At 40.5% G+C, this 72,089-nt stretch overlaps 3 protein-coding genes across 9 annotated transcripts; 1 reads left to right on the top strand and 2 right to left on the bottom strand.

Moving 5' to 3' along the window:
• Positions 1-43,182: 43,182 nt before the first annotated feature.
• On the bottom strand, positions 43,183-54,816 carry cenpx (centromere protein X). Of its 6 annotated transcripts, XR_013124699.1 has the most exons (7): positions 54,676-54,816; positions 54,476-54,527; positions 54,308-54,361; positions 54,078-54,166; positions 46,293-46,406; positions 43,758-43,856; positions 43,183-43,579 (listed from the first exon to the last, which is right to left on the bottom strand). XR_013124699.1 is itself a non-coding variant. In XM_076988609.1 (6 exons), exons 1-6 carry the CDS (start codon positions 54,709-54,711, stop codon positions 43,827-43,829), a joined length of 375 nt encoding a protein of 124 aa, XP_076844724.1. In that variant the 5' UTR covers positions 54,712-54,816; the 3' UTR covers positions 43,621-43,826. The 6 variants fall into 6 exon arrangements, 4 of the variants coding, with proteins under 4 accessions (XP_076844724.1, XP_076844725.1, XP_076844727.1 ...); XR_013124700.1 differs by lacking the exon at positions 46,293-46,406 and having other exon boundaries at positions 43,185-43,579; XM_076988609.1 differs by lacking the exon at positions 43,183-43,579 and having other exon boundaries at positions 43,621-43,856.
• Positions 54,817-54,963: 147 nt separating this feature from the next.
• Positions 54,964-62,517, bottom strand: LOC143489519 (transmembrane channel-like protein 6). 2 transcript variants are annotated; one of them, XM_076988605.1, is made up of 19 exons: positions 62,403-62,517; positions 61,884-61,993; positions 61,662-61,766; positions 61,206-61,298; positions 60,900-61,008; positions 60,744-60,816; positions 60,229-60,486; positions 59,956-60,131; positions 59,721-59,865; positions 59,121-59,282; positions 57,832-57,983; positions 57,162-57,240; positions 56,892-57,010; positions 56,624-56,719; positions 56,414-56,489; positions 56,155-56,288; positions 55,699-55,866; positions 55,510-55,588; positions 54,964-55,422 (listed from the first exon to the last, which is right to left on the bottom strand). In XM_076988605.1, exons 1-19 carry the CDS (start codon positions 62,456-62,458, stop codon positions 55,354-55,356), a joined length of 2,259 nt encoding a protein of 752 aa, XP_076844720.1. In that variant the 5' UTR covers positions 62,459-62,517; the 3' UTR covers positions 54,964-55,353. The 2 variants fall into 2 exon arrangements, with proteins under 2 accessions (XP_076844720.1, XP_076844721.1); XM_076988606.1 differs by having other exon boundaries at positions 56,892-56,989.
• A 1,992-nt stretch (positions 62,518-64,509) lies between these two features.
• syngr2a (synaptogyrin 2a) lies at positions 64,510-67,773 on the top strand. Its single transcript, XM_076988608.1, has 4 exons — positions 64,510-64,788; positions 65,556-65,793; positions 65,961-66,097; positions 66,191-67,773. Exons 1-4 carry the CDS (start codon positions 64,690-64,692, stop codon positions 66,386-66,388), a joined length of 672 nt encoding a protein of 223 aa, XP_076844723.1. The 5' UTR covers positions 64,510-64,689; the 3' UTR covers positions 66,389-67,773.
• Positions 67,774-72,089: the final 4,316 nt, after the last annotated feature.

Below are 72,089 nucleotides of genomic sequence, written 5' to 3'. Positions count from 1 at the left end.
ATGATACATTACCATCTATGCACATGCACATTAATTACACAAAAATACTCAGCAAATACACTGTCATGAAAAGAATAATACACAACACAATAGACATTTATTTTGAAGGTACGTTGTGTTGTGTATTATTTGTTGGCTAATACATTGGGGTTTTGTTAAAAGCAAACACACTGAAGGACAGGGATCATTGCTGTCCATAATAAATTAGTAAATATCCATATAATACATATCTATCTGGGTAGTAATCCATGTCTGTACTATTCGGGCATAACCAGACGTGTGGACTCGAGTCACATGACTTGGACTCGAGTCCGACTCGAGTCACTAAACTGATGACTTGTGACTTGACTCACAACATCACTGAAGACGTGCGACTTGACTTAGACTTTACCTTTACTGACTTGGACTTGGAATCGGACTTGAGCTTTAAGACTTGAAAAGACTTGAAATCTTTATTTTAACATAATAAATAAGTAATATAGAATCACATAACTGGATCATCTTGTATTAAATGGTGCCGTAAAATGTGAACTGCTTAGCTCAGTTTATCCAGGGGACGGACGGACGAAAGTCACTGAGGCGGGGAGGTGGGGGGGGCACGATATCTCACTCAAGCGAACCAAAACACTCAAACGCCTAACATTAGTTAGTCTGACTAACTTTATATAATACTAATCAACTGCATCAATTGTGTTAAATGTTGAAATTACATCTAGTGACTTGACTCGAGACTCGCTTGTATTGTCTTGGGACTTGACTCGAGACTCGATTGTATTGACTTGAGACTTACTTGTTACTTGCAACTTAGTGACTTGTTCACATGTCTAATAATACCTATACTATCTGGGCAGTAATACATGTCTGTACTATCTGGGTAGGAATACCTGTCTGTACTATCTGGGCAGGAATACCTATCTATATACATTCAAGAAAGTAATTAAGGAATTTAACATCCTGTAATGGGACAATTATACTTTGGACCAACATTATCATGAAAAGCATGATTATATAAGATAAATTGTAATCACATGCCATTTGCCAGATTTGTAAAGTTTATCTTAAGAAAGCCACACTCTCCTGAAACCCCAACAAGTGTCTGAAGAATTTACATGCAAGGCTATTCTCTATAACCAATCAGGCGTTGGACCACATGAACATATGAATTCTTTACATATTTCTTCACATTAGTTTTTGCACATTTTCCAGTAGGACAGAATGCATGCGAGTCAGGTAGAAGAAGAGCTAAACTGTAAGCAGTCATGAAAGAATGGCCTGCTCTTTGGCTCAACTCTGAAACCAGATGAGGCACTCCGCATGGCCCTGAAGTCATTACCTCTTCAAAGGTAATTAACACATGGCTTTTGTTTGACTTCGATCAGCCCCAGATTGTGAGGATACAGATGGTTTGAGAACCAAATGACAGAGACTAAGAGCAAGGTGTGTTCCGATGTGCTTTCATGTCAGCAGGAAGCGCTTGGCCCTTGACCCCTCCCTGACCCCAAATCCAGGCTGTCAACGCCACTTCCATGAGTGGCCCATAAAGGTTAACATCTGGGGTGAGGGGTAAAATCATCTGGGGTGAGGGGTAAATTCATTTGGGGTGAGGGGTAAATTCATCTGGGGAGAGGGGTAAATTTGCATGACGAATGAGAAAAGGCAAAAGTGATAAAAATCTACCCATCCACACCAAAATATTTACTATATGGTTTTTAATGTTAGCATTATCTTCTGTTTTATGTTATATGTGCATCAGACTAAACATGTCATGAGTCAAATATACAATGTTCAGAATCTTCTGGAATCATGAATAAAGCAACAGTATAGTGCAGATGAGCTGGTGCAGATGTGTTCAGTTTCGGGACACTCTTTTATTGTGTCCGTGAGGTGAAAGGATGGTGTAGCAGGTGTGAAAACATGCCACCTGGTGCATGTCTTGAAGAACTAGCAAAGAACACGCCACTACTTCACAGGTGTAAAAATCACAATTGACAAAATATGCACATTTCATTTCATTTCAAGTGGAAGAGTGGACACATCCTTCATGGCTCCATGCAGGATGTTTCTTGAAGTCAGTCACCCCTTTAACTCTACTAGACCAAACAGATTCTCTACTAAGAATTTAAAGTAATATGCAAATGTACAGTAAACAAACAGTGTAAATCCCAAAAGCAGTAGCGAACCGTGACCATTAAACCTGGGCCCGCTACACCCCCCCCCCCCCCCCCCCCCCCCCCCCCCCCCCGATTTTTTTCCTCTCCTAATAAACTGCACTAAAGAATAAAGAAAAAACCGACAGTATAGCTTTAGAAACGCATGTAGTGCGTTCAAATAACATTTGTACTAGATAACTTGTTAAGCAAAATAAGTTTCCAAACAAAATAAGGTTTCACAGCTCCGTGGTTCTCGCAAGCGGAATATGTAAATGAGGACGTCAAAGGGCCGAATCGAAACTAGCTAGCGGCGGTAGGGTAACGACAGCTAGCGTCGCCACAGCGGGCGGAAATTATCATACAGTTAAGCACGCCCACTAAGAGGGAAGATATGATTGGTCAATTTTACTGTCATTTGAAACTGGTATTGCGTTGAATTATAACTGCCAGGCCCTCTGTAAACGAACAGCGGGCATCACAGTCCTGATAGGGGGAGACACAGGCTCACAGGCTTCCACTTAACCCCTCACCTTCCAACACAGATTGAATAGACACGGTTGAATATTTTATTTGCTTATATTTTTGTAATTGTTTAGATGTCGATTGTAAAACTGTAAGTAGATAAAATAAAATGGGATAATTATATATATAATGTTTTAAGAATATTTTAGGCCCTCTGAGAGGGCGTAGAGGGCCCTGACGGTTCCCCACTGCCCAAAAGCAATGTGTTTGGTCTGACAATAAATCTCTCCCGAATCTAAATAATAACACAGCTCAGATCCTACAGGGAAAACCTCAAATTACTATTACAAAAACGAAAATTATCTCCACAGTAATGATTGACACGTGTACTAATTATAAATCTACAGACCTGTAAAAAAGATTGGTTCATTGTGAAAGAAAAGTTTGGCGATGCAGATTAGAAGAACTATGAATTGTCGAAGGAAAACTGAAACACTATGTCTTGTTTAAGGACCTGGATATCTACAACATAATTTGTTTAATGAGATTTCATTGTCATATTTTTAGCAAACTGGTTATCTGATCTACTGCAGACTAAAAACTCTAGTGGATGCTAGTAATTGACAGTGACCTACCGTAACTTTTCAGAACCCGTTCTGTGTGGTCATGATGTGTCATTTATGTTCTCTGACTTTTCCTCCCTGAGCTCCCCTCAGTTTTATACGAATCATCTCAAGAAGGCTCTCATGTCTCTGGGTCAGTACCCTGTCTTGGGATTGTTTGATGATGCCGTTTTATTGTTTCTGAAGGTCAAGTTCCTCAAAGCTCTCCTATGGCTCTCTGCATGATACCAGGACTGCAGCTGTCAGCACGCAATCAACTTTTTGTTTTCATATGCGAAAGGATTTGCGCCAAACCTGCTTTCAAACTGATGTTTTTACTTGGGGTACGCTCGTAATGTTGTTTTCTACTTTTCCTTTCTGTTTATAGAAGAGTCCAATTGTTCCTCAATTGAATGAATTCCAGTACCCTGGGTGCCACATTTTCACATTCAGCACCTCTTAAACCTTTTAAAAGCAAAAACAACTGTATTCATTATGGGTTATTAGTTTGCCATTTGATGTCAAGAGGATGGGTTCACTTTCAGAGCCATGGTTCCTCTCAAGGTTCCCTCATGCTCTTAGGGAGCCTATCCTTACAGCAGTCACCTTGGCTCGATCATTACAGACCTGGACATGGAACTTCTGTGTACATGACTAATGTAAGCTGTTTTGTGACAATGCATGTTATACTAATCCATTTGAATTTGAACATTCTGAGTGACTAGCTGAATGTGCGAGTGTGTCTCTTTGTAGCACTGAACAGTTATGCCTGATTTTACAAAAGGAGAGCTCAATTTATTTTGTGGTTATTAATGATTAAAAGTGTGTGATGTCTTGCCCAAAGTCTAGTAGTGACTTATGTGATGTCCCACAGGGACGACCCATGGTCTACACTGGTTCAGCTGAAATAAACAATACTGATTGTCTGGATACTGTATGTCTCTGTATAATCATATAATTATAATGCAGAATAATATCTAATTAATAATAATAAGATCACATAATCTATGATAACTTATGTGTCTTCAAAATTGTAGCCCTGTATAAATACTCTTATTCTTTAAACACATGAATCCTGGGTCACTAAAGCAAATACATAAATAAACAATTGGATGTAGTGCATGCTAATGAAAGACATGTACCTATAGATGTACCTATGTACCTATAGATAGCAATTCAGTCAGTTAGTAACTTTCTCAATCACAAAACTTTAGTTATCTGGATACAGAATATGAACTTGTAAGGACATACGTGGGCATCAGGCTAAAGAGGGAGTCTCATTAGATCACACATGAAATACACTTTTGACTGATGTGAGAAATCCCATTACAGTTGGAAGCTCAGAACGTTTGCTGACAACTCTGCCATAATTGTCACAAAAACATATTTTAGACAGAAAAGGAACTGCCTGGACCTTCCCGTATTGAAGCACCCTCAAACTTCTCCTCCTCCAACTCCACCTCCACCGGTGCCCCACATACTCCTGAGGCTGACGGTGGAGCTGTATTCCCTCGCCAGCATCTACCTCCATTCCAGCTGTTGTAAGAGTCAAATGAGTCAAGGTGGACCCTCAGGTGAGTCAAATGAGTCAAGGTGGACCCTCAGGTGAGTCAAATGAGTCAAGGTGGACCCTCAGGTGAGTCAAATGAGGCAGACTGTGACTCTCAGGTGAGTTGGATGGCATTAAGGAAATGACAAACGCAGAAATGTTTCATCGCCACACACCGACTGACCACCCCTGTAGTGCTGCATTACCGGCACCGCCCGCACAACCCGCTTTCAGTCAAACACAACATGAATGCCAACATTTTCTTCAGTGCCAACAAGCTAAAGAGGGCCCTTTTAGTACAGCAGCTAAAGGACTTATAGTGTCAAGTTGCAAAAGCACACAAGTTTGAGGTTTTTGCCTTTGATAGTTGGAATGTCCTTTTGGTCTTTGGTGCAACATGTCTTCATCCAAATTCTTCAAAGCTCACAAATTTATTTTCCAGTTGCATTTGCATATGTAATAAGAGAAACATCTTACGTATTTATTTAACTCACAGAAAAATAACTCTTTGTTTTCAGTCATTTTAATTTTACTAAACTAATTTCCACAAATTTATTTCATGACAGACTTGCCTGTTGATGTCGACAAGAATTGTTCTAGTCTTCAGTCAATTGGTTAATATCTTACCGAGATCTAGTTAAAGAAAATAAGTCAGGGTTGTCATGACCCATTGAGTGTCATTTCTAATCATCACTCTACAACTGTACACAAGCAAAGGCATGCAGTATCTTAAATAACCATGAAGAAATGTATTTGGTAGAGACTAAAAGGGTGTTCTGTAAGTTGCTCTGGACAAGGACGTTTGCCAAATGCTGTACATATAAATGTAAATGTGCACTCAGTGAAAGCAAAGACCCCTGTGAGACCTGCATCTCTGTGGCTCCATTGACTGATATTCTTTTGAGGGCCAAACAGGCACCACTGGTAGATCTTAAGGGCAGGAGGAGTCACGGTAGCATTTAGGGGGGGCTTGACATAAAATAACTGCAGTCAGTGTGATCAGTTCCAACTGCTCTTTGATCTCTGCTTTTCTTGATGATGCTTAATTATTGTGAAGTGATGGAGAGATGGTTTGGTTTGGTACCGATTCTCCCTTTTTGTCTATGGTCCCCAGAAGAAGATCACTGGCATGCCATGCGGCCCCCCTTTTCTTTCTACTTGTAAAACAAATAAAGACATCAAACATCAAAGCTGGTCTTGGTTAATAAAAGAGGACCTCAAATATTTTCCATTATGTTTGACATGGTTTTGGGTTTCTCCATGCGGAAGAATGACAACAGAGTGAAATAAGTTGATGCTCTAATTCTATACTGTACACATTCAGCAGACCAACGTCTGCCTAGTCTTTAATGAGAGAAGCACTAAATCCCTCCTCCTTTATGTGCATGTACTCACTCACATAAACACCTTTAACATCCTAGCTATTCCCTGTACTACTGCACCCACAGAAGAACAGCACCTGCTTGCTTCCATTACGGTCAGAAGCTCAGCTCTGTACGTTCTGGGACCTCTAATGTCTGACTTCAGCCATGGCACTGCTTTGGCTGACACACACACACACACACACACACACACACACACACACACACACACACACACACACACACACACACACACAGGTAAAACTGTTGCATCAAAGTCTTTCCATCCTATAACTCTCCAAGCTTTCATTTAGAGTGGGGTCACTGCTACTTTACTATCTAAAGCTTCTCAGAGGGCTTTAGTAAACCTGCACATTCATTTTTTATTTTTTTCCCTTTCTTCTTTAAGCAGTGTGAATGGGTTTGGTCCCACTCCAACATGACTTACTGCACACCATTTACAGATCACAGTTACTCTGTCCAAGTGTAATAATAGCTGTTCCAGGAGAAATTAAGATAGAAATGGCATAACAGAGACAGCAATACCAGCTCTCTTGGGATTGCTACTTTTCTGGCTAGAGCTACTTGTTTAGCTCAATTAGAAACAGTTCAGATGAATCTAGAGCAGTCATGGTGGCAACATCCACAAGTAAAGCAAACTGGTTTTTGAATTGGAAATAATGTTCTTTACCTTAGATGCAATCTGCAGGGTGTTTCTATCTTTTCAGGATTCTGAGACACAGCTCAGTAAAACTCTGACTCATGTGCACACAGAAAGTGACAGAAAGACAGGCAACCAGAGACAGAGTATGAAGATGCATAAAGGTTTGTCTGTTATACAGATAGTGTTTTGAATAAGAAGTATTGGACAAATGCATCCACAGTGAGCACACACACCACTCAGGCAAGGTACTGCTGGTATTTTGGGGTCATTACTGAGATTACGGTTGCCACATCCTATTAAATGAAAGCTAAATGAACCCCACTGTTCAGAGAGGGACAAACGAAGATGAGCAGATTAAAGATCTTCACTGGCACTCCCCCTCTGTGTTCAACTGTAATTATGGTCATTCCTTCCCCAGTATTTTCCAGAGTACAGTGTTTTCTAAGGGACAGATAAGGGGAAAAACAAATCACAAAAACGTGAACTTGTTGACAAGAGTTTCACTTTTAAGACAAGAAATAGTAAATATCCAGGCTTATAATCTGAAAATGTTGTTTTTGTCATTTCTACCTCAAATGTTGTCACAGTAGCCCATGGAAATCTTGCAACCAAAACAGGCCACTAAATGTTTTGATGTATTTGTTGGGTCCCCTTCCCCCTATAATTGCACTATAGGAGACCCAAGAGGTTGTAGGGACTAATTAACATGCTTGACACTTAACCACAAAACCAATTCATTACCAGTGCACAGTTCCACCAGATATGGTGAAAGCATATTCAATTATAAATCAAAAATCCATTGTTTATGACAGGAGATTTTTTGCCATTGTTAAAATGTGTAGCAAAATTATTTAGTCTTTGAATTGGAATTTGGAAAAGTTGAACATATCTGAGCAGCACAATTGTCATAACTTCATTCTCATTATTCCATTTGCCCAACTGATGCAAAAACAGGAACTCTATTCTCATCTACTGCTGCACCTACCTCCATTACTAATATAACACTGTATTTACCACAACAATCCTCAGGGGGGAGCTCTATTAGTGCAAGCACTAAACCACAAACAGCAGCAAAGGAAGACCTTACTATCCTAGGAGTGCTGCTGTCCTAGGATGAGATTGTTTTCTTTTTTGGCTTTCTTCCGTGGTCTCAATATCATCTATTTTACTTTTTGCTTTTGTAATTAACTGTGCAGGTCTTACACAACTGATGCATCAGGTTCTACCTGTGTAACCCCTCTCAGGTTCTACCTGTGTAACCCCTCTCAGGTTCTACCTGTGTAATCCCTCTCAGGTTCTACCTGTGTAATCCCGCTCAGGTTCTACCTGTGTAATCCCTCTCAGGTTCTACCTGTGTAATCCCGCTCAGGTTCTACCTGTGTAACCCCTCTCAGGTTCTACCTGTGTAACCCCTCTCAGGTTCTACCTGTGTAACCCCACTCAGGTTCTACCTGTGTAATCCCTCTCAGGTTCTACCTGTGTAATCCCTCTCAGGTTCTACCTGTGGAGACACTGGTGTCTCACTCATGCATCATTCAGACCTTAGACCAGACCTCAAGGATCTTCCAGCAGACGTCTTTGAGATTTCTGATCTTGACGTGAGTTTAGAGCTTGGCATCTTAGGACGAGCATAAAGAATGACAGCTGAGAGGAGTTACAGATGTCTGCAGGGTTTGTAAAGGTTTAACTTGACATGCCATTTCGGTCAACAAAAAAACACTATTCAGAAGACACACATGCACTCGTGCAAAACAATTAATAATGTACTTATTACTCCAGCTGGATTACCACAATAAAATATCCATCCATCCATCCATTATCTACCGCTTATCCGGAGCCGGGTCGCGGAGGTAGCAGTCTGAGCAGGGAAACCCAAACCTCCCTCTCCCCAGACACCTCAGCCAGCTCCTCGGGTGGAACACCGAGACGTTCCCAGGCCAGTCGAGAGACATAGTCTCGCCAACGTGTCCTGGGTCTTCCTCGGGCACCACAATAAAATATGACAAACAATTATGTCACATAAATAAACCCACTAACCACTTTATTATAAAAGTATTTTATACCCTACATGCTCGCTGTGTGCACACTTACTTACACTATATAGGTGTGGAAACCATAGCCTGGCACAGTCAATCAGCCAGTGCTAGTTGAATGTTGGGCATATCAAATGTTGAATTTGGTAGTAAATGCTACACTGGTTCATGTATTCAGGCAGAGGCTGTGCGTTCAGGCAGGTTTTACAGCAATGTCTGCTGAAAAGAAATTGATTTTCCACACCAAAATGTGCAGCTAATCGTGTTACTATGGTCTGACACTAATATATGATGATAGGACAGAAGATAATTAACACAAACTGTGCACTATTATAGAGTTGGTACAATTACACTGAATTTAATTACATACCTAGAAGCTGTTGCCTGGTAAGCAGGTATTTTGAAGTGGCTTGTGAGTGTAGTGTTTGTGACTTAAATGGTTTATAGATGTAAGAATGAAATGGGAAAACAACTTATCCAGTGAACCCTGGAGTCCTTTATGCTAAAAATCCTTTCATGTCACGCAAAACTTATGAATCTCTGTTGTTTTTTTATTGCTGGTTGATTTTTTAAAGTATTCACAGTGTTCTTTGAAGTGAAGGGTGGGTCTGCTTCTTCTCCATACAAGTGTCATCACATCACTGTTGGCCTCCCCCCCACTTTCTGTCTGGGGAGGCAGACAACTGTGTAAAGCTCAGTAAAGCCACATTTCTCCCCAACATTCGCACTTGATGTGAAAATCATTTTGCATTCTTAACCCACACTGTTGGATCAAAAGAAACAACAACAAAAAACTGTATGGCAGTTTAAATTATAGCACAGAATTATAGCAGTTGCTATGAAACAACTTCTGCACCTGGAAATACCAAAAACATTTTTAATTTTAGAAAAACTGGCATGCCATAGAGCTCATTTCTAAAAAGGTGGTTTGAAAGGTATACCAAATAATAGATAGCATTTTTTTGTACACCTGAAGTAATTATTTACTGAGAAGCCATTTAAAAATACAAACCAAGTTTTGAACCTGGTAATAAAATACAAAGTTACACAAGGGGGATAACAATCACTGCCCATAAGTTGGTGAATGTGACTTAGGACTGAGATACTACAAAATACTATATAATACTATAAAATAATATAAAATACTTCCACAAATATGGGCCATTGATTGCTAACAAGATTTATTCGTTCATAAACACAAATATGAAGTCTTAAACACCCCAATGAATGTTTTAGGAGCAAAACTAATGCTTACACTACAAAATTCTAATTAACAAGTATTCAACCACAAATTCTTTATTAAACTGGCATCCAGCAGACAGTTGACAATAAAAGGAGATTACTTAACAGAGAAAGCTGCTTCCCGTTTCATGCTGTCAGCAATGGCAGCACATGTAAGAGAAATGTCACAAAACCTGAAAAACAAAAATAATTTCTTTACACAAGAAAGGTGAGGGCACAAGATCGGCAAAGCTTTAATTATCAGCCACAATACTGTAGCGAAAGTGGTACAAAAACAAAAATGGACCTGCAACCATCTCACACAGACCTCCAGGATGTCTGACAGTTACCACCTAAACTGTCAGATACCACCATCTTCTGACAGGAAGAGTTGAACAAAAATCACCATGCAAGTTCACTGCAGTTATCTAAAGAAGTAGAAAGCTGACTATGACTATGCAGCAAACACTGCATGGCCGTCGTCTATAATGGTGTAAAGATTGACGGAGGCGGGTAAACGCAAATGCAGGAATGTGGAATTTATTTAAATAATTAAAGTGAGACACTGAACATGAACTTAGGTAAAGGGGAGCCACGAGAGTACTGGGAAACACACATATAAACTCAACCGATTAAACAGAGAAGACATAAGACTAACAGCTATGTGAACTATGGAACCAAAGCATTAACATGACAAAGAATATACTAAATGAACTAGAACGAACACAACTATACACACGTTTTTACACACGTATAGATATATATACACACACACAAGAGGCAGAATACAAAAAGAGACACATAGATAATACACACTCAGGAGCTACAACCGGGAAAGGCTAGGCAAGATGCGAGACTAAACATGAACACTATAACCAAAACTAAACCACCAACCTAGGAACATAGAGGAATGAGGAGCATACAACAGAAAAGACAGGAGAACCAAGGGAAAGGGAAGATGATACTAAGGAGCGTAACAGGTATGGAGGGCATAGAGCGATAGTACAGGGAACAAACACTGAACAACGAACACTAATTGAAATAGACTGAGGCGCAAGGCAGACAGGAAGCAACAACAAACATACACAGCAAGGCGGGGCATATAAAGGACTAGAGACTCACACACAACAACCTAAACCAGACAAAAGACAAGGAGCAGACAAAGCGGAGCTGTGCAGGGCAACAGAAGAACTTACGAACACAATGACAGACAACAAAGGGTAGAACAGAGATGTTTAAATATACTGAAACATGGAGGTGAAACGAGACGCAGGTGGGAACACTGAGGACAGGGGCGTGGCAGACAGAAGGGAAACCAAGGAGACAGCGAAACAAGGAAGTTTCTCATAAAGCTTCGGACCCATGCTACAAAAGATGAAGATGACTGGGACACTATACGCTGGACTGACGAGACCAAGAGAAATGTTTTCGGAACGTATGGCTTCCAAACTGTGTGGCGTCACAAAGGTGAGGAGCACAAAGAGACGTGTTGGTGGGGCTGCACGAGCGCAGCTGGTGTCAGGGAGCTTCATCATGCATGAATTCAAAGATGTACTGCTGCATATTGAAGGAGAAGATTGCACCTTCACTCAGTGCTCTGGGTCCTCATGCCTTTTCCATCATGGTGACGACCCAATCAAACAGCAATGGTGCATTCTGAAGAGCATCGCTCTCTAGCTGTTAGTTACTTCTAGTTCTTTTAATGTATGATTTATTGTGTCTGGTCACATGGACCTTTTGATTTTGCTTCTCCAGATCCACTGACATTGGCATGATTAGATACTATGCAAATATACTTGTGGCCTTTTTGGTTTGTCTAAACACTGATGACTTGCTGTTAAGTTACACAAACTGACACAATACACAAGCTGAACCCGCTGCCTCAACCCCATAAACTATTATGATTAGCTACCATGAAACCTCCACCTGTATGTTTGAATACTCCGGGATATTGCAGGATTCCTCTGCAGTGACTCGCTGAACTCAAATCGGCACGATGAAACTCGTCATTATAAATCAGTGTGAATGTCCCCAATAATCATATGCAGATATGGCATGAACATGGTGGTGAATTTAATTCTGCAGGAATTTCAAGTAAAATGTAATGTTATGACCTTTTTAATGGTTCATGTTCAGCTCAGGACAGGAATTTTATTTGTTTTGACCATGCAAAAAGGTAAAATATGTTTATGAAATATATTTAATTGCAGCTTTTTATGTTTCTGTAACGTATTAACCAGGCAGACAAGAATCCAAATGCGGATAATAGCCACTTTTATTAGTGGAGAGAATACACAGCACATAAACTGATAGAAAACTCCGTTCAGAGTACGATGTACAGATATGCTGTTCACGATGTCAGGGCAGTCCAGGGTCACGCCGGGAAGACAGAGGCCAGAAGGAACTGAAGGAAGCAACAATACTTCGCAACCCGGAAGTGAGAGGTGGAAGCTTAAGTAGTGCTCAAAGGGGCGGGGTAATGAGCAGCAAGTGAACTGAGTTTCCCAAGGAGATCATGTGCTTTTTCTAACAGTTTCCTTTCATTAAACATTTGGTCTTAGGCAATGAGTCTGGAATAGACACCATTGGTGTTTTCTGATTGGCATTCTGTAGGGCAGGGGTCTCCAACACGTCGCTCGCGAGCTACCAGTAGCTCGCCACCCCTTTCCGAGTAGCTCGCCAAAGGGCCAATGAATTACATATAAATTTGTAAACCTAATTGGTCCCATCGAGAAATCTACTTAAATTTATGTCCAATCAAAATTCACAGTGGTCCCTCCCCTTCTAACACTAAATGATTATTTGCCAATTATACAACAGTTAGTTCACAATCCGACTGGTTGAGAAGTGTTCTAACCCTGCAGATATGTGTGATAACAGCACGGTATTCTCATTCTCTGTATCACTCCGCGGACACGTTGTCAAGTAACGGCATGTACATATATTCACGATAACACACTCCCTCTCGTGTTCTATTGCTCAATTAGCTGCCAATCAAAAAGTTAGGCTGCCGTCAATATTGAATAAACCAGGGGTCACCCACGTCACGAGTCGCCCGCGGGCTTGTTTTAATAATAGCTCACTATAGCCCCATGCACCAAAGCGCTGCATCGTTTATGTTTTTGCTACTATAATAGATTGTCCGCGGTTGCTAGCGGTCTTACCGCTTAGTAATTGACACTCGCACACGCAACTTTCGTTCGCCACCCCCCCCGGTAGCCCTCCGCAATAACTGGTATCCAAGAAGTAGCTCCCAGTTCCAAAAAGGTTGGAGACCCCTGCTGTAGGGCTATTTGGAGTTCGGAATGTTAAAATCAAGTGGTAATCCACCTACACGGACAATCTTCCTTGGAGTGAATTTACATTTACGGAATTAATCATTGTAAGAACACTTTATGAATTAGTGGTGTTACTTATATAGCTGTCTTTTTCCAGACATGAAGTGTAGTGTAATTGCAGGGTCAATATAGAATCTCAGCTGTAAATTCTTAGTCTTATGTTTAATCTGTGTCTAGGAATCATGCCAGCAGAGTTGATGTTGATCAGACCATTGATCTGATCAATGAAGTTGATCAGACCATTTGGTAAGATGTTCTATGCAATGGAGTTGCACATTGAAGAAAGGACTGGTGACAGGAGCTGTTTTTGTTGACCTGTCTGCTGTGTATGACACTGTGAAAAGATGACGTTTCTCAAAGATAGACGTTTCTATGTTGCTCTTAACAACAAGCAAAGCCGATGGCGACGACAGCGGAATGGCTTGAATCAAGGAAGCGTGCTGGCTCCACTATTATATAACATCTATACCAATGACCAGCCAATGGACCAGAACACTGAGCGGTTCATCTACGCCACATGTGTCAAAGTCAAGGCCGCGGGCCAGATCCGGCCCGCGAATTGATTATCTATGGCCCCCTGGATGATATTCAATTACTATTAGAACCGGCCCGCAGGCCACAGCCGCCCGCTGATGTTTTGCACGCACAAACACTACATTCCCCACAATGCAACGGTAGCCCGCGAAGTCACTGCAGTGCGCACAAGCGGCGAGGGTCCGCGCGGTGAAAATTACGTAATCACAGTGGCTCCGCCCGTGCGCGAGGGCCTCGCGTGCTGTCGATTCGTGATGTCGTGCACCTCTCGAATTTTGTAACTTGAACAAAGTCATGTTTGCTGGGCTCATACACCTATAAGGTGGAATTAAAACACTTGTACGTCACTTTCAAGGTCCATTTCAATATTTCCCAGCACGATAAACTTAATTATGTTAAATATTTATACATATATTCGAAATGATTCGAAATAATTGGCTTTTTATTCACATTACTTAATCGTTTATTTTCAAAACGCTCAATCTTCTTCACGTTCTCTCATGTTTCGTCCTGGAATTACAAGAGGCTCGTATTTGTTAACGTAATACAAGTGAACTGTTCAGTCAGACAGATATTTGTTGTGAAACGAAGTAGTTACAATTTCAAGCATTTTCAAGTACTTTAGCCTAAATTCCAGCACTTTTCAAACCTTTATTACTTTATTCATTTAATGTACAGGACATGTTTTCTTTGAAGGAAGTTTGTTTTTATCTGTTTGCTTGTTGAAAAATGTTTTCACTTGAAATTACTGACAGATCCATACAAAATATTGCTTTATTCATTTAAGCATTAAATAATATACACTGTGTAAGGTTTTGGTTCAATAGGCTATGTGCAATCATTTCAATATGTTTTAATAAACATTGAACCAGTCTGGCCCTCGGCTTGTAGCAAATTTGGTTTTTTGGCCCTCTGTGTATTTGACTTTGACATCCCTGATCTACGCTGACGACCTCTGTGTAACAACCCAGGAGCGTATGTTTGAAGCTGTGGAATCGAATCTCACCTCAGCCCTGGATGAGTTACACCTCTACTATGAGCGCAACCACCTACACGAAAACCATGCGAAGACCAATCAATCAATCAATCAAATTTTATTTATATAGCGCTTTTTACAACAGTTGTTGTCACAAAGCAGCTTTACAAGTGCCGAGTCCTAGCCCCCAGTGAGCAAGCCAAAGGTGACAGTGGCAAGGAAAAACTCCCTAGTTTTTTTGCATGAGGAAGAAACCTTGAGAGGAACCAAGACTCAGGGGGGGAACCCATCCTCCTCTGGCTGACACCGGTCACCATGACAACAACAACAATTTAGACAGAAAGAAGAGAAAGAAAAGGAAAAATATGTAACAATGTACATCATGATGTATGCATCCGGTTAGGCAGGAGGTGGCTGGCCCAGGATGGATCGCTGGTCTCCTCATCTCATTATTCCTCAAGCAGGCGGGCAGCCATGTGGAGAAATGAAACAGGGAAAATTAGCTCTGTATGAGGACATATACAGGACAGGTGAAATTATAAACATTTCCGGAGTGTGGCAGCAACTCCGGCATTAAGTTAAATTATTACAGCCTAGCTAAAAAGGCAGAACCAGAAGGTAACATAGGCTTGGGGGCATTCTGAGACAATGGCATCTGTCCACTGCACTGTCAACAAACTTGAGTGACCACGAGCAGTGACAGGACGACAGCACCAGCGCCCCAGTCTACCATAAAACCCTTCGCCTGTGAACCCCTGGATCTGTACCTTAATCTAAGGGGGGATATTAATTATCAAACGCTAAACTAAATAAGTGGGTTTTCAACCTAGACTTAAAGATTGTGACTGTGTCGGAGTCCCGGACGAATTTAGGAAGATTATTCCAAAGCTGGGGGGCCTTACAAGAAAAGGCTCTTCCCCCTGCTGTTACCTTGTTAATTTTTGAAACTAATAAAAGACCAGCACCCTGTGATCTTAGTGGGCGTGGGGGTTCGTAATAGGAAATAAGTTCCTGAAGGTACTCAGGAGCAAGCCCGTGCAATGCTTTATAAGTAAAATAAATAAAAATATAGCCGCAAGCGGCAATTGGCGGGTTCACACACGAATAGGCCTCTTGGCCTCAATAGGCAGAGGCCCAAAAGGTCCTTTAGACCCTAAATGTGAAAAGAAGCTGTTTGAGTGGAAAAAATGCACAAATAAATCAATGTGCAAAAAAAGGTTCAATTGGGGCACTAAAGGCCCAAAAGGATCAAAATAATGTGTATTGGGAAATTGAGTCAGATCACAGAACTAAATCACATGCTGAGATCAGCTTTGTGTGTGTTTGTGTGGTGTTTCATGTGAGCAATAGTTTTCAGTCAGTTCCGGTGTTTGGCCACTAGATGGAGCCCAAGTACTATCATACTGATATCTCATTAATCTCAGTAATGCATTATGACATTTTGGTGAATTAAAAGGTTCATTTCTGGTCAGGCAGTGCACTTTTTGTTATGAGATGTAATTGCAATGTTATAGACCTCATTGATCTGAATCATACAAGCCCCATTACTTGTCTGTATTCTGCATAACAAGATTGCTGCATGAGTTTTTATGATTTCTTAGGTTTTTGGGTACTGTAGCGCCCCCGACAGGCCAATTTGAACCAAACTTGGCCTACCTCACAAGGACCTCAGTGTATAAAAGCCTTTCAAATTGGGAGTTGATCACTTTTATGGTTTATGAGTTATAGCAAAAAAGGTCATTTATGGCATGGCCAGAAGGATATAATGGAAAAATTGACCAATCAGAAAAATATAAATGCAACATTTTTTCCATATTTATTTAACTACAGTGTCTACAGATTATGCCTATGCCATTTTTGCAATCATTGGATAAAATTCCTAGGACTAGTTCTTAAAGAGCTATTTTCAAACAATTGATGAATGTGACAAAAGTATGCATTTTTTAATAGGACTTGTAATTGCAAAGTTGTCAGGTCTACTGCAAGGAATAAAAAGAAACAAGTTGCATGTTCTTAAGTGAAAATTTGGAGGAGTTATGCATGATTTTCACAAATAGCGCCACCTAGTGTCTAAATGTTTCAAAACTGCACAGCATGACACATAGTCCTGGGATATGCACAGTGGTGAGGTTTCATGTTGATTGGCCAATGGTAAGTCTGTCAAATGGCCAATTAATTTAAATAAAAATTAATTGGCTCATGGCGGCCATGTTTTTTGAGTGATGATGTCATCATTGTGTGTCTTGATATCACTTGGGCCCCTGATGATGACTGTAAAGTTTTGGCTTTATGTGACTAATGGTTTCTGAGAAACAGTTTTTCCCATGTTATAGCGCCCCCTATTGGACAATCTTGGCCAGCTTTGATATATGACCTTTGAGTCATGTGCCCTAACAACGGTTAAAATTTTATGAAGATCGGTCAAAGGGTTGCTGAGATATAGCTGTTTAAGTAAATTTGGCCACGCCTTGGAGCTATTGATTGACATGTGACAATGACAATGTAAACAAATGTCACACTTTTTTCCATGAATCTTGATAATGAGATTCTCCTGCATATTTTGACACCAAACTTGTGGTAATCCGATGAAAAACCAGGGACTAGTATAAAAAAGTAGGTTTTGCATATTATGCAAATTAGCAAAAAATCTAAGTGGGCGGAGCTTAATGGTTCAAATTAATTTTTTTTTGCCCTGACCCAAGGAATCCATCAGAAGTAGAATTTTGTTTCTAGGCCCTACGGTGTGGGAGATATGGGCCAAAACGCAAAAAGGTGCGCTATAGCGCCACCATCAGGCCAATGTGGGTCTCTGTGCTTTAGCACGGTCTCGCAAAGAGACTACACCATTCTGCCAAGTTTGGTGTCTCTGGGCCTTACGGTCTAGGCTGCAGTATGCGTTTTGTGCGGAGAAAAATAATAATAAGTCATGGCAGTCATGGCCTGGTGGTTAGGGAACTGGTCTTGTGACCAGAGGGTCATGGGTTCGAGTCCCAGACCTGAGGCCATGACTGTGGTGCCCCTGAGCAAGGCCCTTAACCCTCAATTGCTCACTTGTATAAAAATGAGATAAAATGTAAGTCGCTCTGGATAAGGGCGTCTGCCAAATGCCATATAAATAAATAAATAAATGTAATAAGAAGAATAGCAATTACAATAGGTTTCCCACACTATGTGTGTGAACCCTAATAATTTTAAAGTCAATACGGAATTTAACTGGGAGCCAATGCAGGGCTGATAGGACTGGACTGATATGCTGAAATTTTCTAGTTCTGGTCAGAACCCTGGCTGCGGCATTTTGAACTATTTGAAGTTTATTTAGATTCCTATTTGAACATCCTGACAGTAGTGCATTGCAGTAGTCTAATCTAGAGCTAACAAAGGCGTGCACCAATTTTTCCGCATCATCCTGTGATAATGCATTTCTTAATTTAGCAATGTTACGGAGATGTAGAAAAGCTATCCTAGTAGTATTATCTATGTATTTATCAAATGATAGGTCAGAGTCGAGTATGACGCCTAGGTTTTTGGCTACTGTGCCAGGTGTAATGGGGTAGCCTGCGAGATTAAGCATTAGATCTGGAATTTTCTGTTTTGAGGCCTTAGGGCCCAGAAGGAGAACTTCTGTTTTGTCCTCATTAAGTTGGAGGAAGTTTAGAGACATCCAGCATTTAATATCTCTTACACAGGCCTCAATTTTTCTTAAACTGAGTTTGTCATCAGGTTTGGCTGATATGTAAAGTTGAGTGTCATCTGCATAGCAGTGAAAATTGACACCATGTTTGTTTATAACTGTGCCCAATGGTAGCATATATAATGTAAATAATAGTGGTCCTAGAATGGAGCCTTGCGGGACCCCATATTTAACTTTTGTACGTTTGGATGGAATATTATTGAGCTCTACAAACTGATAGCGATTTGTTAAGTAAGAATGAAACCATGAAGGGGCTGTGCCAGAGACTCCAACCCAGCGTTCTAACCTTTCTAGCAAGATCCTATGATCAATTGTGTCGAAAGCTGCACTAAGATCAAGAAGCACTAACAGTGATACATAGCCTTGATCTGAAGCAAGGAGGAGGTCATTTGTTACTTTAACTAATGCTGTTTCAGTACTGTGATGGGGCCTAAAACCAGATTGGAACTTTTCAAATATGTGATGCCTATGCAGATATAGGCATAATTGCTGGGCAACAGCTTTTTCTATGATCTTAGATATAAATGATGTGTTTGAAATGGGTCTATAATTAGATAGTACAGTAGGATCAAGATTTGGTTTCTTGATCAGAGGTTTAATAACTGCTAATTTACATGATTTGAGCATGTGACCTATTGTAATGGATGAGTTAACTATAGTTAGAAGAGGTTCAGTTACCGCTGGTAATACCTCTTTTAATAACTTTGAGGGAACCGAGTCTAGTGTGCAGGTAGCACAATTTAAGCAAGAAATTATTTTCTCTAATTCTGATTGTGGGAGTGGATGAAAAGCATCAAGTTTTTCTCCCAGTATGCGAAATCGATATCAACCAAACCAGATGACATACCAGTTGTATTGCTAATAAAAGGTTTTATATTTTATCTAATTCTCTATTTTATTATCAAAAAAATCTATAAATACATTACTAGTGAGGTTTACTGGAATCTGAGGTTCTGCGCCTGCTTGATTTTTTGTAAGTTTGGAAATAGTATTAAAAAGAAATCTAGGATTGTTTTTATTTTTCTCTATCAGTGAGGCTAGGTATGCTGAGCGTGCTTTAGCGAGTGCCCGTTTGTAGTCAATAATGCTATCCTTCCAGGCACAGTAGAATACTTCCAACTTAGTAGATCGCCATTTACGCTCTAATTTACGTGCTATTTGTTTTAAGTTTCTAGTTTGGTCAGTGTACCATGGAGCGAGTTTTTTAGATCTAGTCTTTTTATATTTGAGTGGAGCTACTATATCTAGAGCTGATCTGCAGGTATTCTCTATGCAGTTGGTTAGACTGTCTAACTCTCTTGGATCGGATGGCGAGTGGGCTAGAGCAGTTAAATCAGGGAGGGCTTCAATAAACTGTGTTGCTCTTAATGAATTTATCGAGCGCTTTATACACTGCCGAGGAGACGGGCGGGTATTTATGATAAGATGAATCTCAAATTGGACTAAATAGTGATCAGAGATAGCTACGGTTTGCGGGAGTATATTTATATTATCTACGTCGATACCCAACGTTAAGATTAAATCTAGGGTATGATTTTGATAGTGTGTGGGTCCTACTACGTTTTGTGTAATGCCAACAGAGTTCAATATAGAAGTAAAAGCCCTTGTCAGTGGATCCTCCGCATTATCAAAATGTATGTGTGACGGTGGGTGCGGCGTGAAGGACGAGACACTGAATCCTTCTTTGTAGCAACAGACGTCACTTTAATGAACAGATATTGTGCAATAGCGCACGGAGAACAGAAACACTCACACAGCAACGTGTAGACTGTAGACAACGACGAGCACAGGACACTGCGCGAGCGCACATTAAATAGGCAAGACACATTAGCCCCACGTGATCACGAGACGATTCACAGGTGAGACTTATAAATCACACGACAAAACCCCAACCACGTATATCCACTGACGCAGACAAAGCACGTGGACAACGTTTACACACGCCCAAAAGGGAGGGGCCGGGGTCCTCAACGTGACAGACGCCCCCTCCAAGGGCACTACCCGTCCCGGGGTGCCAACAGGACCGAGTGCCCCGAACCCACGACGATGGGCGGATCCGACGCGCTCAGTCCTGCGTCTGGGAGGTGACCGCCCTTGGTGAAGCGTCCGTCACAGACTGCCTAGAACACCCTCCCTGGGAAGACGGGGGAAAAGACGGGAGACACATTAAACGGAACAGAAACAAACACACAGACTGGCATACTCACACACAGAGGCACAAACGGGAACAGGGGGTTTGGCAGACACACGGGAAGACTGACAAACACTGGCACAGACAAACACATAACAGGCGCCAAGCTTCGCGCCAGGAGGAGCGCGAGTAGAGGAGAGAGATCCGGCGCTGCTGGTGCTGCGTTGGGCAGTCTCCCTCCTGCCTTCGCTGCGATCCCTCCACTGGGTGCAGCGCGGCTGGCGGACGTGCCAGGAGCAGCGCGGCGGGCTGACGTGCCAGGAGCAGCGCGGCGGGCTGACGTGCCAGGAGCAGCGCGGCGGGCTGACGTGCCAGGAGCGCCGGGGCTGGCGTACGCGCCTGGTGCATCGCGGCTGACGGACTGACCGAACGGGCCGTGTGGGTGGTCCACTTCGGTCTCCATTTCCTCCTCTTCCTCTTCTCCCCGGCTCCACTCCATGGACTGCTCCGGGCTGCCACCCCGGGAGCAGTCCATAGCACTGTCTCTGGAGCGAGCGGAAGAGGGCGTCTGCTTCCCTCTTACGGTCTCCGCAGACCTCTCTGAGGGGGGAGGGCTCTCTTCTTCCTCCGTAGTATAGGAGCCCTCCTCCTCCTCACCCTTCTCTGCGGTGCGAGAGGGGCACACGGGCGGTAATCCTCGTCCTCCGATTCCTCCTCCCTACCGTAGTCCACGGTGGAGGCGGAGTTCTCTGACGGAGGGTATTCCTCTCCATCCCCTCCACCGTAGTCCACGGTGGAGGCGGAGTCCTCTGACGGAGGGTATTCCTCTTCCTCCTCCTCTCCACCGTAGTCCACGGTGGAGGCGTCGCATATAGAGGGGGGGGTAGTTCTCTACCTCCTCCTCCGACCCGAACTCGCTCTCTGGGGTGGACTCAGTAGCACCCATGACGAACGAGCCCACCCTCAGAGGCGAGAGAGCGTGGGCTGGAGGGCGTGTCTCTCCCTCCAGATCCTCACCTCACCCTGCTGGAAGATCTCTGCTGTCTCGGGGTCCCGGTTCTCGAGCCCCCGGGCTGTGGCCAGCTGGTAGGCACACACCGGGTCTCTCTCCAACTCCTCGACCGTCGGTATGGCTTCTTGGCACGGGGAGGAGCCCTCTAGCTCGTGGATGCCCACCCGTATGGGCGAGGGATCCCTGGAAGGAGAGGGGTGCTTCTCCTGCCACACCCTTACCGCCGTCTGGCGGTATTCCTCCGCCAGCCAGGGAATAGCGGTCTCCCGAGCCGCGCACAGCATATAGGAGCACTCCGGGTCTTGCTGGAGCTGCTCCATAGTCGGCGTGGCCGGATGGCGCGGAGGGGAGGAAGACGTGCGGTGATGCTGCTTACTCGGCTTCTTGCCCTTCTTGGGCTTTGGCTTGTAGCCTGGCATGTCGGTGTCTCAAACGGCTCGTCGTTCTGTGACGGTGGGTGCGGCGTGAAGGACGAGACACTGAATCCTTCTTTGTAGCAACAGACGTCACTTTAATGAACAGATATTGCGCAATAGCGCACGGAGAACAGAAACACTCACACAGCAACGTGTAGACTGTAGACAACGACGAGCACAGGACACTGCGCAAGCGCACATTAAATAGGCAAGACACATTAGCCCCACGTGATCACGAGACGATTCACAGGTGAGACTTATAAATCACACGGAGGGGCCGGGGTCCTCAACGTGACAGGATGTTAAAGTCTCCTACCATTATTATTTTGTCACTACTAACTGCTAAATTTGCTGTAAAATCTGTGAAATCTTTTAAGAAATCTGAGTAAGGCCCTGGTGGTCTATATACATTTGTTAGGGAAAATGAACTTTTATTTTCAGATGGACTAATTACATTAATAGACAGCATCTCAAATGAATTAAAGATATCTAAGTATTTCTGATGAATTTCTAAACAATCACGATATATTATACATATTCCTCCTCCTCTGCCTGACAATCTAGGTTTATGTATATAACTATATCCCACAGGAGTGGCTTCGTTTAGAGATAAATAGTCACCAGATTGAATCCACGTTTCAGTTAGACATAGAATATCAATTTTCTGGTCAGTTATAAGTTCATTCATAAAAACTGCTTTAGAGTTGAGTGATCGAATATTAATTAATCCAATTTTCAGATCGGTCATATAGGTAATAATTGGATGTGAAGTTTGAATATTAGTTAAAAACTTAGGACGGACTATTTTCTTATGATTTAATTTAACCCGGGGCACAGACACAGTCTCAATCCTATGGGATCTTGGTGACGCCTCTAAGCAGCTCGCAGACAGACGGTTTAGCCCGTTAGTCTGCGGCCTGGTCGCGACTCTGGTTAGTCAGCAGCTCCTAGTACTACACTGCCCACTAACTAACAGGCTACGGGCTATGCTGCAAGATAACAGGGCAGCGCCATCCCGGGTGGGGTGGACACCGTCCCTGCCTAAAAGACCAGGCTTGCCCTCGAACTCTTTCCAATTATTAATAAAGCCCACTTGATTTTCGGAGCACCACTTGGACATCCAGCGGTTTAACGACGTGAGCCTGCTGTATTGCTCATCACCGCGCCGCATTGGGATGGGGCCAGAGCAGATTAGGAATTAGAAGACCCAAATCTGCTCATTCCATCTCAGGAACCGGGAAGCAAACCGACCTCTTAACATCTCATGGTCTGGAACACATCTTGAACATTGCACTAACCCTATTTACCTGGGCGTAACATTGGATCGTACCCTTTCCTATAAGGAACACGTCAAAACCACCAAACTGAAAGTAAACTCCCGAAACAACATCCTTCGGAAGCTGACCAACTCTAAATGGGGAGCTACAGCACACACGTTAAGATCTACTGCTTTGGCTCTGTGCTACTCCTCTGTGGAGTATGCATGTCCTGTTTGGGAAAGATCATTCCATGCCAAGAAACTGGACTCAGCATTGAATGACACCTGCCGCTTAATCACTGGTTGCTTGAAACCTACAAACGTAAACAACTTGCACCTCCTCGCTGGCATTGCCCCTGCCGATGTAAGACGGGAAGTCGCCAGCCGAGTAGAGATGACCAAGTCCACCAGTGATGCACGCCACCCCCTTTATGGTCGTGTACCCCCGGCCCAACGGCTGAAGTCCAGGAGAAGCTTTCTCAGCCATGTCCAGCCCCTATCAACATCACAGGTAGAAACTAGACACCAACTATGGACAAAAAGGCTTGAGGATGACCCACCTCCTACTGACATGGGTATTCCCCCTTCTGAAGCCCTCCCCCCGGGCTCAGAGGCACCATGGGTCCAGTGGAAAACGCTCAACCGCTTGAGAACAAGAACAGGGCGATCAAAAGCTGCCATGGCCAGATGGGGATATGAAACTGGCCAGACCACCTGTGAATGTGGAGAAGAGGATCATACAATGCAACATTGCCTTGTTTGCCCCCTACTACCAAATCAGTGCAGCTCAAAGGATCTTGCAGTGTTCAATAAAAATGCAAAGGATTGTGTAGGGAAATGGGAAACTGTAATATAAACCGTAAGTTTCAAAGACACGAAAAGAAGAAGAATCATACTGAGCTAATATGCAGTTCTCTTGATTAGATTTCTTGATCTCCTTGCTAGGCAATACTCCCATTTAAGAAATCAGTGTACATTGTTTACATCACTACTTCAATAATCAGATCAATGGAGAAATCCAATTATGATCATATTATGACATTGCATGTAAACACACTCAATGAATACACTGTGTCCTTCTGGTGGGTGTTCCCAATTTGGCCATACTCACTATGAAAAGAAAAGCCGTGCTTTTTATGTATTCATGCTTAAATAGAATTCTCCCAGTTTGCACCAATTTTGTATTGGGTGTTATGCCCCAACTTGTTGGGTGGGGTGTGTCTTAAGAGCATAGAAGAAACAGTAATGCAAAACAGTGCTTTAGACGGGTTCTTCAGAACACAATCTCAAGCTCCTGGGCTGCTTGAAATGTTAACTTAAGAAAACAAGCTGCCTAATGGTGGAGTATTTATGTATTTTCCTTTGGCCCTTTGAAGTGAGAGGCCATATTACATGTTGGCCTGACTCTGCTCTCTTAGCACTGCTGGGACTGCAACAGCTCAAGAAGGCTTGCTTTCACCTCACACTCCCCAGAGCCTCTCTGCTGATTCACTGGGTGATTTATTATCTTTTTAAAGGGAGCATTAGTTTCATCAAAGCCAAGGAAGCTGATGACGAGATTTACAGATTGTACGCTTCCTCAACTTAACCTCAAATATTTGTTTTTGATGAAACAGAATATGGAACAAAAGTTAAGCCTTCATGTGAAAAATCTTGAAAAGAAGTGATACCTGTTGGAATTGCTGTTTGGTGTGATGAACACTTAAGGATTTACATTCTTCTTGTTGTCACTCATTCTCCAAACACCCATGTGGAAGAGGACAGAGCCCAGCAGTGAACTTCGGTGTACTGATTTAAAAGCTACATGCTCATTTTTAGAATTAGAACAAAGACTGATAACCAGATAAAAAGATAACCATTAAACTGTTCTAAAAATATGTCCCAAGTAGTTAAACTTAACTCATCAAAACATGGAGGCACTGTCTCTTATCATGAGCACACAAATTTATCTGGAATTAATGATCATGTTGACTCATGCATTCCTAAATTACTTGCATTTACCTTTGATACCTGCAGCTTCTTTAGCTGATAAAAAATACTTGAACAGTGAAGCCACTAAATATTATCAGTGGAAATGCTTTATCTGTCAGCTGAAAATGCAAATTAAGAGTAAGGTTCCCTGCTGATCTCAGCGTCAGGTCAAAAATGTCTCGATCCATTTGTTTCATATTTCACCTACAACATGATTTCACTTGGCCGTGAGGTGGGCAAGATGTTTGGAATTGGCCATGAAAGGCTCCTTGCCTAATAATAAAACAAAAAACCATCAGTGTGATGTGGTGATGAACATTCAGTTCCCTTACTCGAATGTGCAACAGGATTGCTTTCATCCTTTGTAGACAGGTCAGTCCTTTGAGGTTCCTATAGTTTAAACAACAACCCAGGGCAATACTATTTCTAACTACTCTCCTCTGAAAGGCCACTGCAAACGTTTATTTTCTTGATGGTTTATGGAGTCTTGTGCTGTGAGGATGTGGACTGTTGCCGTTTGTGTGCGTTTCTACTTCAGTTCTGTGGACCATGTGTGGATTGCGTGATGGGATGTGAGGACACTTGCTTTGTTAGTAGAATTAAACAGGCACAGTCACGAGCTTTCGCAGATGCTATGGGCAGAGCACAAGTGTCCTGTGTCGGGCCAGGAAAGGGTGTGAGTGTGTGTGTGTGTGTGTGTTGGGCTAGGAAAGGGTGGGTTGAGTTGAGATGAAGAAACTGACCTGCAGCAGTGAGATCGTTTTCCTCACACACACCAACCCAGGTGGGCTGGACCTGAAAAAGTGACTCTAAAATTGTCTGACTCTGGCTTTCAAGTACAGGGAGTGAACATTTGATAAATGCAGGATCACATAGTCCTAGTCTTCATTTATCACCCATGTGTGGCATGAACACCATAAAATCTTTTTTTCTTAATGAGTGGCTGCTCCATGTTGTAATAGTTTTTATGGTTACAGATTTATTTCGTTGAAGGCAGGAGTTGGCGTTTGTCTAATGGGCTTCTTTTTTTTTTACTTTACAAAATCTACATTATGTTCATTTGTCAAAGCACAAGTTGGAAAATTCTGGAAGTTGAGTTTTACTACTAGTACCAGACATAAAACTGAGATCCTTCGCAAAAGTATTCAAAGTCCACTAGGGACATGTAATGGTATATATTTATGTAATGGAATATATTTATGTAATGGTATATATTTATGTAATGGTATATATTTATGTAATGGTATATTTATGCCTGCTGCGAGGTTGAATTAACCCTAACCCTAGCACACAGAATGGGCAAGGCACGCAGTGCTGCTTTGTGCTAATTGTTACGGGTCTCCTTTTTAAAAAAATTATTTTTACTATATTTCTTGCTAAAACAAATGAGCTATAACTTCGCTGGTTCATATTCCTGCTAATCGTGTGCTAGTGGTCATCAGTATCAGTATCATTTAAAAGACAACATTCTTGTATTCTGTAAACAATCAAAATTCAATGATTTGCCTTGCTTCTAAAACACGGTGTACCTGTTGGCTACATCATCGGGTCAGGTGGATGTGATCTTATGCTCCTTCAACAGTGTGAGCACCAGGGCCTCTGCAAGTGTTTGTAGAGTAACGTCTGGAGATAATCAGTTTTCATTTTGGATCCAACATTTAGGATCTCAATTTTCACAATGTGATCCAATCCCGATGGATATAATGGATCTTTCTTTCACTTTGTTTGTTTTGAATAATAAAACACAATCCCATTCTTGTCTGGAATTGAACTGCTGGCATTATAGGTCTCACAATTTAAATATATTTGAGCCAGCATTTCAAATACATACTAGGACACAATTTTTTTGTATGCCATGTGTATGACACTCATCCTTACAGTGTCTTTCAAATTGTGTAAATTCAGAAAATCTTAAGAGATGTTGTTAAGATTGATTTGATAAATCTTTTATTTAAACTCTGCATGCATGTGTAAAACATATAATTTATTAGTATTTTTCATTGAGAAAAGTAAGCAGTTGTCAAACTGGGCAACAGAAGACTATCCTCTGAAAAGTGAATTTTATCTCCATGACAATCAGTGACAGGAAAATAGATCTTCCCTAAAAAATAGACCTTGACAAAAAATAAACCTTAAACAATATCAACAGTTAGCTAACTAGATCCACAGTAAATAAATCACCAAACGTCACTTACACAAAGGAGCTCGGGCACCCACTGTTCTATAATTAAGCACTAGTTTCTTGTAATGTAAACTGGACGTTTACCAGTATGGCATATAGACTTTGTGTCTTCAGTCTGTGGTGAAGGATTAAAGGATGGAGGCCAGCCCAAAGCTGCTGAAAATGTTTACCACATATAAAGAACACACCTCATATAACCACATATAAAGAACACACCTCTTCTCTACGCAGTCTTATTCTTGAACCAAAGTCAGGAACTTCATGCCATGTTGGACAGTTGTAGCACCAGAGAGGACATGTGAATGTCTGCAGGACCACTCGATGAGGTAATGGCAACAGAAACTGTCAGTCCCGCTGCAGACTAGCCTTATTTTGGTATTATAAAGCTGTATAGGACACAGCAGCAGAGCCAGGATGTCTGAACCAGCTGGATCTAAATATGGCACACGTAGCCTAGCCTAGTTAAACAATTAATTAAATATTTTCCAAAATCAAATAACTAATTAAAAAGATATCAAAGGTTAATTTTTTAAAATCTTGTTGCATCAACGATGAGTGTATTTATGGTCAAATCAAATCAAAATCAAATCAAATATATTTGTATAGCGCTTTTCACAACACATGTTGTCACAAAGCACTTTACAGGATTTACAAAGTTGACAATACTATGGGTCCAAATCCCTAATGAGCAAGCCAAAGGCGACAGTGGCAAGGAAAAACTCCCTATGATGGTGGGGAATAGGAAGAAACCTCGGGAGGACCAAGACTCAAAAGGGAACCCATCCTCCATTGGGCGGCCCGTTAACACACAAATTACACAAAAACAAATTATACAGACTAATAACACAAGTTACAAATAAATCACACAATCAGGCTAAGTATAAGGTAAAATCACCATAATGCTGGTCACCATAATGCTGAAGGTTCGCTTGGTGAATATGAAGTTACCTACATGTCATCATAAAGTTATCATATCATTATCATACACTGCATCTTTCTTTGCTAAAATAATGACTCATTTCGTTAAATAAAATCATTTGTTCATCTGTTTGATGTGCAGTTAAGTGTTGCACCATCTAAAGACAGGCGTGCATAACAATTATTTACTTTGTATGCTTCAAGTCACAATGAATGTTTGTTCATAAATTAAGTAAAATTCTCCCCAGGAAATGTAAGTTTATAGTTTGATGGAGCTTAAAATATCAGTCTCTTTGTTTGATGTTTTACATATTTCATTTGCCAGCAGTGTCTAGGCTTCTGCTGAGAGGAGACGTGGAGTAAAAATTGTAGGCAAGTATTTCACCGAGTGAAACTCTGATGACAGTAGCTGAGACTACGGGACTGCAAGGCATTAACTGTGGTTCTGTGGTTTCTCCCTCAAAGTACAGCTGTAGGGCAGCTCAGAGATCAATCGCACACTGGGTGCTGTTTCCAAGGGTATGTTTAAAATGACAATAATATGCTGATGTCAGAGCCTAATGTTTAACTTGGAAAATGTAACTGGGAAATAATGATACAATAGATTAGGACCCATAGGCTCTCTTTGTTCTCGGTCCACCAGACAAAATTAACTCTGTTAGAAATTTATTTTAAATTGCATTTTAAATGCATAATTAATAGGCAGAATCAGTAACTTGAATTTTCAGATTGAAGTATAGGTCAGTCAAGACCCTTTAATTATTCTGAGTGAAAAAGCATTGGGTTGGTGCAATTTCTGCCCACTGACTACCACAACTACCTGTGCTATCCTTCTGACCACAACTACCTGTGCTATCCTTCAGACTACAACTACCTGTGCTATCCATCAGACCACAACAACCTGTGCTATCTTTCAGACAACAACTACCTGTGCTATCCTTCAGACCACAACTACCTGTGCTATCCTTCAGACCACAACTACCTGTGCTATCCTTCAGACTACCACAACTACCTGTGCTATCCTTCAGACTACCACAACTACCTGTGCTATCCTTCAGACCACAACTACCTGTGCTATCCTTCAGACTACCACAACTACCTGTGCTATCCTTCAGACTACCACAACTACCTGTGCTATCCTTCAGACTACCACAACTACCTGTGCTATCCTTCTGACTACCACAACTACCTGTGCTATCCTTCTGACTACAACTACCTGTGCTATCCTTCTGACTACAACTACCTGTGCTATCCTTCAGACTACCACAACTACCTGTGCTATCCTTCAGACTACCACAACTACCTGTGCTATCCTTCAGACCACAACTACCTGTGCTATCCTTCAGACTACCACAACCAGCCACAACATCCACATTCAGAAACACAGCATGGCAAGTAAGAATGAGTGATTCCCCTTGATCTTGACAGATGATTACAATTTGAACTAATTTGTCATATTTAGTATAGATGTCTTCAGAATCTGTTCTTTCAAAACCATTGTGGTAGAATGTATTTTTCCCTTATGAGATGCTCTTAAAAATAAAGGCCAATGTTGGTCTCCACAACAAATCATTTTAAATGAATAACCTTGTCAGCTGCTCAAAGGCCATGTCAATCATCATAGCTTGCGGTTTCACTAAGAACTTGTTGCAGGGCTGTAAGGGTTTGAGCCAGAGCCTGTTCACCCCCCCACCCAGCACATACCTGCTTAAACTCTGCCAGCTTTGTTTACTTCTCTCCTCCTTCACGCAAGCAAGAAACAGCAGGAGGGAAGAAGGATGCGCTATTCTTAGAGCAGCGTTCATCTGTTCTCTGTGTTTGGCTTTTGTAATTAACAGGACCATTTGAGATGGAAGTGGTTGTCACATAGTTTGTTTGTGCTTGTCATTTTCCTTGTTGAGCTTGTTATAAGTGAAAAAAAAACTACGAGGCAATGCATCATATTGTGCAGAGATGTTATTCTTGTTTATTCAATATTACAGCATCACATGTGGTCCTGCCATGATCAGTTAACACTTTTGGCCTTAATAATATAGTAAAAGTTGTCAATTATCAATTAGTTTGCTGTAACAAAATGTCCATCATCCTATGATATGCTGGTCAGAGGAGATTAGATCAAACGGGATTAGAACGAATCAGATATTTGTTGATATGTGATCCATGGAGTAGCTACAAATTCAAAAATACTGTGTTGAATGCTGTGATACTCTGATCACTGTCAAACTTCAGGAAACCAGATATGCTGTACTCAAATTCACAATCAAGCTATAAATAAACTGAAATGTCAATGCTGGAATTAATTTGGAGAGGCGGTTGGGGGCACATATACACAATAAAAAATGTAGGATGTGGGACCTTATTGATCCAAACAGTATACTCTTATACGCCAATATTGTTCCAAACTAGAGCTCCCTCAAATTTCCCAGAATATATTTCACAGGTGCCACAAGAAAACGCATTAGCCTTGGTTACAGATCAACAAGCAGGTGACTGTGTGCTGTGTCTTGAAATTTCACAAAGCATAACAGACAAGGATTCTTTCCAGAACCCTACAGAGAATTGCAGAAAGAGGACAGAGGCCCTTCTTTGTAGGGGCCTCTCAAAGGGACAGTAGACTTCTTTCCAATTCCCAGTGACCTCATCTGTGTTTGATTTCAACCCCCCTCTTGAAACTGGCACATGGGGTTAATTGAGAGAGCTTTGATCAACTTGGCCAAGAATAGAACTAGCTTATCTTGTTTGTCTGATGACAGCCCCTTAATGTTTTAGGGAGCCTTGATGTTGTAGAGATAGCTGGAGGACAGAGGTAGGTGAAAGGGAGACGTTCACAGATGTGGGTTCCATGGACAACAGTGTCTTGACCCTTCTTTTCTTTCTCGGGCTTATCTACTACCAATAGAGCTGGCTCTACTAATGATTAGTCCTTACAAAGCGCATCTCTTATCTCATACCCTTGAATAATAACTATAATAATATTATAAAGGTATTCAAAAAAACATTTTTTTTTAACTTATTGGTGACAGTCTGGTCTGTAAAGACAATGCAGAGGGGGGTAAGGCTGGGTGTTCCACAAAACATGCACAGAAAATGTTACATTATGAAACCAAGACTAGGAGAATCTAATGGGTTTTGACTCCCAGCATAGTCCAAAACACACAGAGCGTGAGAGCATTAGGAAGAACAGTAAAGGCACATCTAAGTTTTAGCAAGGGTGGTTCTGTTCTAGCAAAATGTGTTTGGGTGATGCATTTATTTGTAGTTAGGTTGTTTGCATGAGTTTAGAGCGCCGTGGTTACCTGAGCTTTGTGCTGTAGTGGAGGTAAGCAATATAACTCACAGTTGTCAAAGATACTGAGGACTGCTAATAAAATAATTATACATTATACAGTTTACCTATCTTAATCTAAGGTACAATTTTGTGGACTAAGAGTTCATTTAGGCAGCAGCAACACACTTAGTGTTCAATAATGGATGAGATAGCATCTAAAAATAATGTTTATGTTTAAGTTGTACAGGAAGTGTATAGTGTAAGTCAAGTCCTCTGTAACTTAATGACAATGACAAATTACTACACATTTGTCTGCAAATTCCATACAGTGACTTTTATATCTACAATTACAATACAACTCATTAGAACCACGTATCTTGTATGTATTCTTTGTAGATACATACAATTTCAGTTTCTTGGACAAGGATTAAACTTATTTCAGTAAATTGTAATATAAATGGTGATTAACCATTGAAAGTTCTCTTCAGTTTAGATTAAGAACTATCTTGATTTGGGAAAAAGATGAAAACTTAGCATCTAATGAAACGCTGCAAAAGCAAACGTTGGCTGATGGCCACAGTAGTTGGACACATGATGGCTGATGACCTATCAGTAAAGATATAGATAGTGACTGATGACCCATTAGTAATGGGGTACAGGGTGACTTGTAGCCTGTCAGTAATGGGGCAGAGAATGGCTGAGGACCCATCAGTAAAGAAAACATGGTGTCTCATGACCTGACAGTCAGAGTAGCTCATGGCCTGTCAGTAATGGGGTACAGGGTGGCTGATGACCCATCCGTAATGGGGCAGTGACTGATGACCTGTCAGTAACGGGGTAGTAAGTGGCTCCTGACCCATCAGTAAAGTAATATTGAGCAGTACAGAGATGCTATATTGAAGGATAATGCTATTGCAGGGCAAATACATAATTGGAAATGTCGTCCTGGCAACTGTGCTCTGGCTCTTGTTCATACATGAGTCTAGTTCTAAGAATGTTGTTGGCAATTTTGCTGGGTCCTAGTGCCAACAAACTGACATCAATTTCCCAGCATTTCAACTCTGGCTCGAATTCACATATAACCTAAACCAAAGCATTGTTTTCTTTAGGAGATGGTAAAAGCCATTGTTTTACAAACCCTAACTAGTCTCAAAAATGTTAAAATATCTGGAGCTTAATGTTTGAGCCAATGACTGTCCACAGTATGCAATAAAGTTAATGCTGATTTTAAAGTGGAAGCTGTTATGTGGTAGCACAAAAATGCCAAATCTTTAGGTTGTTGCTGTCTTGCTCTGAAACCTACAGCCCAAGGGCTTTGTGCACTTTGAAGTTTCAGAGTTTCTTCTAAGCTATGTTTGTCCTCCAAACAAATTACTGTTTGCATGTCTTCTTTTTGCTCAACAAGACTATGTTTTTGTATATGTTTGTCCCCTGACTCATATCGCTCCAGGAAACTTAACATGGGCTTGGTCTTCTTTAAAAACAACACCTCCCCTACTCTCCACAAAGAAGAAGCGCCTTGTTTTTCAAGTGGTGGTTTTCTGAAGCCGCACTATTTGATGTGGGCTTCCCTTAATCGCACAACATGCCCTCTAAACATGAACTGCATTAATTTTCTCCCCATGGCTTTCAGACATTTTCCTGTCTCTGCTTTTGAACATTGTTGTGCAGACTTAATATAGAGCCAAGGACAAGACAATGAGGGAGACTCATGAAGTTATTTTGATGGTGTGCATTCACCACTCAGTGCTACAAAGGGACAGTGAACCCCTAATCCGCATGTGCTTTGTTGTCTTAATATCTCTCTTCCTCTCTGTCCACAGCACTGCTTTATGGCCACTGTGTTAGTATTAAACCAGGTTTCTTGGAAAGAAGCCTACCATTAAGATTGAAATGTTGTGCTCTTTGAGGTCTGGTTTGTTAATTACAAGCTGGGGCCGGATGCAGGAGCGTCTCTTTCGTGGGGAGGACTCGTGCCGTGTCTGCGGACACTTTGGAGCCAGCACGGTGAAACGTCAGCTAGCCTAACGGGCGGAGAGCAGACAGGCGACCCGGAGCCAGCACCTCAATCGGCCGCCAGTCTAACACGTGGATGACAGGCAGGCATTACGGGCATATTTGACCTTTCACCTTCGTATCAGATTTGAGCAGTTGTATATCAGTAATAGCTGAAGACTTATGCCATAGAGGGCAGAAGAGAATTCCAATATAAATCCGTTTTTGGCAACTGTTTGCATTTTAAAAAGTAATAACTAAAAAGTCCATGATCATGTAGTTTACATCGCACCCGAAAGACCTTTGTGTATTTATGCAATATCCAACATAGTCTAACATGTTGAGATACTAAATTGCATGCCCAATTAAAAATGTTCTTGTAATTCCCTATTTATCAATATTAATTAATGGACAAGTAAACTTTACAGAAATAAAACATGGTACATGGTACATACATGGTACTTTTGGCTACTATGTAGAAAAGAGCATTCCCCCAATAACAGACACTGGTGATATGTAGACATATTTACACAGACACTGGTGATATGTAGACATATTTACACAGACACTGGTGATATGTAGACATATCTGACTCTAAATCTTGATTGCACTACTGATTGTTTCTGCTAAGTAAATGCTTTAAACAGTCCTGCTCCTGCAGATTACTACAGTGGCAAAAAAGTTTAATGGGGTTTTGAAATCATGTCTCTTATCTAGTGTATAAAACCTACAAGGCCAATTCACACATTTTATTTTGCTCTTTTTTAAAATCAAGGACTAGTGCAAATTGTATACTTTATACAGCTATAACAACGACACAGATAGTTGTTTACTATCACTGACATTTCACAAATAAAGATTTTCACATTTAGTAGAATATAAATTAAGTGCTAAAGGTTTCTATTCACTTGAATTTGATTAATGTTGAATGGCTTTACTTCAACACCCACTTAAATGAAGATTTTAGTTTCCGTTCACCAAGAACCATAAAAGAACACCATTTAAGATTTGAGTTTATGGGTGATGTAAAATTTGAAGGTAGATCTATGTTGGTAAAATATAGCTTTAAAATATAGCTTTACATAACATACTTTTGTCATTAAGACAACCTTTTACGCAGAACAACAAAGCTAAATAAAAGTTCATTGTGCAAATGTATGCCAAGTAAAGATAGGAGTGATTTCCTCATTTCCAAATGAAAAGTTATTCCTGTAATCATCACCTATAAAACACTTTGTTCATCATAAGAGGTTGTTAACGGTTAAACTATTGTCACTGCTTACTGTAAGAATAATGAATGGCATCTTTAGAGCTTGTTAGTGTTAAACCACAGAGTTCTGTCTCCACTCTTTCTTCCATCTTCTTTCTCAGCCTTCCTGTCTTATTGAAGTTTTGTCAGAAATATCCCGCACATTCTTTGGGAGCTCTTTTAATATTTTTTTTTTTGTTTGGTTTGGTCTTGTTTTTCAGTCAACCTTCATTTGTACGCAACAACCCTTTGATGTTGTTGCCTGGGTGCTTGTGGACAAAAGAGCTTCCATCAGCTAAACCTAATGGCAGGGGGTGGTTGTTAAGAGAAAAGAAAGGACACACAGAAATAAAGAATCAAAGTAATAGCAGTGAGCATTGGGGGGGCAGAGGACTCCATGTGAGACTGTGAACTATGTGGCCCATCTTTGATTTGGCATGAGACTCACATGATGTCATTGTTACTTTACATTCTTTGTTTGCTGTTTATCATGGTATGTGTGAGCAAATGTCCATTTGTGTGTGTGTGTGTGTGTGTGTGTGTGTGTGTGTGTGTGTGTGTGTGTGCAAACATGCATGCTCGCCTGCACAAAAGCAGGTAACATGAAAGGGACGCCAGAGCTGCTGGTTTGTAAAGTTCTGAAATTGTCACAAGCTACACTCACAGTGGGATATACGGCCCTCTGTAGTCTCATGGTTCTGACCTCTCTCATAGTTAAAGGGTACATGCCCCTTTGTTGGGTGCCTCTAGCACAGATGCCACCACAGCCCCACAACCCCATCAAGACCCTCAATCCCAGTGCCCATCAAAAGCCAGCAGGGCCTCCCTTGCCTGGGGAGGATGATTTAGAAGACTTCCTTTGGTGAGCCAGCACAGCAAAAAAAATCTGTAAGAGAAAAATACCCTAAACCTGAACACAGCTCCATGGAGTATCACTCTCACTGCACCATCTCTTACATTTACATTTACGGCATTTAGCAGACGCTCTTATCCAGAGCGACTTACAAACTGCTTTGCATCCAATCACAGAATTCATCCTAGAAATAGTACGGATAGGCCAGAATTCAAGACACCATTGAGTCAGACTACTACTAAACTACAGGAGTCAACGTCATTACCTAGTGTTTTTGCATTTGCCAAATAACCATAGACAGACATACAATTTAAGAACAACGGCAAGTGGTATCAGCTGAGTTAGTGCTCTGGTAAGAACTCAACAAACAGGTGGGTCTTCAGTCTACACTTGAAGATAGCAATAGACTCTGCAGTCCTAGCAGCTAATGGAAGATCGTTCCACCATCTTGGAGCCAGGACGGAGAATAGTCTGGAGCTTTGTCTTCCATGAGACTTTAAACATGGAGTTTCAAGTCGAGCCAAGCTTGAGGTTCTGAGTGTTCGCTGTACAGATCGGCTTTTGACCATGGACATCATGTAGGGAGGGGCCAGTCTATTTTTGGCTTTGTAAGCAAGCGTCAATATTTTATATCTGATGCGTGTCACATCTTAGGCCCCAGGACAACCAGTGATCAGAAACCCTTCTTATGATTTAGATGCTGACATCTGATATCTTCAATCCAACTGATGGTCTAATCATTAGACATCCAGTTATTCTGCTTAATCTAGGCAGTCATATTTGTGGATGAGCACTGGTCACACTGTCACAGTCATACAACTGATACAACAGTTAATCAGCTGCATGGCATGACCACGTTCACTGTAAATCCTAATTTGCTCAAATACGTACTTGTTTTAAAAACAATACCAATAATATAACTTTTTGAATGAATGAATGAAATTTTTACATTTCTTGTTGTTTATGATGTCCTGGGTAAAATATTTGAATACTAAAGTAGTAATAGACTGAATTTGAAGTGTCTGCAGACATTTGCTTAATGGCAGTAAGATTGCATTAGATTAGATTTAAATAGCTTGATCTCTGTGAACTTTCTATAGTAGAGCTGCTTCAAACTTAATCGATTTCTGATAACCTTTCACATTCCAAGTCAGTGTCATCAAGGTTACATTTCTCTGACAAGTTACAACAGATTAACTTGTACAGTGCTCATGTTATAGAGGTGGTACATTATCTTTATGTTGTAGAGGTAGAACGTTGTTCTCATGTTATAGAGCACTAGAAGTTCTACTTATGTTATAGACTAGCACTAAAGCTTCTACTTTCGTTTGTACTTGGATTCTTCAAATCCTTTTAAAAGTCATCATATCAATGAAAGAGGTAAAAAAATGTAAAAAAAAAAAATGCAATTGAAATGCAGCACTTCAAACACTGGATGAAATAATAGAAGGAAGTCTCGCAGTCAGATGTAACTGTTTGACTATCATTACCACATTTTTAGGTTTCCCCCAATCTCCAAGATCATGTGTGTATCTACACAGGATCGACTTAAACAGTTTACTCAGCTGTGGATGGACTGGCCCAGTTTCCTCCTCTAAAATTCCCAAATGCACTGATGGTAGCACTGCACAGATGGGTTTGTTTTTATATTGTTTGAAATGGCTTAGCCTTCCTTTTATATATTTCAGCAATATTTTCACAATCAAGACAGATTGAAGATGATATACGGTAAGCACAGTCAGTACGTGTCTTAGCCTCAGATGCAGAGGACATATCTACTTTGTGCACCTTGGTCCGCAACACTGGCCCAGGAGAACTTTTATTCATAAAAATGAAAGGAATAAATAAAAGGAAATAAACATGACTCTCAAGGATATCTTCATAGACCTCTCCCTGACCCTCCACAACTTCATTATTTAATAGCCACTAAAAGTGTAAAGTTGCATTGTATGTCTGTTTGTATGTTTGTATGTCTGTTTGTATGTTTGTATGTCTGTTTGTATGTCAGACTTTAGCATTTGGGACATGCATTGGTCTATGTATAAAAAGACATATAATGTTATACGGCACCTGATTATACAGCCTGAAAAGCACAGAGTTCTTCTAGGATAAGTCATGTGGTCTCTCCACACAACAAAGATGCACGGCCGGGAGAGGCCACAGTCTGCTGGCTTCTATGCTGCATAGAGACATTATTTATATATATATATATATATATTAGGGATGCAAATTATCGATTAATTCATTAATCGTTAGTTGATTGATCTTATCGATCGACTTTCGATTAATCGATAAGCGGCGTTTTCCACCTGAATTTCAGTTTTTCAATAGGGCTTTTAAAAATATTAGCTAAATATACTGCTCAAAAAAATTAAGGGAACACTAAAATAACACATCCTAGATCTCAATTAATAAAAGTCTTTGAAATCAGTTGAAAATCTCTCATTTCTACCCGTTGTCTGTTCCATTTGCACAAGAGCAGTTGAAATTGATTCACAATCAGTGTTGTTTCCTATCTGAACACGAAGTGTGGATGACTTGGAGTTACATTGTGTTGTTTAAGTGTTCCCTTTATTTTTTTGAGCAGTGTAAAACACTTTGGTCAAAAAGTATATATTATATTATGATAATTATATTGTATTATATGATATATTGCTCAAGTAATTATGCATTAGAAATTTTTTATGGTATAACAAAATACATTCTTTCATTTAAAAAAGGAATAAATTAAGGACTGGCTCCGTTCTTGCATTTGAAACATTAGACATTTTAAAAAATGTAAAAAAAAATTTAAAGAAGAAATTAAATAGAGAGCCAAACAGAATATTATTGAGCCTATGCTTGGACAATGTTTCTAGCGTTGTAGTGAACACATGCTGTAATGCGACCGGAGAGTGCCCAACTCTCCACAACATCATTGAGCTTGTCAGGTAAATTATCAGCGGTGTGTCTGTCCGACATGTTCGTCGTAATCAGCACTGCAGATTTTAGCTGTAAGTTCTCGTCAGTGTAGTGGCACGTCACGGTAATGTAACTTTCTGTTGTTAGAGTCGTCCAACAATCTGTTGTAAGGGCTACAGCAGTAGTGGTAGCTAGCTTTGTTTTAGCTCACTCTTCATTTTTCATAGCGAGTTTCGAAAACGCTCGCCTTCCCAGTGTAGCTGTGATTTTAGGTTGACCAGGTGCACTGGTGATATGCAGGACATCTGCATGCACGGTGTTCAAATGATAATTGAGTGAGCTAGTGGAACTGTTGTACTTCAATACCGCATTACACAGAGAACATTTGACTTCTTAGTCTAAATTAACAATGTTGAAATTGTAGCGACTACTACTCCTCGCAGCGAGTTCCCTAACAGACAGGCACTTGGCGCTTTAAGTGACACTGGGAGAGCGGCGCCTGCGCGCGCCAGGGGAGGGGAAGAGAACAGTGCTGTTGTTTGATTTGCGTGGAAAATAAAGTTTCCCTCCTCGGGATTTTCTGGATTACGCAGTTTCTGCCTCGTTTCCCGAACCCGCTTCAAAATGGTCCCACACCGCACGTCTTTTCGCCCGCTTCATTTTGTTTTCCACTCTGGTCTTTCGCGACACGTGTTCACCTCTCGTTCTTACACTCTGTTCAAGTTACTACAGGAGCGCTCTCTAACGATTAATCGTGATTAATACATTTTGATCGAGTAACGTCTTAATCGACAATTAATCGAAAGTCGATTAATCATTTGCATCCCTAATATATATATATATATATATATATATATATATATATATATATATATATATATATATATATATAAGCATTATACATTTATATTTTCAACTGTTATTACATTTCAAGGTCTTAAATACAGATTAAAATTATTGCCATATGTAAATGTAACTGTATATCACTATAACAACTGTGAAGCAGTGAGCCAAAATATTAAAGTGAGCCCAGAAAACATAAATAGTGGTATGATTCATTTCCATTAACCTGTTAGAGTATTGGAACAAGAAAAGGGTGGAGGCAAAGAAAAGGAGCTTCTCAATATCCATAACACACTGTTATATGCATAACACACTGTTTCATCAGTGAAGGAAGGTGGTCCAGGCATGTGTGGCTACAACTGACTAATGTCTTTACTGGAAATGTGACTGCCAAACTATTCAGATTTATGCAAAGGTCTTATATTTCAGTGCATTATGATTCAGTATAATTAAAGGACCATCACTTAATGGCTCAATTAAAAAAAATCTGCTTTAATTTAAAAGCATTTTCATATATAATTACCTGAAATATACTATGGATTTTTTAGGATACAACTCTTTTTTTTTTTACAATTTTTTTGATTGGCTGAAACAATCATGAAACCTGAACCTTTCCTACTGAACGCATAACTCCAAACGACAACCAGAGATGCATGACTGCCTTCTCTGGGTCACACACTTCATAAAGGCATTTGACTTCTAAAAACAATTATGTTAATTTGTCCCAGAAATTACAGTGCCCTGAAATGAAGGACTAGTTGTAAAAAAAAAAACTTGGGCACAACCTTTAATTAACCCTTTCATTCTGCACTATAACCTCTGTCAGATTCATTGTATTCCCGGAGTACAGAGCCAAAATGACTAAATTATCATTGTCCAACTACTTTGCACTTAAAATACTTTATACTATAGGTCAGTTTTTAAACCAACAATGGCTGTGGTAACTATTACCATTGCGCTCTATATATTACGTTGGCATGTTGAGAACCACTTCTCTCTCTGCATAGTCCTCAAATCCTGCACCCCTCCTGCACAACTCAAACAGCCGGAGTTCCTGAACCAGGGTCACAGCTCAGTGAACGACAGTAGATTCAGGGGAAACCTCCGCCCTTTCTTTCTGAGCAGTCGCTCACAGATCCAGGAAATTGTACTCTCATTTGGTGTCTTTTGAGGAACACTGTTAAACAAAGGTGAAGGAAGCCTCATTTCCAGGAGGGCAAACGCTGGTCATCTGTAGAGCGCAACAAATGAATCGCAAACCAAACCAAGGAAACCCGCTTTGCGCCGCCATGCTTGAGATCTGTTCTTTTTTTATTGCAGGTGGGTAAGGATAAAGAGGAGATCTAAAACGGTGATTCGTAAACCCAGATCACAGCTGTATCCTCACGCTCAATCAGACAGGGGTAAGCCGCTTTATCACTGCAGGGCCAGTGTAGCTGTTGGTTTTAATTCTCACAAAGAAGGAGCACACCCAAAGCAACCAAAGACTAAGACAGAGACCTGAATAATCACCTGTAATCAGATATGCTGGAGCTACAGTCTGGTCAGGCCATTATGGATAAGGATCAGCTACCTACGTCTTTACCACTGGGAAGGACCGATAGTTTAGGAGTAACACTCTACAGAGACTGCAGCGTGACAGAAACCGTTCTGAAGACCAAAAAGAAGCCATGCATAGTAGATAGCCTGTCAGGCCAGACAGCACCCCTCAACCCCCTATCCAGGTCCATTTAACTGGCCTCCTGTCCTGCTCTTTGTCTCAGTTGTGTTCTGTGAAGTTTTCTGCGAAAAACACACTAGTCAGTGATTTAAGTGGTAGTACTCCAGGCCGCAGTCCTTTTGTGATACAGACAATAAGATAAATACAAAGGCGGCTCCTTTGAAGGCATCACAAATTTATCACCGTTTTTTTTTTCCCTCAAAGGAGCAGGTTTTGTAAATTACGGCTCTCTGAGATTTGATCTGCGCTGGTGAGTTTACTTCTCACGTCTGAGAAGGAGCAGCAGCCTCTGATCAAGTAAGAGGAGGAAGAGTGAGTGATGATGAATATAATGGTAACAGACACCTGAGACTATAAACGTCTCTTTGGTAATACGGAGTTCTTGACTTTGCACTTAAAATACAGCTGATGTATTTACACCATTGTGGATTATTACATTCTTGGCCCTCTGGTGTAGGTGTACGTTAACGGGACGGCCTTGCTCCAAGTTGGCTTCTTGCTCTCAGTCAGACTGTTGCATTATGGGAGATGAGAAATAACTTTGCCCTCTTTCTCCCTCAGATGATCTTGTTCCAACACTTCTGCTTCATTTCAACGCTGAAGCCGAGACTTGCTGGTTAATTACCTCTGTGGTTCAGTCTTTGTTTAAGCCGTTCGCTGCCATACTGTTCAGGGTGCTTTGATTTGCTCGCATTTTCCTATCATGTGAAGTAAATATTTCTTTTGTCAAAGCTTATCGTGGTTTTCTTATTGACCAATATTAGGCTTCCCTCCTACTGTCATGCCTCTGACTTTAATATACTTTTGCAATAAGCATGAAGGTACATGTGTTTTCATCATACCAACCTCTTGAAAAAATGTCAATTTAGTTTCAGACTCATACCAACATTGGCAGCTGGTATACAGTGCGGATGTGGGATGAGAGGGCTGACCCGGCTGACCCAGCTAGGTGATTTGAATGTGCAATTAGGCAGGTACCACATTACAGAGGTCAACATTACCACTGAATTCTCTCTTTCCTCACAGATCAGGCAAAATCCACACAAATCACACATCACTCAGTCCTTCTCATCTGCAGCCTCGAGTTTGTTGAGGTGCGTGGACAATGGTCCTGAGAAAGCCAACCACACACAGTTATATCAGTAGTGCTCGTTAGTCTGGTCAGTAATAATTGCTGTGGCAGTGCTCATCAGCCTTGGTGGTGTGATTGGGCAACCCCTTCAGACCAGGAAATGTATTCACGGATTAAAGGAACGTGACATGTCAGACGCAGACAGGAGCACCTAGAAAAAAAGACTCGAAAATTTCCTCTGCCAGAAAAGGACATTTGCTCATCCTTTAGTTTAACTTTTGAAAAACGCATGTGCTCAGAGCTTAAGTTACTCGTTAGCACCACCCTCTGGACAACACTTGAAAAAAAAAAAAAAACAATTGTTTTGCCAGCTGGCTTTAAAACGCTTTTGCTCTCCATTTGCACTGAGGTTCTTTTCTTCGTCAAGTGTGAGCTAGGAGTAAGACTGCAATCCCAACTTCAGATTCAGTGCTAAAGCTGTGACAGAAATATTGAACCAAAACTGAAGACTAAAATCTATTTCAGAGAACTCTGTCTCTATTGAGGTGTTGAAGACCATGCTGAAATTAACCAGCTCTGTCTGCTTATAAAGCCATTTAAACAATATGCATACACTTCCTAAACTGCAAATTTTTGATGTAATGAAAATAATTACTTTTAGTATATTAAAATTATAATATGTATATTCTGTCCTCTAAGCAGCAATATGTCACATAGGAAATGAAAGTCTTCGCTTCTCTGTCTATATGGAGCCAAAATAAAATGTAGAATAAAATGTAGAGAACCCTTCAGTTGATTAATTTAATACAATGGTGTAATAAACCACATTACATAGAGAGAAATTGGAGATCAAACATGCTGAGTTACCTATAAATTGGTGGCTTTGAAATGCCCTAACAGACTGCTCAAATTCAGTAATTCAGTGACCATAGACCCAGACCCAAGGCGATTACCTTATTTTTACTGCATGCACCCAAGACATTTAACCACTGGGGTTACAGCTAAAGAGAAAGGAAGCATGGCTTCAAAAATAGCCCACTTAGAGTGGAATTGTTCATCCCTTCTGCCCTTCCTCTGCTGCATGCCAAGGTCACCAACCCCATCATCCACCTCACTTGTTCCGGAAGAGTCTTTTCCACCCCCTGTGGTTCCAAGAGTGCCAGCCAACCAGCAGAGCATAGCAGAAGGCCAACTCCATCTCCAGAATCACTGCCAAGCGCCAAAAACAGTTAGCGGTGATCTCAGCAAAGTGCCCAAGTGGCTGAAGCAGCCAGGTGTGCCTTTATCAGCGCGAGCATGAACCCTGGGCAACCTCTAGAGGAAGGTCGCTCAGAGGATGCAATCTAGCCTAGTCTGAACAATCCAGTCATACAGTACAAGTATTTACCTTCTCCTACCAAAGCAGCCCACAGCAAGAGCCTTCCACATGCCCTAGTGCTTGTTGGGGTTCGTGCGGTCAATCACTTGTAATCTTTTGTTTTGAAATCTGTAATTTAAGCCAAATTAGTAAATGCAATAACAGAATTACAATGTTAAAAGGAACTTAGTCAGATCATTTTTTACAAACAATATTGATATGAAATTCTTGACCTCAGAATCAAAAGTAGCCATTCTTGAGCCTGAGAATGCATACCTCAATACGTTACAAAACTCCTCTACGTTGTACAACAGTATCTGTGTAAATATGTAGATTCTGGTATTCCATTTGGTTGTCAAAAATTACTTATGGATTTGGGCATGAACCATGTAAGGACAAAATATTTCACTGTGAATAGTGCACTTTTTATTTATTTCTTTGTTTGAATTTAATGCATATAAAAAAGCTTTCTTTGCTGTACAGTTGATGGAAAGGTACGCATCTCTTGTTGACAACTTCTAATAAAAATAATACCAATAACAAAGTGGTGTGCTTGAGTATATAAAAATATATATGTAATTTTGGCATGCTTGTTGATGTAGGTGATGGCAATACCAGCCATGTCTACCAAAGTCATGAACACAACCACAGTTACACAGAATGGCCTCTGTATTACACACCTACCCTTTCAAAAGTTGAGCTTCTCTGTATTACTAGACAACGTAGTCCCTGTATTAGACAATGTTAATCTACATTAAAATGTGAAAATCGAGAGATCTGAACAACTCTGAATGATGTTGGGTCATCTGTGCTCGACTACTCAGGGCTAGTAATCCACAACTTGCCAACCTTGTGGGGTTTTTCCTTTGCAACGGTGTCGGGGGAATTCTGGGAATGATGTGACAGAAAAAAAGAATCCAGCAAAAGGGGAAGTTGTGATGTAAGCTGTCAGTGAAAAGGTCGGAAAAAGACGTGGAGAATTGTTCCGATGAGCAGCCAGTGCACTGCACAGTGAACTGCAGCTGAATACAAGGGTGCAGGTCCACCTAACATGTCTGAACACACAACTCCTTCCCCAGCATGGGTTAGGGTTAGGGTTATGGTCAACTCCTTCCCCAGCATAGATGGGCGTCAGCAGCACACAACCAGCTTGAATGGCATTGTGCTCCAAGGCAAACAGAAAGGCAAGAGTCCACTGGGTAAAAGAGCTGAAGAAACTGTATCACTGAGCAGCAGAGTTACGTCACCAGGTCAGACGCATACAGATGTCCGTTGCACCAAGCTGATGATGAGATTCAGAATTCGGTGCAAGCAGCATGAACCAATGAGGCCCGTCTGTCTGACGTCAACAGCTCTGTTGGAGGCGGAGCAACGACAGCGAGTTTTCCTTGCTTGCCTGGTCTTCAGAGTCCCAAGATATTAATCCTGTAGAGCATCTTTGGGATGAGGTAGAACCTTCATCTAATCTGCAGCGACTGCGAGAAGCTGTCCTGTCCACATGGGCCACGCTTCCTGCAGAATAGTTTTGACAACTAGTGGAATCTAAGCCATGGTAAACTGCTGGGGCAGAAGACCAAAGAAGGTCCAACACACTAGATAGGTGTCTCTAATCAAACGCCTATTCAGTGTATATGATTGTACCAGAAAAGGAGAAAATAACAGAATAAAAAAATTATTCTTCAAGAATTCCAAAAATGTATAACCCTTGTATGCAAGTAGATTTTCTCTCATGTACTCCAGAAAAATTACAGTACTACACCAATATGTCATTCTCTAAAAATATTTTTGAAAGGCTCCATCTCATCACCTATGCTGAAGAATTCTATAAAATACTCCAGAAATCTGACAGCTCATTCATTTAAAAAGAGTTCATAATCTGTAATCCTGAATTTTACCAAATGTAAATGTAATAAGTAGCCAGGAAGTACATTGAACTTGAGACCCCAGGACTCAACGGTGACCTACACAAACTCATTGGTATTACACCAGATGTTCTTGCAGGTCAGCTCAATACTACATATGGAAAAGTCACCAAATCACCAAACGTCACCACATTCCTGTACCTAGAAGAGAGTCAGTTTGTATAATATAACAGGTAAGATGTCAATCATGAGAATGGACATCTGTTTATAGTAGACATTTGCAGTTATTCTCTGGAAAATTATTTTACAAAAATTAAATAAAATAAATAAATACAGTACAGACACTGTATGAAAATCTTAAACAAAAAAATCTTATGGTGGTTAAATAATTAGCAGTTTATGTGAAGAAAACTGTTACTGTTAAACTCAAAGTGGGCCGATCATCAGAAATAAGCAAAGACATTTATTCATTTTATTTTATTTTCTTCTCCACAAACATCCATAAGGTTAATATTGAGTTTTTTTTTAAGCCAGAACATTTTAAAACAAACAACCTCCACCAAAGCAGAGTTGCCACTGGTTCCCCACCATTGTCACCCCAAAATCTAAAATTTAAATCTGTGTACCGAACCCATCATTGACAGAGGTGTGACAATTTCTTCATCAGTAACGTCTCAAATATAAAAAAACATTATGTATTCACCTCCCAATTTACACCTGTACAGTCATGTGATGATGATCTATTCCACTGCATCCACCATATGTGTGGGGTCAGTGCAGTTCCAGGCAGGCTGATGACCCTCCCACCCGAAAACCTCTAACAAAACATCACAGGGCAGCAAGAAAGGGAGGTTAACTTCAAAGTGTTGGTGGAGAGAGGGGGGGGGGGGGGGGTTAGTCCTTTTCCTTAGCACTTATCATCTAAGGGTCTTGCTGCATCTCTTATGACTCTGATTACTTCCAACTGCTTCAAGGGGCTTTGAAGGGCTCAGAGAGGAGCATGCTGGAGACACCTGCTGCCCTGCTCCACACAGGTGGCTCACAGAGACTTGAGGTCAAAGGTTATCTTACCAGGCTGCAGCAAACACACTCCAGCCACATCAGACATGCTCTAGGCCTGTCACGATAACAACATTTTCAGAACAATATATTGTCCCAGAAATTATTGCGATAAATATTATATTTATACTTGACGCGTCGCGAGCGGTGCGAGAGTCCGCGCGGCGAAAATGACGTAATCGCAGTGGCTCCGCCACCTCTCGAATTTTGTAACTTCGCAAAGTGCGTGGAAACCCAATGGCCTATTATCGACATCAGCAAAAATGATCGCGGTAAAAATAATTATCATACGATAAGTCGATAATGTAATTATCGCGACAGGCCTAACATGCTCAGAGTAGAAATGTCTCGTCTGCCTGTGGTACATACATTTATTGGAGACATATAATTAATTGCATCTGTTTAAAAACTGACAAAAGTCCAGATTGCTTGTTGATCAAAACTATAACGCCATCTAGTGACTCATCAGAAATCCAAAAGCTGCAAGAGAATAACAAATGAATATAAAGTTGATCCAACTTTTCAGATCAAACATACAATTCAACAAAATAAACAAATAAGTCACACTATTTAAAGTTCAATTAAAAGTAGGGAGGCTGTATAGTTGTGTTAAACGTAGAACAGGACGTTTCCAATCCAACACATTAAAACCGATGTTTGCCCATCATTCATAACTGAGCATCACAGATTTAGAACTGAGAAATCCACTTCTACTTTGCAGGTTTGGACACAGTCTAATGAAGTAACCCTTTAATCTGGGATTTTAGATTAATTTCATGGTTTGCACAGCTGCCCCCCTGGACTGTGTGTGAGGTAAATGTGAACATTAGGGATGCACCCAAATGAAAATTCCTAGCCGAAACCGAAAACCGAAAATGAGGAAACCAAGGCCGAAAGCCGAAAACCGAAACACCGAAATACATTATGCCAATTATTAGTAACATTGGATTTATGGCTAACCTCACTAAAATCAAGGCATTGCTATTCAAAGAATAAATCAACTACAAAATTTGATTTGAAAATATTTATTTAGCACTGACATTACAGTAATGCATATTATAAAATAAAATTAGTGGTGGGCCGTTAACGGCGATACCGCTGACAACGGCCGACCACTACTTAAATTAAACTCGCTTGCAGACCGTTTTTATCTGAGAGGATAAATATATGTATTTTATACGAGTTAAATTTAATTATAACTGACTGGCCTGAAAGATAAATATAAATTCTCTCATAAAAACGTGACGTGAGTTGCAACAACATTAAACAGCTCAGGTAAACACACTTCTGAGAAATGTCGTCTGCTCGGCAAAACATAACGGGGCTCAATGTGCTCTATTAGCCTACGAAATCCCTACGACAGAGAACGGCTGATCGTCTAAGGCAGGGGTGTCAAACTCATTTCGCATTATGGGCCACATACGGCCTAGGGAGATGTCAAGTGGGCCGGACCATTAAAATTATACCATACTCTGCTATAAATAACCAAAATATCATGTCTTTCCTTTGCTTTGGTGTAAAGAAGCACAAGAACATTAGGAAAATATTGAAATTTAATGAACTATCCTTTTACAAAACATTTCATGAAACACCTCATATTTCCTTAGGCTTAGACAAATGTGCAATTTACTTTTATCATTCACAAATATGCATTGCAACTGATCCCACTGATTGTACAAAGGCACAAAACTTTAATTGGTACTGAAAAATATAGTAATGCACTTTAAGATTAAATGAGACTTTTAAAGAAAGGAATTTTTAAACCACTTACACATACGCATATAAAATCTAAATGTAATCCCTGCGTACACCTTACAAACTAAGGAGAGTGATTTTAAATGTGTAATGAAGAAAGTGTTCGCCTGTCCTGTAAATCTGTAAACTTCATACATACATTTTGGCTAATGAGGGTGTAGCGGAGAGGTAGAGACCAAGGTATTAACAACGTCGTAACAAGCAGCGGATGGCGCATTGATACCGTCTGCTGTTTTCAGTCTGTCTCAGTGATGCGGCTTGTCTTCTACTCTGATGGAAAGAGTGCGCCCCTTAGCGGATAATCCATGAATTGCAGCGAATAAAAAAATATTAATTCCATGTCTTTTATGCATTTTTTCCACTTTCAAATTATCCTGCGGGCCTGATCGAACCTCCTTGGGGGCCGGTTCCGCCCCGCGGGCCGTATGTTTGACACCCCTGGTCTAAGGCAGCGAGTTCCATAATTTTTGGTGTAATGTCCTTTGCCTTGGCGCCATCACTGGAAAACTTTTTTTGCTAGCTTTATCCAAATAAGCGCGTGCAGGTGGCGATTTTTGCTTGCGTCATCACAACACATTGTTTCGGCCGTGTTGTTTCGGTGATTAAAGTATTTCGGCCGAAAACCGAAAATGCAAATTTAAGCCATTTCGGCCGAAAATTTTCGGTGGCCGAATTTACGAGGCTGAAGTTGGTTACTTATTCGCAGTTTGAGATTCGTTTGGTTACTTATTCGCAGCTCCGTATTCGGCGGCTGAAGTTGGTTACTTATTCGAAAAGGTTATGTTCACGATGCGTGTTTGCTGCGCACATTGTTTAAAAACGATAGATTAAACGTTACATTAAACGAGCGTAGGAGCAGACATTTAAGAGGTTATTGTTTCCCATACTGATTTTGTGAATGTAAAAAATAAAAATATAATGAAAGCATTTCATTTGTAAAATGGTTTCTATTTCAAGTCGTTTCAATTGTATGCAGTTTGTACATGATGATTGAATTCGTCAACATTTCTAACGTAAGGAAACATATTCTTAGATTTGAAAACTAAAAACACAGAAATGCTGTTCTAGAACACAAATAATCGGAAGAAGAAATACCAGCACACAACATGGCATATTGAGCAGAGGGCAGATAGGTGAACGCATTTAAAGGGGCAGTTTCAGAGGATTATTGAAAGCCTTATTGATGGTGGGCCAGAGAAATAACAAATGCATCATGAAGAACAGGTCACTCCCTAAGAGAGGAACCTGATTTTAGCCTGATCCAACATCATTTTATACCTTAAATCTAACTGGAAACACGGCATATTGAGTAGTTAAGTGCACAGAGAGCGCACTGAAATGGTTCAGAGGGGCAATTTCAGAGGTGTGCTGTATGCCTATAAGGCGTCGGGCCAGACAAATAACACATGCATCATACATAACTAGTTCCTATATGTATGAGCAACCTGTTTTTGGCCTGGCCCAGAATCATTTTATGCCTCAAATCTAACTGGAAACATGGCATATTGAGTAGTTAAGCACACAGGTGAAATGGTTCACAGGTTCAAGTTCAGAGGCCTGCTGTATGCCTGTAATGTCTTGGGCCAGGCAAAACTCAATTGTATCATACACAAGTAGTTCCTGTATGTATGAGGAACCTGTTTTTGGCCTGGCCCAGAATCATTTTATGCCCCAAATCTAACTGGAAACATGACATATTGAGTAGTTAAGCACACAGGTGAAATGGTTCACAGGTTCAAGTTCAGAGGCCTGCTGTATGCCTGTAATGTCTTGGGCCAGGCAAAACCCAATTGTATCATACATAACTAGTTCCTATATGTATGAGGAACCTGGTTTTGGCCTGGCCCAGAATCATTTTAGCCCTCAAATCTAACTGGAAACACAGCATATTGAGTAAAGCGCACAGGTGAAATAGTTCAGAGGGGCAATTTCAGAGGCCTGCTGTATGCCTGTAATGTCTTGGGCCAGGCAAAACTCAATTGTATCATACACAAGTAGTTCCTACATGCATGAGAAACCTGTTTTTGGCCTGGCCCAGAATCATTTTATGCCTCAAATCTAACTGGAAACATGACATATTTAGTTAAGCACACAGGTGAAATGGTTCACAGGGCCAAGTTCAGAGGCCTGCTGTATGCCTGTAATGTCTTGGGCCAGGCAAAACTCAATTGTATCATACATAACTAGTTTCTATATGTATGAGGAACCTGTTTTTAGCCTGGCCCAGAATTATTTTATGTGTCAAATCTAACTGCAAATATGGCATATTGAGTAGTTAAGCGCACAGGTGAAATGGTTCAGAGGGGCAAGTTCAGAGGCCTGCTGTATGCCTGTAATGTCTTGGGTCAGGCAAAACTCAATTGTATCATACATAACTAGTTCCTATATGTATGAGGAACCTGGTTCTGGCCTGGCCCAGAATCATTTTATGTGTCAAATCTAACTGCAAACATGGCATATTGGGTAGTTAAGCACAGGTGAAATGGTTCACAGGGCCAAGTTCAGAGGCCTGCTGTATGCCTGTAATGTCTTGGGCCAGGCAAAACTCAATTGTATCATACATAACTAGTTCCCATATGTATGAGGAACCTGGTTTTGGCCTGGCCGAGAATCATTTTAGCCCTCAAATCTAACTGGAAACATGACATATTGAGTAGTTAAGCACACAGGTGAAATGGGTCATACGGCCAAGTTCAGAGGTCTGCTGTATGCCTGTAATGTCTTGGGCCAGGCAAAACTCAATTGTATCATACATAAATAGTTCCTTTATGTATGATGAACCTGATTTTGGCCTGGCCCAGTAACATTTTAGCTCTCAAATCTAACTGAAAACGTGATACATGCAGTGGTGCGCACATGAAATTGTTCAGGTTGATTTCAGAGGCTTCCTGTATACCTTTAAGGCGCTGGGCCAGGCAAATAACATATGCATCATACATAACAGGTTCCTATGTGTAAGAGAAACCTAGCTTGATTCTTGAGAATAAAGGGCTATTCCTGGCCAGAGCTGAAACAAGCATTGAATTTACCAATGGAAATTGAATTTGGAGTTATGATGATTTTCTTTTAGGGAGAAACCTGGTCTCAATGTTGGAGTATTCATTTGTGTGATTACATGAATAAAGCCTACTAGTATGTAGTTGAAATTTCTCTAAAAATAAAATATTAATAGACTGCACTATTAACATTATATAATATTTTAACTGCATTAGAAATACTATTATACAAACTGAAGTCTAGTTTATCCAATAGATAGGCACATGTTTAATATGATGCATGACTTTTGCGTGGCCTGAGACATTAGAGGCATATAGCAGCAAGCATCTGCAATTGAACTGTATCATTTCACTTGTGCAAAACTACACAATATGCCATATTGCCAGTTAGATCTGAGGGCCAGGCTCAAGCTAGGTTTCTCTTACACATAGGAACCTGTTATGTATGATGCATGTTATTTGCCTGGCCCAGCGCCTTAAAGGTACCACTGCATGTGTCACGTTTTCAGTTAGATTTGAGAGCTAAAATGTTACTGGGCCAGGCCAAAATCAGGTTTCTCGTACATAGAGTAACATGTTATTTATGAAGCATTTGAGTTTTGCCTGACCCAAGACCTTACAGGCATACAGCAGGCCTCTTAAATTGCTGCTCTGCATCATTTGACCTGTGCGCACCACTCCATGTGTCATGTTTCCAGTTGGATTTGAAGCATAAAATTATGCTGGGCCAGGCCAAAGTCAGGTTTCTCTTACATATAGTAAAGCGTTATGTATGATGCATATGTTATTTGCCTGGCCCAATGCCTTACATGTATACAGCAGGCCTCTTAAATCCACCTCATGAACCATTTCACCTGTGCGCTTTACTCAATATGCCATGTTTCCAGTTAGATTTGAGGCATAAAATGATTCTGGGCCAGGCTAAAAACAGGTTCCTCATACATATTGGAAGTAGTTGTGTATGATTTAATTGAGTTTTGCCTGGCCCAAGACATTACAGGCATACAGCAGGCCTCTGAACTTGGCCCTGTGAACCATTTCACCTGTGTGCTTAACTACTCAATATGTCATGTTTCCAGTTAGATTTGAGGCATAAAATGATTCTGGGCCAGGCCAAAAACAGGTTCCTCATACATATAGGAACTACTTGTGTATGATACAATTGAGTTTTGCCTGGCCCAAGACATTACAGGCATACAGCAGGCCTCTGAAATTGCCCCTCTGAACTATTTCACCTGTGCCCTTTACTCAATATGCCGTGTTTCCAGTTAGATTCGAGGGCTAAAATGATTCTGGGCCAGGCCAAAACCAGGTTGCTCATACATACGGGAACTAGTTATGTATGATACAATTGAGTTTTGCCTGGCCCAAGACATTACAGGCATACAGCAGGCCTCTGAACTTGGCCCTGTGAACCATTTCACCTGTGTGCTTAACTACCCAATATGCCATGTTTGCAGTTAGATTTGACACATAAAATGATTCTGGGCCAGGCCAGAACCAGATTCCTCATACATATAGGAACTAGTTATGTATGATTCAATTGAGTTTTGCCTGGCCCAAGACATTACAGGCATACAGCAGGCCTCTGAACATGCCCCTCTGATCCATTTCACCTGTGCACTTAACTACTCAATATGCCATGTTTCCAGTTAGATTTGAGGCTAAAATCAGGTTCCTCTCTTAGGGAGTGACCTGTTCTTCATGATGCATTTGTTATTTCTCTGGCCCACCATCAATAAGGCTTTCAATAATCCTCTGAAACTGCCCCTTTAAAATGCGTTCACCTATCTGCCCTCTGCTCAATATGCCATGTTGTGTGCTGGTAGTTCTTCTTCCGATTATTTGTGTTCTAGAACAGCATTTCTGTGTTTTTAGTTTCAAATCTAAGAATATATTTCCTTACGTTAGAAATGTTGACGAATTCAATCATCATGTACAAACTGCATACAATTGAAACGACTTGAAATAGAAACCATTTTACAAATGAAATGCTTTCATTATATTTTTATTTTTTACATTCACAAAATCAGTATGGGAAACAATAACCTCTTAAATGTCTGCTCCTACGCTCGTTTAATGTAACGTTTAATCTATCGCTTTTAAACAAATTGCGCAGCAAACACGCATTGTGAACATAACCTTTTTGAATAAGTAACCAACTTCAGCCGCCGAATACGGAGCTACGAATAAGTAACCAAACGAATCTCAAACTGCGAATAAGTAACCAACTTCAGCCTTGTGCCGAATTTTCGGTGCATCCCTAGTGAACATGATAATGTGAATATTGTGAACAGATAACTGTGAATGTGAGAAGATAACTGCCTCTTTATAAATGACTACGCCACAAACATTTTATTGGGTCTATGTTGAAAAACAAGACATTGGTTTAAGTGAGAGACTTAACAGAGATTGACGTGTTGAACATTAGTCTAAAGCTTTTTGTTACGGTTGAATTTTGTTACTTTTATGTTGGTGTTTTGTAAACATACAATTTAATTCTGCAATTCGAGGTGAACAATGTAAGTTTTAAATGATTGACCTTCAGCCTGCAACTAAAGCCGTCTCTGATGCATCGCAGGCATATTTCAAAAAGCAAAAACAAAACAACAGAAAGGTTCAAATATAGTCTGTCTCAAACTGCCTCTGGTCTGAACATACTTTTATGATCTACTCACCAATTCAGGCAAAATCTTTTCAACGTGCTCCAAGTCTACCACATCACAGTCCTCGTTTTCTGCCTGTTTAATCGCTCTCCGTGCAGCTTCTGTGGGACAGAATACGACCCTGCATGAGAGTGTAGCTCAATATCAGCTCAGTATTCAAAAGAAATGATCATTTAATACCATTAATGCACTTAACCGCACTAACCTAATCTAAAAACAAACTTATCTTAAGATTTGCTTACCGACGGCGAAAATCTTCAGCATTTCGGCCATGAGACTGACAGCATCACTACTGACTGATGGGAAGAAATGAAGCATTAATTAGCTAGATGTACTAGTTAAATACTCAGTTTTCGTAGGCTACACATATGAAACACTGTAATGAAATACTGTAATCCGAGAATTCACACCTTTGGTTTTCTCGTCTTTGAAGAACATCGTCAAAACTTTGCTGACCGTCTCCTAACAAAAAGTGTCATAAGATTATTTACATTTCTGCATAGTCGGCTAGCTGACTGCCTTAAGTTGTGTTATGTATCGGCCATTTACCACAAATGGCATGTAATGGTAATTTTACACTGTTAGATAACAGAAAAGACACAAACTTTACCTTCTTGAAGACGACTTCGGGCTCCGCGCTGGCCATGTTTCCATATAACCGCGCCACATCTACCGTTGGTCGCACCGACTTCTTCTTTCTCAGTAACTCAAGGAGAGGTTCGTAGTGCTGCCCTCTATCGGCGTGTACATGTGTATTGAGTTCGCTTGCGTTCTACAATCTGAGGGGGCGAGCTGCCTACCTAAATCTTACAAGCTAAAAATGTTTTACTAATTTTTGTTCAAACTAATCTTATGTGCGGCTTGAATTATTCATTTAATTCAAGGACTGACACACACATGCACACAAACATTTATTTGAAGTAACTTGTGAATTAAATAGGGGGAAGGAATGTACAAATTAAATATGTTACTTCAAGTGAAAAGTCTAAATTCCAAACTTCCATTTTTCGATTACTTAATATTTAGATACCAAGACAGCATATGTAGCTTTCACTGTGCTCCAGTTTCCATGAGGGTGCAGTGTGTCACAGCAGTGTCTCAAGGCACATGTTCACAATGTAAAACATTTTCTAATGACAATACTGGGTGATATGAAGCTGATCTCAGCGTTAGACTTCAACCGCAGAACCTGCTGCTTCAGTCAGATAGAGAAGCATTATTGATCCTAGAAATGCTGTAACAAAAACCTTCGAGAAGGACCGACACCAGGTATCTTAAGACATTTAACTCATGAATTGTCTTGCTCATCACAGAGTGCCTGCAATTTGGCTATAAGAAACTTCTTGTCTTCACACTCCTAGAAAAACATAAGAGAATAAAGCAAATCAAATAAATGCTAATTTGGTACATTTTGAAATAGAAACTAGGTTTCTTTTCTACTTACATTTTTGATCTGCTCCTGCAATGACAATATTATTCTTCTTTGGCCATCCGCTGCTTGAATGTGCGTGTAAATAAGGAGTCTGGGAAGGGTGCAGGAGACTTCATTGTCACAGCAGAATAAAATGGATGAAGAAAAAAACCCCATAAAAACAAATCTGAGGCCAGTGATTCTTGACCGCACTACACTCACATGAAGATCCCCGCTGTGATGAAGAGGAAGAGTGGGTTGTCTATGAAGTTATATGCCCATTTGAGCCAGGATAGACTACTACCCTCCAGACTCTTCCTCCACTCCCTGCCTGAGCTGAACATATTTGGCAGGTTCCTGAAAGGCCCACAAGTTGACGATGGCTTGTGGCTGAGACGACAACAGACGTGTTGATTAATAAACACTCGCAGAATACCGTACCTGTGATTTAAAGCTAGACGTGATCTAAACCCTGTCCTCAGGGTCACCATGCAGTGCACCAAAACATGTTTCTGCAGGATTCGGCAGCAACAGAAAAACATCACGATATAACACCCAATACTGCATGTTGTCACAGACAAGCTGTTACTTCCTTTCATGTATATGTATGTGCCAGTATGTCTGTGCATGCGTGAGGGGTAATGAAAGAGCCTTGAACCACAGCCTGAATCGTCACACCTCCACATTGTATATGCAATGCATGCAGCAGCTCCAACGAATGAGGGGAAGAAGAGGATGGACATGAAGATGCTGTTCATCTCTGTGGCCCTCCACGGCTTCCTGGGTGCTTGGCAGTTCTCCATCAAACTGGCCTATCATGATTATAGGAATTATGTAGCAGGAAATTACAGTGTATCACTGAAACATTACAACATTCTGTGAATTACTATGTGGAATATAAGTAATCTACTGATCTTTCAAGAGAATTTTAATGTACCCTTTTTAAGTAAAACAAAAAGAACAGTTTCACAATCTGAATTGCAGGCAGCAGTGGTGTAAACAGCATTCCAAGCCTGTTTAAAAAAGAAGGATTGAAAGAGACTAAACGTTTGCCAGTGAAACAAGCCTGAAAAAAGGGAATAAGTAAGATATTAAAACTAAAGATTGGATTAACATGCAGTGTGATTAATGTGTTTAGTGACTTTACCAAACAAGTGTCTGGCCATATATTAGATCCAGAACATTCCGTGCAATATCAAAAACTGGCTTTCTCTTTCTTCCTAACACTACCTGGGAGAGAAATCTGTGGAGGCAGTGAGACAGAAGAGCTAATGATAGCATCTGTGAGATTTTCAGTCATCCAAGTCAATGAGCAATCTAATAGTACTACATGAAGTTAACCAGAATTAGCAAAACCCTTGTTACTGCAGCAATCTTTAAGAAAGACAGATTAACAAACAGACAGATTCACAAACCTCCAAATAAACTCTCCGAAGATAATGTACAGCACAGCAAATATGTTATCCATTATCAGGAAGCGATAAAGCTCCTGTCCAACAAATGTCTCCCAGCACTGCTCATGGAAAGGGAAACACTGTTAGGAAAATCATTAATGAATTTCTTAAGATATTTAATGAAACCCTTTCCATAAGAATGTACAGATATCACTTTTGATAGATGTGATAGGCTCGTGCATTGAGCTTTTAGTTGGTGGTCAAGGGTGCTAAGTAATTAAGTTTTCTTACATCCGTTTGGGGCTCATCAATGCTTTTCTTCCAGTGGTAACAAAGAGCTACCACCGTACTCACTTTCAACAACACATTTCTGTAAAGGAAAACATAGATATTTATAAAAGCTAATTGCAGTTGTCCCATCACATATGTGAATTATGTTTAAAAATACAGGATGCTTGGACAAAGGTCCTTCATCAGTTGTGCAAGCAAAATGCTCCAGAGGTCACAGAGGGAGAAAAATACTCTAGTAACATTTTAACACTGTCCAGACAAGCAGCCTTTTCAGCTCTGTGTACAGTGTTTTTAAAAACATTTGTCCCACATTGTTATTCTGTTGTCCAGCTTTCTTTTGAGTTTGTCCAACATGGACTCGGACTGTTTAAGAGCAAAGACCTTCAGAAATTCTCCTGATTAACTGACCTTGAGCAAAGATAAACAGTTCTCAAGAGATGATATTGCTATGCTTTTGTGTTTAATTGCAGTACAGATTACATAATGGCTATTTAAGAGAAATTCTAAGGACAAAAATCACACTTTAGTCAATTTGGGAATGCATTCTCATATATGCCCATCATATTCTGCAAGATATATTTCTAAATGCCATTATAAGATTTAGCACATTTGCAAAGCAAGTAAAAGAAAATGTAACAAAGTGAAGATCAAATGTAAAATATGTCCTTACCTTATAATGGAAACACAGATACAAAGACTAAGGGAATCATAACCCTCAAAATACGCGATCATGTTGAAAACAGTAGGCAGCAGAAAATTCACACAGCACAGTAGAAAAGGAAGTCCTAACAACTGGAGTTCATCTGAGTCATTTATGACACCCTATACAAGACACACACTTGATTAAATAAACAATGCCACAGAAACTCAAATCACATACCAGAAACAAATCATTGCTTGTCTCTCTTCCATCAGATTATATTCTTATAATAATGATAATAATTGTGATGGTGGCAGGCTGAAGATAAGTGAGGTAAGATGAATGTCAAGAGAACCTTTATTCTTTAATTCTCCATAATGCTCAACACCAGTGAGAAAAATAAATCTGATGATGCAGTAGTAGTGTGTGTGTGTGTATGTGTGTGTGTGTGTGTGTGTGTGTGTGTGTGTGTGTGTGTGTGTGTATGTGCACGTGAGTAGGTGTGTACCCCATGCTGGGTGACTGGCGCACTGTAACAATGATAATAAAAATAATGTGATTTATTATAAATATAAATAAGTATAAATATAAATGTTACACTAACCCACTTTGATCATTGTCAACCATTCTCACCCTAACCATGTCTACTGAATACGGATATTAGTCTGTTACTAGCTACAAGTGAAGCTGCTCAATATGTCATAACATAATACACAGCTAAACAGCCACCAAACTGGATGCACTTCAAGTTCCCTTAAATTTGACCAAAACCAATAAATTGGGTTGGTGAAATGTCTCCCACACCAGTTCTCCTACGATTATTAAATATTATCAGTATACAGTGAAAATAAAAGTGACAACAGAAGGTGGGTAATATGAACCTTTAATAATTAAGTTCTACAATAAATCAGACGTATTTGTATTTGCTAAGTTGTGCTATTGCTCCTTATTCTCCCCTGGCCTCTGTGTAACGTGTGAGATATCAAGCACACTATAATCCATTGGACCGAATATTCCAAAAATATTATTGTATGTACAATATGCAGGCAGAAACAGCACCACAGTTCAATGGTCGTTGTAAACGACCTAGAAATCGACCTGCGCTGGTTTAATTAGTCGCACAGGTGCATGGCCAAGTGCCCGACAGATAAACAGGTCGGGTTTAAACTCACATTCAGCTTTAAACCCACTGAATCTTTAGGCTTTAATTGACTATGTAGCTACGGTGCATCCTGCAGTAGCCTGTGTAGATGAACTCATGTGCAAAATGTTAGCTTGGGGAGTTTTGTTCACAATAATACATTATGACATCACCCTACCTCAGGAGACAACTTGTAGTTGTAGAAGTAGTAGACAATATTCAAAATGCCGACAGTGCTGCCCAAACAAGCTGCCCATGCCACGCTGTGATTGGCTAACAGCTGCAGTCTGGACGTGACGTTTCGCTTTGGCTTTTCGGAGCCAAGTTCACAAAGCAACTCCTGCCCCAAGAGACATGTGCACTTTTGTAAGAGACAGTGGTGTTTGTTTGTTTTTTTAATACAATTTTGCAAAAAAATAAAATAAATAACTATGTAGGATCCATTTCCATTTTGAGGAGTGCATTCTTCACTGGGCAATCATGGTTTATACTTAGTCTATTCTTAGATATGATATGCATTGTTGATAAGTGCATTTTTTTTCAAGAAAACCGAAAACATCTGAACCACATTTACAGACAGCCTGGTGTTAAAATGGTGTTAAACTGTCACATCAGTGCTGAGTTCTGCTTTTTAAACCACACATGAGTTTCAAATGTTATTTATATCCTATACTTCACACTAGGATACTGAAAACTGATAAGCATCTCTTTGTATCCACCTGCCAGTCATCATAGCAAACTACACATCTTAGTCTTGCAATGACCAACGCTTTCTCACCTTCAGCTGGACACAGATGTTTTCTGCTTGCAGTTTAACAGATGTTTTCTTGCTTACTTTAAAATCCCAGGAGGTGAAAACCTTCAAAGCTAGGTTCCCATGAGACTTGAAAATGTCAAAGTTCTTCCCAAATATTTTTGACACACTACACAAGAAAATTAAATAATAACTCATGGACCATATTTGAGAGAAATTATTCTGCAATATTTAAATATTGGGAGACAAAGAACCAGACCTGTAGACAAGCATTATACACGTGACAGTGAGAACTGTTCCAATGATGAGTAAATATGCCAGACGTATATTGTATGCTGCTGCCTTATAAGGTTCATTTTCGTTTCTTTGTTGACAGCTATTGTGTTCTGTATAGTTATAGTATCCATAGAACAGTAAAGAGTTAGTGAGCAACCCCTGAGGATAAAAGAACAATAATTATTAGACATGTATTCTATTAAGGAAAAGGGGAGGAGAAGAAAGCCCTTAAAAATTCATAAATATTTATCCTTACTGTGCCAGTAAGAATCTCAAAGCCAACAAACTTCTCCATGTTTAGACTTAGAGATGAGCCGCATATCACTTGTGGTACAACCAGGAAGAGGATGATGATGATAGAGAGGAATAGATTGTAGAGGAGGAGAGTCCTGAGGAAGACAAAGTAAGAGAGCACTCCAGTTCCAAAACGCCCACTTACGTGCTTCAGTGCTCCCTGCCAAAGATGCACAGACACGAGCAGGGAGAGAACACCTTGCCAGCCACTGTGCAGGGTCTGTGGGCCACACACACACACACACACACACACGCATGCACAAACGCACACACACACAAATGCGCACACACACAAATGCATGCACACACATGCGTGCACATGCACACACACACACACACACACACACACACACACACACACACACACACACACACACACACACACACACACACACACACACCAAGAAGGCAAAACATGAATAAATTATTTAACAGTAGCATCCTATGATTGAGGTAACACAAATAAATCATATTCACCTTGAGAAGACTACATCTTGTTAAATGTATTGCAGAGAGAGCCTCACTATCTTTCTCAGGACAAGCCAACACTCTGGAAAAACATGTGGATTGCTAAGCATTGTATTCGTATGCCTCAGGAACACAGATGTTGCCATCCAAATGTTGTCATAATACCTGAGATCACATTTTTCATGCAAACTTAAAGGCATATTGCGCAACCGACGTACACGTTCAGCAGCTGTTAAAGACTTCAGGTTCCTCAGGAGATTCTGTCTTTGAGAAACTTCCCATCCAGACACACACAAGCATATACACATCCAACTATATAGACATAAAACCCAAACATTCAAAAATGTCTATTCATTAAATATCACTGCATCCAAAAGGTATTAGTGATTATATTACTGTTCCTGCTTTAAAACATGCATGTTATTGTAATGGCAACTGGTCTATATGCACTATGACCGCATTGGTCCTGACCCTCAGAGGTGGGGTGATGAAGCGTTCTTCCACTGGAGGTCTGGGAGCTGACCTGCGGCCGCTGGTGCTGTGACACTTCAGCCCCACTCCGTCCTCGGAGAAGAGAAACATTCGTCTCTAATCTGTTATGTCAAAGAGACACTTCAAACGCTAACATGAAGACACATGTTAGCAGGAGCAAAAGCTAGTGAAGGCTTCACAGCATGCTTTAATAAAAAATGATGAGTGGCCTACTACTACGTTTCATTCAATATTAACTGTCATAAAATATTGGAGGAAGTATTCCTTTAATGCTTTTATTAATAACCAATTCTGTGTATAGATATTTCAGTACACAGTGGCCTTGTGTTTTCATCCAGTTGTGCCATAATGTGAATAATTAGAACAAGTCAGTTTACAGTCAAATAAAAACGAGATACACATAGACTACTGCATCTTTGATGAAAGTCAACTTACCCACCGACCGACTGGGCATGGAAGACAGGACCCGCGTGGTGGCAGCAGACCAACGGTTCCGCGTGAACGGGGCCCTCTGCCCCGCCTCCTCCCCATCGTCATGTGCTGGACCAGCAAACAGACAAAAGCACTGGATTTGACGTCTATACGATTTGACTTAAAGAGCAGTACCATTGAGATTATCTTAAGCTTTCACTGTGACGTTTACTTTTACAGACCTACCTGTGACTGTCCTGTCACTGCTTCCCCCTATTAAGGCCATTTCAACTGCATCAAAACCTCTATCCATATTTGGAAAGTCTTGGTAGATTACGAAATCATCTTCTGAAGATCTAAAGATGGGAGGTATTGTATTCATATGAAAATGGATTAAGAGTAGAGCACACACAGTAGAGCACACACAGGTAACGTGGCATGCACAGTTTCATATAAAAGGAAATGTTAATCAAATCAAATCTAAAAATAACAGAAAAAGAGGGAATTGAAAAAGAGGGAAAATTCTAAATGCATGAGTCTTAAACATGCACAAGTTTCAAGGCACATATGAATAAAAAGTAACAATCATGCAAATACATTTTCTGCGTTAACTTCCCATTTTAGACGTTTTTGTGTTGACATGTTTATGACTATTTGGATTAACCAGTCATTGTGGTAACTAAACATGTAAAACATATTGTAATAGTTATTTTGTCAGTTATGTTGAGCAATACAACAAAGGAATGTATGTATTCTATAACTCACTCAGAATCTAGTTCTGTCTGATGGATGTCCACAGCAAAGCTTACACTGTGTGCCATTTTGTTGAAGAGTGAGATGGTCTCTGTGATCTTCTTTTATGTGCCTTAAACCCCACCTCCTATTTTCAAGAATGCACACACACACACACACACACACACACACACACACACACACACACACACACACACACACACACACACACACACACAATAGACCTTAGAGACATTGGAGGAGGAGCTTAATGCTTCCTGTCAAAATGTTAGTTGGTAAGCAGCTTATGACCAACACTCTAACACTCTGACTCTGTCAGATGGACAAATCAACAATGCTGCAAGTCAGTTACTGTTACTTTTGGGGTTGTAATTATTTGCGTTCCTCAGACAAATCCATAAATCCCAACCAGATAAAAGTTATATTCAGCATTGTTTGCACACCAATTTTTGAAGTTAAATAAAATTTTATTTGAAAATCAGTTTTCACTTTCATCTGTCCAGCTGAGTCTCTTGCAGATTTCTTCAGTAGAGGTGTGTGGCTAAGACCCTCAGATGGGGCTGAGTAGATATTCTAGTTTCAAAACTGAAGAACCAAAAGATCTGACTGATCTGACTGAAACCCCTAACACTAATGTGCAGAGTCACAGATAGAACATCAACACTGGCAACCTCGATTTAATCTTCAGCTAGTCAGCAAATGTTGATCACGAGGATTTGTTTTTGTACTTCCACAGAGTCCAATTTGGATTCAGACCTCAGCTGACTTTGCTTGAGGAATTACTTCAAATTCATACTAACATCAATTGGTAGCACAAGAGCAAAACAATAGTAGTTCAGTCGAGGAGGGAAAATTCTGAGGAGGGAAGCAATAATTTTTTTCTCCAACATGCCATGATTGTGTACCCATGTTTTTAGAGAATTGTCGTTTCTATTATTTTCTATTTGCGTGTAGCTTCTATTCTTGGCACATATTCAAAGTAGACGAGTGTCAAAGTGTAACGAGAGGAAGGAGGAGGCAGGAGGCGAGACTGTCAATCGCACGTCTTTAATGTCTGTAATGAAAGCGAAAACAAACAGGCAAAGTGCAACATACTCTGTCTGAACGTGCAGAAGAAGCAATAACTAATTCTCGAGACCCGAATAGTGCAACAACGACGGGAGGAAATAGTGAAGTCAGCAGCAACATCAACATAAGGGCTCCAAACAACGTTCGACACTGGTGGACTGGACCTGTGGGTGTGAATAGTGACAGGAACCAAGGAACATGCGCTGTGCATGTATGATGATGACGCGTGAATAAGTGGCTGCTCACCGTGACAAGACCTCTATGGGTTAGGCAGATCATACCATATGGTGTCATTTACATGGTCGGTGCAATGCATTTTGCATTTCATCAGGCCCAGAATAAAATATCTCCATAATCTTTTTACTGCAATGATAATATGATCATGCTTTGGAATTTCAGAACTTTTAAAATGCATGCAGTACTGACTACACAATAAAAGTAATCTCAAAAGAGGTTGCACTGTTAAACCTCAGACAAGTTGAAGAAGTCATTTCTACAAACACAGCTATCTACTTATTTCAGCTATGGTGGGAAAAGGAAAATTATGTATGATGAAGTGGTAATGTATATGCTTTGAATGTTTGAATTGTAATGTTGATATGGTTATGGATTTTGAAATGGTGTGTACTGACTTTTCACTCTCAATTTTAATAAAGACTTAAAAGAGAAAACTCTTTTCAGTCTATTGTGGCCATTTCTCTCATACAAGCATATCTGAATGGCTTCAGCATGTCCTGTGAATAGTACGTCTCTCCTGCCCTCTACAGGCTGATTGTACAAGAACCTGATCTTCAAAAGACACGCATGTGTGTACAGTGAAGCATTATGTTGTTGAGTTTAATTAAATTGGCCGATGCAATAGGTCATATAACCTTGCAGTTTGCTGTGCACAATTAAAACGCTCAAACAACATTGCTGGAGACTGGTTTTTCATTATTGCCAGTTTTCCGTGGGCGTTAAACCGTGTGCGTGCGCATCGTGCAACTTCTGATTGCAAAACGAGAGAGAAAATGGAAACGACATGGGAAATGCAAGAAAAAGAAAAAGAAAATGACAACACCTTCACTACAACCACTGGTCGGATTACAACTGGCAGTTGGCCACGTTAGATGAATGACGTGTAGCTCCTGAAGGGGAGGACCATTCTGTGTTCAGGAAACAAGGGTGAAAGTAAACAGAAAGTTAAGATTTAAGGTACAGCTCCGGGAAGCTTGACAGGACGACCCCAAAAATGGAGACAAGTGCTTTTGGCGCATCTCTGGCTGGAGGTTCCTTTGATTTCATGAGCTTCATCAAGCAGCCACAAACTATACTCCGCCTGCTGAGTTGGGTGAGCTTCTCGCCGGATGGTTTGTTAGCCAGGTTAGCTAGCTGGTCGAGTCACTCTTCCACAAACGTCGTCGCATATTTTTTTTATTAAGTCTGAACTGTAGCTAGTTTACTATCGAGCTAAATTATTGAAAATGACCAGAAATGCCGCCCTTGTTTCATTACGGCTCTCACTACTGCATTAGTGATACAGTTTGATAGCTCGCGTACTGAAAGAGCTGCAACATTGGACCAGACAGCTGCTAGGTAACTTCTTACGTGGGAACACAAGGAACTGAAATTTAGTTTGATTGAAAACGCAGCACCTCATGACCGTCACGCCTTCGATACTTTGGTCAGTTTGCATGAACGTTTCGCAGCAACATTTTGAGTATCTTTCCCCTCTAAGTGAAATGTAGAAGCATGCTGTCAACTCATAAAAGCTCGTGACTTTGGATGCATGACTCACCTGTATTGCGTATTGACTTTGGTGTAGTGAGATTTACTTCGTGGAAGGTAACTAGAACAGCCTAGCAGTAATGCAATGCACATTTTAGTGTTGGCTAATGAATGTCATGGAGTTAAAGGAGCGAGGCAACATTTTAGCTTATAAAGTCAACAAAACTGCATAAATCGGTGCTTTCCAAATGCAAGTTATACTATTCATTGTACTTTTAACTTTTTGAACACAACGCAGATGTGTTGTGGTCTAAGCGCTTATGAAGTGCTGCACAGTTTCATTCTGCTAAATGTATTTGTTTATTAATTTGCAATACTTCTGTTTTTCAGCTCTTCTCTATAGTAGTGTTTGCAACCATTACTGCAGAAGGCTACGTCAACACACCAGATGCGCAACAAGCTAAATGCATATTTAATGAAAATGATAGCGCTTGCAGTTATGGATCAGCTATTGGAATTCTTGCTTTCATGGCATGTGTAGCCTTTATTATTCTGGATGCTTACCTTCCCCAACTCAGTAACGCCAAGGAGAGAAAATACATTGTTGTCAGTGATCTCGTTTTTTCTGGTAAGGGAATCTCTTGTTACTTGATTATGCCAATAACCTTAAATGATGCACATCATTAAAGATCTTGTCTGTTTTTAAGAGCATTTCCCATCAGCTATAGCATATAATGATCATAAGCTTATAATAGCTTTTCCCTCCTCTTCACTTGAACTTTCCCTTTTCACTAGGTGCATGGACATTCTTGTGGTTCGTATGTTTCTGTCTACTGGCCAATCAGTGGTCACACACCACCAAGCAAACGGGCGTTCCAAAAGATGCTGCAGGAGCCATCTTAGCGTTTTCCTTCTTCTCCGTCGTGACATGGGTACGCACTGCTTTTTCGTGCATGTCATTTAAATCTTGCATTTGCTAAATTTAAACAAGTCTTATCTCATTTTTTGATTCTTTTTCTCTCTAGGCGCTGCTTACGGTGTTTGCTTATAAGCGATACAGCCAGGGAGTTGGTGAAGTTGGTCTTGGCTACACTGATCCTGCCTATGACCAAACCACTCCATACCCCGCTTACCCCAGTAATGCTCCAACAGGCAGCTATCAACAGTCCCCATTCACTAATAACACCACAGGGGAGGGAGGTTATCAACCCCCATCATACTAAAGTTCAGAGCTGCCCAGGGTTGGATAAAACAGTTAATTCAGGTCATCGTGGCTCATCATTCTGCACTGATCCTTTCACTCCACTGTTTAAGTGGACCCATATATATCAGGATAAGAGTGACAAAAAAGTACATCCTTATCCAAAAAAGTACATCCTATAGCATTAGAAGGTTGGTTAAATTGGTTCTAGACCAACAAGTTGAAACATTTGATAAATATGGGCCTGTTTTTTTGTTTGTTTTGTTTTTTTGTGTGTATGTGTTTTATTTTTTATGATTATGTACCTGCAGTTGACAATCTGGTCTGTCAGATGTATTTCTGTGCTCAAAACTATTTGGTTTTGTCATCAGTGCTACATGCTTAATTACCAAAAAATATTGTTTGAAATGTCTTAATTATTGGAAATTATTTTGACCGTATGTTGGATTTTTGCTGCAAAAGCAACAGTAAAAAAAGGAAAGACCCATATGTTAATGGTAAAGTTTGTATTATATACATTACTGCAACCTGGGCAACTTTTCAGTATTTGCTGAATAAGTAATATTATGCATTATGATGTATGTTCTATACCTTCTGTACTGTTAATTAGTATAGATTACTGTTTATTAAACAGTAACTTGCATCATTTACAGCCAAGAGGTAAACTGCAGCTAAAAGAGGTAACAGCTAAAATCTTTGCAGCTGTGAGTCTACACAGCCACCATTTTGTAAGTGCCATATTTACACAAACAGGTACATGCACATTAATGTTGGGTTTGTTTTGGTAATTTTGAGGATATATTAATATTAGGTTGCTTTAATAAAAGAGAAACTACTGTAAATCCATGCCTTAATGGCAGATCCAGCATACAGAGTAAAATTGTGCCTTTTTGTCTACTTTCACTATCTATGCACCAGCTTTGTTGTACATATTTAATATGGAAACAATTATGAATTGATTATTTGAGCTTATCACAAAGTTGATTTTATATTTGCATAAATGTATTATTTTATACCAGGAGGCCAAATTTAGGACTTCTACCTCTGGCCTTTAGAATTGTTCCCTAATTTTGTCATCTTTAATTGTGGCTTTTGGTTTATGCCAAATTCTCACAAGCTGTAGAAAACAGTTTTTGTTTATGCATTTATTGCACAATAATTCATATAAGAGAGCACAAATAGGTATTTCTAAACAGACCACTGTCAATAACATTGGATTATTAAACTCTTAAGGCATACTTTCTGTCAATAATATCAGTTTGTTAAAATTATATACTGGTTTGATGAATGGCCAAAGGGTTTTTGCTTTTGTAGTTTGCATTTTTACCTGTTACTGAAAGTACTGACATCATCAGTTAATATGTATGTACTACTTTCCAATAAAGAGTGGTTTTGTTAGAATGGAAATGTGTGTCATATGACTTACTGTTTATTGAATCAAATGAACAGTTTCAAAGGGTTAATGAACAACTAGCCAATAGGATTCACAGAATATTTAAAAGCTAAACCAACACTGGTGCCATTTCACAGCAGTTACTTCATGCCTATCTGGACCCATATGGAACAATTATGAAAACCATATTTAAATAAAGATATTACTACCAAGTGGTGAATTTAGATAATACTTCAAAATGATATGGCTCAGAAAAAGCCAGTTGGAAGCCATTAACCTGCCGAAAACTATCCCTCACATAGACTTATGACATATATTTTAGTTCTACCAAAATTTACCAACACCATATAGCAGGCGTACTCAACTAAATTTGTCCGCGGTCCAATTTTGGCAGATACCTGTGACCCGAGGTCCGGTGCGGGCGGGGGTGGCGAACGTAAGTTGTTGAGCGGGGGTGGGGGTGGGGGTGGGGGGGGGGGGGGGGGGTGATGTTGGCGGCGAACGTAAGTTGTTGTGAGCGGTGGTGGCGAACGTAACACTCGTGACGGAGTATTTTTTTCAATAGCCCTGAAATAAATGCTACGGTTTTGTTTTGGTCCGTATCCAGTTAATCAGGAATGAGATTGGGTCCGGACAGGACTGCGTTCGGGTCCGGATCCGGACCGCGGTCCGCCAGTTGAGTACCCCTGCCATATAGGAATGAAGAAAAATGTGTGAAGGAAGTGATTAGCCATCATGGAAACAGTTGAGGATGAAGCCTGATGTTGAACCAGACTGATAGATACGAGCTGTTCTCACCTGCCGGGCAGTGTGCCAGAGATTCAGATGGACACTGATGATGAGTTAGGCTGACTTAGCCAAGGGTGCCATGATGATGGCGGACTTCGTGTTGGCTGTACACATTGTGACATTTTCCCATAATGCCTAGGCTTTGCACAATTACCTGTTACTAGTTTAGCTTCTACATTTTCAAGTTGATCTCAGTCTTAACAATACAGAAATATTCCTCTGTAGTTTTACTGTGTTGGTATAAAGTTGATATTTAAAAAGCATGTTGTACTCCTGAAGTATATAGATTTATTAAAATATTTACTAGATTTATTAAAATATGTATATTAAATTACCAGATATAGATTTACATGCCTATTTACAACCCTATGATTTGCCCTAGATTGAACAACCTATTTATTTATTTATGGTGGTGGTCTCAAGAATATTTGATTAGCTCTGCTTGGCTCTGATTGGTTTCTTTACAAGAATAGGAGCACAAAATCTTCTTCTTCTTCTTCTTTCGGCTATTCCCGTTTAGGGGTCACCACAGCAGATCAAACTCCTCCATCTGGCCCTGTCCTGAGTGTCCTCCACTGACACCCCAGCCACTCTCATATCCTCTACCACTGCATCCATAAACCTCCTCATAGGTCTACCTCTCCTCCTCTTGCCTGGAAGTTCCATCCTCAAGACCCTCCTACCAATATACCTCTCCTCCCTCCTCTGTACATGTCCAAACCATCTCCATCTCGCTTCTCTAACTTTATCTCCAAAACATGCTACAGTTGTGATCAAATTTATTCAACCCCCACTGAAATAAAGTGTTTTGGCCAGTTTGACATTGATTTTGATCATTTCAGTCATCTTATTTACAATTATATCAAAGAGGCACTTATAAATTAGACAAACATAACATAATATTTATGATGGAATAACCACAAATGTCTTTACTGTGCTCACATCATTATCAGTTTTATTCAACCCCCTAGTGACATAATTTTTTAGTACTTAGTACAACATCCTTTTCCAGTTATGACAGCTTTCAAGCGTGAAGCATAGCTTGACACAAGTGTCTTGCAGCGACCTATGGGTATCTTAGCCCATTCTTCATGGGCAAAAGCCTCCAGTTCAGTCACATTCTTAGGCTTGCGCACTGCAACTGCCTTCTTTAGGTCCCACCAGAGGTTCTCAATTGGATTTAAGTCTGGTGATTGCGATGGCCACTCTAGAATGTTCCAGCCTTTCATGTTCAACCATGCTCTAGTGGACTTGGATGTGTGCTTCGGATCATTGTCCTGTTGGAAGGTCCAACGTCTCCCAAGCCGCAGGTTTGTGACTGACTCCATCACATTTTCCTCCAAGATCTCCTGGTACTGAAGGAAATTCATGGTACCCTGCACACGTTGAAGCTTTCCTGTACCATTAGAAGCAAAACAGCCCCAAAGCATAATTGACCCCCCGCCATGCTTCACAGTAGGCAAGGTGTTCTTTTGTTCATAAGCCTGGTTCTTCCTTCTCCAAACATAGCGCTGGTCCATTGTCCCAAACAGTTCTAATTTAGTTTCATCTGACCACAGTACACTGTTCCAAAACCTTTGTGGCTTGTCCACATGACTTTTGGCATACTGCAGTCGACTTTTCTTGTTCTTTGGAGTCAGCAAGGGGATGCGTCTGGGCGTTCTGGCATGGAGGTCTTCGTTATGCAGTGCGCGCCTTATTGTCTGAGCTGAAACTTCAGTGCCCACATCTGACAGGTCTTTTTTCAGTTCCTTAGCAGTCACGCGGGGATTTTTCTCCACATTACGCTTCAGGTAGCGCACAGCAGTCGCGGTCAGGATCTTCTTTCTGCCACGACCAGGTAACGTTTCCACTGTGCCCTTTAACTTGAACTTGCGAATGATACTTCCGATAGTGTCTCTTGGAATATTTAACAACTTCGCAATCTTTTTATATCCATTGCCATTCTTGTGAAGAGCAATAACCTCTTCTCTTGTCTTCTGGGACCATTCTCTTGCCTTCACCATGCTTGGAAACACACCAGTAGATGTCTAGAAGGAGCTGAGTATCACAGTCCTTTTAAATCTGCCTAATTGGTGCTTATCATGCTTGATTGCTACTCGTTGACATCCACAGATGTTTTCAATACCTGATGGAAAACACTGGAATGAACCTCTGTTCTTAGGAGTGGTAGTCGTAAAGGGGTTGAATAATTGTGTCAATGAAGAAATCACAAAAAGGCCATTTAATACTTTATGACAAAAAAAATTGATGCTATCTTAGTTGCATTTAGTTCTTTAACAAGTCCTTGTAAGATTTCATTATGAACACAATTACAAATGTGCACTGAATTCCATAAAACCCTTCGCAGCATTGGGGGTTGAATAAATTTGATCACAACTGTACATGTGCTGATCCTCTAATAAACTCATTTCTGATCCTATCCTTCCTCGTCACTCCAAATGAGAATCTCAACATCTTCATCTCAGACACCTCCATCTTCCTCACCTGTCTCTTTGTCAGTGCCACTGTCTCCAGTCCATACAACATAGCAGGTCTCACTACTGTCCTATAGATCTTTCCTTTCATTCTAGCCGATACCCTTCTATCACAGATCACCCCAGACACTTTATACCATCCACACCACATACTTATAGGAGCACAGAATCAACAGGTCAAAATCAGTCACTAGCCAGTTAACTATAAGAGATGAACCATGTATCGTTTAGGAATGCATACATATGTGTGAGGCTACACTGGGGTAATTGTAGTTTTCAAGCATATCTGACTAACATATTTGATGTCTTGTCAAATGACAGCTGTAGAGAAGCTAACATTAGCTTAAAATAGTGAATAAACAAGCTATAGTGTGGATATGTCTAAACAACTGAAGGTAAACTATGTCTAAACCAAGGTGATTGGGCCAGCTAGTTATTTAGCTTTAAGGGGCGGTTTCCCAGACAGAGATTAAGCCTAGTCCTAGACTAAATTGGCCTTTTAACTCAGAGTAACAGAAATATGCTTTCTCAGTCATGGCTCAAAATAGTCCTACATTTAGTCTAATTCTGAATGATCTAATCTCATTTCTTGAAGGAAGATTAGTGCTAATGCAGGACTAAATTGAGGTTTAAATTAAACCTGACAGGAAGCATGTTTAACTTCAGATTAATGTTGTTTGTCAAAGAAGACACATGGATTACTTGGACTATGTCAATGAAGACCAAAGAGTACCACCAGCTAGAGATGTTCTTGCTGACAGAAGTGACCCATTTCAACATTTTGATGACATTAGTTTCAGAGATCGTTTTAGAATGTATAAAATAGATGCCATGGAGATTATCTCATTGTTGGAACACAAGCTTTCCTCTGTGACTCAGCGAGGATGGCCTTTACCTGTTCGTCTCCAAGTGCTCTTGACTTTAAGGTTCTTGGCATGTAGCACCTTTCATCGAGAAACTAGGGATTTAGTTGGTGTTAGTGAACCAACAGTATGTAAAGTCATTCACAGAGTATGCAGAGCCATTTGTGACCTAAGAGGACAGTACATAAATTTCCCTGATGC

Source organism: Brachyhypopomus gauderio, unplaced genomic scaffold (genome assembly GCF_052324685.1).
Source record: "Brachyhypopomus gauderio isolate BG-103 unplaced genomic scaffold, BGAUD_0.2 sc63, whole genome shotgun sequence".
NCBI lineage: Eukaryota > Metazoa > Chordata > Actinopteri > Gymnotiformes > Hypopomidae > Brachyhypopomus > Brachyhypopomus gauderio.
Note: the sequence above shows the minus strand (reverse complement) of the source record. Positions and strands in the feature narration are given on the sequence as shown.

What these genes read in the sequence shown, in the direction of transcription:
- cenpx (XM_076988609.1), bottom strand. Translation starts at nt 54,711, where the DNA reads ATGGCCAGCGCGGAGCCCGAAGTCGTCTTCAAGAAG. An exon ending in CCGAAGTCGTCTTCAAGAAG is followed by an intron (nt 54,528 to 54,675) that starts GTAAAGTTTGTG and finishes ACTTTTTGTTAG; the next exon opens with GAGACGGTCAGCAAAGTTTT. An exon ending in GTACAGGTGTAAATTGGGAG is followed by an intron (nt 43,857 to 46,292) that starts GTGAATACATAA and finishes CTTAAATTACAG; the next exon opens with ATTTCAAAACAAAAGATTAC.
- LOC143489519 (XM_076988605.1), bottom strand. Translation starts at nt 62,458, where the DNA reads ATGGCACACAGTGTAAGCTTTGCTGTGGACATCCATCAGACAGAACTA. An exon ending in ACATCTGTGTCCAGCTGAAG is followed by an intron (nt 59,283 to 59,720) that starts GTGAGAAAGCGT and finishes CTCTTGGGGCAG; the next exon opens with GAGTTGCTTTGTGAACTTGG. An exon ending in TTCGGAGAGTTTATTTGGAG is followed by an intron (nt 56,720 to 56,891) that starts GTTTGTGAATCT and finishes CTGCCTCCACAG; the next exon opens with ATTTCTCTCCCAGGTAGTGT.
- syngr2a (XM_076988608.1), top strand. Translation starts at nt 64,690, where the DNA reads ATGGAGACAAGTGCTTTTGGCGCATCTCTGGCTGGAGGTTCCTTTGAT. An exon ending in TACTCCGCCTGCTGAGTTGG is followed by an intron (nt 64,789 to 65,555) that starts GTGAGCTTCTCG and finishes TCTGTTTTTCAG; the next exon opens with CTCTTCTCTATAGTAGTGTT. An exon ending in CAGTGATCTCGTTTTTTCTG is followed by an intron (nt 65,794 to 65,960) that starts GTAAGGGAATCT and finishes CCTTTTCACTAG; the next exon opens with GTGCATGGACATTCTTGTGG.